At 52.4% G+C, this 62,664-nt stretch overlaps 1 protein-coding gene across 1 annotated transcript; it reads right to left on the bottom strand.

Annotated features, from left to right (window-relative positions):
* Nucleotides 1-2,185: 2,185 nt before the first annotated feature.
* Nucleotides 2,186-34,926, bottom strand: TMEM63C (transmembrane protein 63C; the record flags this gene model as incomplete). The annotated part of the gene is made up of 22 exons (XM_081290623.1): nucleotides 2,186-2,386; nucleotides 5,574-5,642; nucleotides 7,205-7,314; nucleotides 9,121-9,288; nucleotides 9,696-9,801; nucleotides 10,031-10,193; nucleotides 11,692-11,757; nucleotides 11,955-12,041; nucleotides 13,173-13,279; nucleotides 14,788-14,941; nucleotides 15,398-15,520; nucleotides 16,981-17,114; nucleotides 17,633-17,759; nucleotides 17,860-17,940; nucleotides 18,923-18,996; nucleotides 20,215-20,323; nucleotides 21,513-21,561; nucleotides 22,972-23,114; nucleotides 29,686-29,723; nucleotides 33,715-33,796; nucleotides 34,217-34,296; nucleotides 34,777-34,926. 22 exons carry the CDS (start codon nucleotides 34,924-34,926, stop codon nucleotides 2,186-2,188), a joined length of 2,421 nt encoding a protein of 806 aa, XP_081146749.1.
* Between the last annotated feature and the right edge of the window lie 27,738 nt (nucleotides 34,927-62,664).

Below are 62,664 nucleotides of genomic sequence, written 5' to 3'. Positions count from 1 at the left end.
TTGAGGTCCAGTATGCTCAGCAGGGCCTTCTCCATGGCCCTGGGTCTCCAGGAAAAGTAGAGAAGCAAGTAGAGTCTGGTACTTCCTCAACAGTCACACCAGTACTTGACTCAGATTTAGATGGAAGTCCCCAGCCGTCTGTCATGTTGTTTGCAGAGCCCTTCCCATACGATGCTTCCATGGACTTCAGGGGAGTGGGGGAAGAGGGAAGGCCTGGCAGCAGGACCAGCAGCAACAGTCCAGCAGGGCTGTAGGGCCAGGGGCAGGCCCAGTGCCCAGGGAAGGACAGGCCCCAGGCCAGCCTCTGTCAGCACCCCACACCCCATACATATCAAATAGCCACTAGCCAGGGCAGGTAGGGCCTGGTGCTGGTCATTTCCCACTGTGGGCAGAGCTCCCTACTGGGCTGGACCACTCTGCCACAGGAGGGTGCTTTCCCCTCCTTGGTGGGTGACATTCCAGGGGAGAGGTTCCTGTGGGATCTGGGCGCTTGGGGCCTGGATGGGTATACTTTTTCCTTTATTCCAAGCTGGAGAAGGGATGGAAGATAGCTTCCTCCCCAGATGACCCAAGCTCTCTGGAAGGATCTTCCGTGCCAAAGTCAGGGCTAAGCCCTGGGAAAATAGTGCTCTAGGTCCCTCGAGTGGCTGTTTCTCACCTGGGGTGAGGCTTGTAGCTGGGCAAAGTCAGACTAGGGATGGGCCTATGTGATCTGCATTCAGGGAGCCATGTTCCTGGGACAGTGGATACACTGAGGTGAGGGGGACCTGGGCCCACTTGCAGCAGGCTGGAAGAAGGAAGGGAGCCGGACTTATGGAGGAGGGGGCTCAAGAGGCTCAGGAGCTTGCAGACCCCATGCAACTTGGCTTGTGTGGTTTACTAGGCCCCAGAAGGGCCTGGACATGCAGCCAGGGTCATTACTCAGGACCCTGGCTGAGTAATGCTGATGGCATGGTAATCCTGATGGCAGCCTGTCAAGAGGCAGAGGCCTTTACTCCTCCCCCCTCCCCCAGGATGGTGGCAGAGGTGCTGAGGGTCACCAGCATTGTTCAGGATTCAGTTCCTCCAAGCCTCAGCGGGAGGCAGCTCTGGGAGGTCATCCTTGCCACACCAGAAGAGGCTTCTCCATGGAGAGATGCACCCCTCATCCCTCCTCACCCTTGTCTGCAGTGTCTTAGCCAGGCCACACTGGAGGTCACTTAGGATCCTACTTGGAGGGCAGGGGATGGCCAGTGCCTTCATTTTGCAACCTGGATTTCTTACCCTTAGTTGTCACCCATCTTGGCCAAGCAGGGGACCCAGGACTCAAGATGGATGAGAGGCAGGGGAAACACTGGGTGGCCATCTCTTTGGCTTTGGGGATCTTCTTACTCAGTCCCAGGGTTTGGGGAGATGTGACCATTTCCCACTGCTCCGGAGATTGGGGGTAAGAGCTCCCCTCCTTGAATTCTGACTCTGCCCCTCCCCACCACCTTATCACAACCCTCAAGAACTTGCCATGGCTCCCTTCACCAGGATGCACACAGGTCTGGTTTAATGAGCCCGGGGAAACTTGTCCCAGCTACCCTAGCAGTAGTAGAAAAAGGGCCTCCAACCTGTCGCTCCTAGGGACATCTCACAAGGGCAGAGGAACAGAAAGGGGCTCAGTCACCTCTGCTCAGGTCTGTAGTCTCGGCTGTCCCCTGCTTGGGGCTGTAAGTGCAGAGACTTTACAGATCCCCTCATCCTCCTGTGCTGAGATGCTCTAGAGTCCGGGTGACACCCAGTGCACATACCTTTGCCTCTTTTGGGAGTGGAACAGCAGAAGCTCCCTGAAGGGCAGCTGGAGCAGGGGCAATGGAGACCCCAGGGAGCCTGGGCGGGCTTCTTCCTGCCTCCTCCCTTATACACGCTGTCTCCATCTAGACCCCAGAAGGTACCCACCACTCAGTCCGTGTCCTGGGTTTCAGCCATCTCTCCCAAGGCTTGGCATTGGCCTTCTCCATCCCATCCTGGGATCCCTTGGCACTGCCCAGAGCCTCCCGTTCTAATCGGTCAGCAGGTCAGGGTCTCCATGTGGCTGTGGCCAGGCAGCAGATGTCTCCACCTGGAGCTTCCCAAAGTCTGTGGGAGGGAGTGGGGAGGTCCGGGCTGCCCTCCTGCCTCCCCATGCCAGGTGTCCCCCGGCCCCTGACTGGAGTCTTGATCAGTGGTACTGGCTCTGGCCCTCCAGTTCCAGCCCTTCCTGAAACTGGGCAGAGTCCAGCTCCCTTGCAAAGCCCCTCAAACCGCTCTCCTCTTCTCCCTCTTCCTGCTGGCTGTTCATGGTGCCGTAGGTGTGCTGGGCTGGGGAGGAAGCTGGGGTCAGGTTCAGTTCCGGCTCTTGCAGTACAGCGGCCACGTAGAGCTGCTTGGGATAGAGAGGGGAGATGGGGGCAAGGTCACAAGGAAGCAAGGCCTGGGGCACACCCTCTTCCCTCAGCTCCACCTGTCACCTCTGCTCCTCCAAGCCACCAATCCTTCCTTCCTCCCTGGCAACCAGCCTGCAGCCAGCCCACCCCTCCCACCTAGCTGCCCTTGCTATCATGAACACCCTTGATCTCCCAGGCTAGTTCAGGGGCATGTGACCTAACTCTCAGCCCACTGTTCCTTCTAAACAAGCTCCATTCATTCTTGGTTCTCAATCAGGCTGAACCAGGGGAGATGACAGGGGCTCCCCTGAGCTAGGATCTGGAGAATCTGGATCTAGTGCACTTTATAAAGCACCATCACAGGCCACCCGGAACTCCTTTGGGGTGGGTCAGGGTTGACCTGGGAGTCGAATTTGAAACCGAGGGCCATCTGAGACCTGGGTTGTGGGACATGTCAAACCCAGGAACTGCCCCAGGAATGCCCAAGAGTGCAGCAGATTAGAAAATTAGTAAGTACCAGGGAATAGAGTGATTTGTCGCCCTTACTTTGAAAATAGGTAATTATGGAATAGAGTTAATCCTTTCCATAGGTGTTTATTTCAATGAAACCAAATAACCTCTGTGGGGCTTGTGCTAAACTAAACTCCATAGATGATGACAAAAGTCAGGGGGTCCTTCCAGCATAGTTGATGGGCATAAAGGAGATGTTCCTGGGGTGAGGCACAGCACACCCTGAATGCATTCTAGCCCCCATGTTGAACTTGAGCCTATGAAGCCCTCAATGGAACTTCTAGTTTTCAAGGAAGGTGGAAGATAGTGGAATCTTCCACAAGGGAACATGAAGATACAGCCAGAAAATCCCAAAGGTGGGACCACTGCAGGATTACTGACTTGGTGTCTCCAACAAATCCTAAAAAGGGACTGTCCTAAAATAAAAGGGACAAAACAACCAGGTGTACAGGTGTCAGATTAATCTAGCACAGGTACTGGATTGAGTCTTGGTTTGGACGAGTTGTAAAAGATATTTCTGGAAGTATTAGGGCAATTTGAATATGGATTGGATATCTGAAGAGATAAAAATGTATATACGTGGCAAGATAGTGTTTGTTAACTAAAATACGGTTATAAAACCATACGTAGAGTATTATGTAATTTTAGCAAAACTATATAACCAGTTACATATATATGATCATAATTATCTAGAAGAGATACAAACATATATATGTATATAAATATTAGGAAGAATATACACCAGGGTATCAGTGATCAACTCTGGGCGGTAAGAATATGAACTTTTTATTTCCTTATTTATTTTTGCTTATCTGTTTTATCCCATAATTATCTACAATTTTGTCATAATGAAAGATTAAAAAATTCTAAGCCAGGAGCAGTGGCGAGTGCCTGTAGTCCCAGCTATTCAGGAGGCTGAGGCAGGAGGTAACTTGAGCCTGAAGTTGAAGACCAGCCTGGGCAACAGAGCTCGAGCCTGTCTCAAAAAATAAATAAGTAAGTAAATAACAAATTCTGGTAATTTTTTTTTTGTAATACTGGGCATTGAACCTTGGGCCTGGTACCACTCTACCCTCTACTACTGAGCTATATCTCCAGCCTGATAATGATTTAAAAAAAAAAAACCAACACAGGATTTATAGTCTTACTGAACTTTGTTCTGCCACTTCCTTGATTAATGTCCTATGGTCTCTATTAACTGACCTGTTGGGGCTTGGGGTGTAGCTCAGTGGTAGAACCCTTGCCTAGTATGTGGGAGGCCCTAGCACCCCCCAAATTTTTTTGACCTTTTGAAGCTTCCTTTGGGAAGAAGACCTCTTATTGTCTGGGTTTATCAAAAGATCAAGGGCTGGGGATGTGGCTCAAGCGGTAGCGTGCTCGCAATGCGCGCGGCCCTGAGTTCTATTCTCAGCACCACATACAAATAAACATGTTGTGTCCACCAAAAACTAAAAATATTAAAAAATTCTCTCTCTCTCTCTCAAAAAAAAAAAAAAAAAAAAGACATACAGAAAATGGTAGAACCCCAGGCTCCTAAGATTTTGATAACTGCCTACAGAATGAGCGTGCTTCTATTGGAAGGGCCCAGGGGAGAAGGACTTTCCTGCTTTGGAGTCTTGCTCTCCTTCTGGCCTCCTCTCGGAGGAGTTTGTCCCTGTCTGTAGGCTTTGTTCCGAGTGAGGCAAACCTGGAGTCCTGGCAGCTCTGTGTGCAGGTGGGTGGGTGGGTGTCACCGCTGTCTATGCACAGCTCTGCTGACCACTAGAGAAAGCCTCGTCTCCTACAGGCCCTGCCCACAGGGCTCACTCTTCAGTCCATTATGCAGAAAGCTGCCTTCCATCTCTCTGCATGCTCCAGAGTCTCTCTCTGGCTTTGGTACAGGATGCTCTTCTTCCTCCAATGCTTTTCTCGCTCCCTGTTTCCCCCAGCAACCCTCCTTCCATTCCTGGAGTGACATGAGATGTGCCAGCTTTCCCAAGTGCCCAGGCCAGCTGGCACCCTTCTTCAGTGCTCCTCCGAGGTGCCCAGCACCTAGGAATGGACAACCTGGTACTCAGGCTCAGCGCACACCTCAGTGGCTCTGCACGCGCACATGTGGCTGGGATGTGGATGAGTGCTCTTGCTTGCACAGGCCCAGCCACGTGGGCGTGGGAGCTCACACCCAGCCCCTTGGTGCCTGCCTCTGAGTCTAGCCTCAGCTCTTCCAGGGCTCACTCATCTGGTGCTGTTCCTGCCTTACCATTTGGTGCATCTTCCAATAGCTCCCTGCAGCTCTGTCTGCGCCGCTCTGCCTGGCACCTGTGCCCTGGAGGCAGCCTTGGGTCCTGAGGCCGAGCCCCAGCATGCCCCTGGGTCTACACGAATGAGGTCTCTGAGATCAGGGTCCCCCTGACCGAGTACATCCTCTCTGGCTGCCTCCTCTCTGGGTGCCTTCTAGGGAATGTCGAGTAATTGCTGGATCTTCTCATATCCCGGCTCTTCAGCCAGGGCCACGGCAGCATTTGGACCTGGGCCGAGTCCTGCTGCGTCAGAGGAGGGAACCCAGAGGCCCCGGCTCCTCCTCCCCAATACCCAGGATGGGCACTAAGCTGGTGCCCCCCACATCACTGGAGTAGGCCACCCCTGCAGGTACCGCCCTCCTTGCCTGGCCCCAGGGTGAAAGGGGTGACTCACAAGGGATGTGGGCGTGGAGGATGTGCTGCTTGGCTCCATGTCAAACACTGTCTCGATCTCCTCCTCGGACTGCCACAGGGAGAGATACGGAGGGTCAGTGGGGGCTGCTCTTTGCCGCCTTACTCCCCACATCCGAGAAGCCTGGGCCTGGGCCTCTTGCCACACTGTTCTTTCCAGAACTTTAGCCCAGAGGGAAGGATGGAAGCCCAAGGGGACAGGGAGAAGATTAGGATGCCAGGAGTCCCTTCTGGAATGTTCTCTTCCCAAGGATCATAAAAGGGGAAGTAAGCAGAATTGAAATTGAGGTTCAAAGATGGGACCCCAGTTAGGGGTTAGGATGCCCCTCTATTGTGTTTGGAAGGAGTCCTAAGCTCATCCAGTCCAGGTTCTCTGCCACCTGCCCTCTGTAGAGTGACATGGGCAACCAGATCCTGTGACACTGTTGTAATAGAAAGATGGGAGGGGGCGTTGTCCTTCACTCTGGCCCTCCCCTAGCATGACACTCTGGCCAGCAACGGGGCAGGGGGGCCAGGCAAGAGGATAGGAGGTGCCTGTGTCCAGAGCCTCAGACACAGACACCAGAAGCCAAGGGAAATGCCTCACAGAAGCTCCCTCTGCCAACTCAGCAGGGCGTCAGCCATTAGAACTGACTTTCTTTTCTTTTTTTTTTTTTTTAATATTTATTTTTTAGTTCTTGGCGGACACAACATCTTTGTTGGTATGTGGTGCTGAGGATCGAACCCAGGCTGCACGAATGCCAGGCGAGCGCGCTACCGCCTGAGCCACATCCCCAGCCCTGACTTTCTTTTCTTTATGTTACATTCATTTGAAAAGGAAACAGTTTGCTGTTATAAACAAACTCTGCTCCAGTAGCCATAAGCAGAAAGTTAACTGGAAAAATAAATACGTAACAAAACATACGTAACACGTAACAAAACATACGTAACATTGACTAAGTATCCACATCAGCCCGTTAAACGGGTCATTCTTGACCGTCCGCCACCTCTCTTACCATGGTCCCTGGAAAGTATCTGTGAATTATCATTATTCCAATTCCCTGGGCAGACAGTCACTTTGGGAAATGCTGATATAGACAGAGTGGCTGGCAGGGCTCTGAGAGGACATGGGCTGGCTCCCTTTTCCTATGTGGCCTAGACTGGGCTGCCCTACCACAGAGCCAGAGGAATCATGGCCACCATCTCCGAACAGAGAGCCTCCAGCTCCTAGCCTGGGATTCTAAAAGGTGGGATGACCCTCTGTCCTGCCCAGGTCATCGTCCCATCCACCGCCCCCACCCTCACCTGCCTTTGTTCTGCCCTCTCTCTCAACCCTTGGGATGGTGCTGATGGCCCAGAGGTTACAGTGGACTCACGTGGTAGGAGGGGCGGGCCAGCAGCTGTCTGCGGTTGGAGGAGGTGCCCGCAGGTGGCAAAAGAGAGGGCAGTGTCTTCTGGAGGGGGCCCAGCCTGAGCGAGTAGCGCAAGGCGAGCGTGTGCACACACACCCCAGTCCCAGAGAGAGGCTCCACCCTCCTGCCATGTGGTGCCCCTGTGACTGGGCCAGGAAGGTGTCTCAGAGCCCTGTCCGCGGGGACTGGGAGAACCCAGGAGGAAGGGCAGGCAGGAACTCACCTCATAGTCATGGACTGTCCGGAGCTTCCCCAGAAAAACGCCAAAAAAGGCAATTAGCATGGAAATGATAAGGGTGGTCAGGGAAAAGAAGGTGATGTTGTGGAAGGAACCTGCCGGAAAGAAGATACCAGGGTGAGCGTAGCGCAGTGGGGCTCTGGGTGGACGTCTCGGCCGAGATAGTTGGCACATAGCTGGGAACCATCCCAGTACCTCCTGAGGGGCTCTGAGCTAGGGGCAGAGACCCTGCCCAATTCTCTGAGAATCAATGAGTTTTGATGACACCACCCCTCTGTTCTCTTTGGCCAGTCCAGAATTTGGTATCTTGTGGATTCCATGAAAAAAATGTTTTGATTCTATAATCCTAGCGGCTTGGGAGGCTGAGGCAGGAAGATTGCAAGTTCAAAGCCAGCCTCTGCAGCTTAGTGAGGCACTAAGCAACATAGTGAGACCCTATCTGTAAATGAAATTCAAAAAGGGGCTGGGGATGTGGCTTAGAGGTAAAACATCCCTGGGTTCAGTCCCCAGTACCAAAAAAAAAAAAAAGGTTTTGATTGACTAAGTATCCATATCAGCTCATTAAGCATGTCCTTCCTGAGTCCTTCTTGACCAGTCAGCTACCTCTCCACTTGACCAGTCACACTCCCTTCTCCATGCTCCCTGGGAAGTATCTGGGAGTTATCATTTCTGCCACTACCCGTGACTCCACGACTCCATGCGAGCCCAGATTGAGCATGATGGCATTGAACAGCCATCCAGAAATCAAAAGTCATTTGTATTCCACATGGGAGTATCTAGTTCCTTTTGAATGGTTCCTTTTCTTTTCTAACTAGGTAAATATGGAAAGTGGCCCTTCCCAGTCAAAGGTGACTGTTTCATGATGCTGACCCCAGTGGCTGTGCAAGAATACAAAATGACAAAACCCCTCCCCATCCCCCAATGGAGGGCTGACAACCAGCAGCCCCGAGGCAGCCGTCGAAAGGCAGGTGTTCACGCTGTCTCTTAATAACACAGGAAAAGGCTCAGACATAACGTTCAGGGGAAAACTCAGGATTCAGGACTGAAGGCTGTAACAGGGCGGTCACAATGACCAACACACTCCCTCCCTCTCATTTCGTTCTGATCCCCCAGAGCGAGCCCAGGAGGAGGCCTGGTTGCAGGAGACACGGGGCTTGGGATGAGATGATGGGGGATTTAGGTTTGGGCCTTTATATTTTTTCTATTTTTTGTAATAAACTTGTATCTTTTTGCCCTTAGAAATAGTTCTAGAGAGTCAGAAAAAGGAAGCAGGACAAGAAACAGGCAGGGGTCAGAGGTGGGGGGTGATGACAAAAGGCTAAGCCACACTAATGACAGAGTAGGAGACTCTCAGAAGCCACTGTGACAGAGAGAAAAGGGAACACTGCCTCTCCCTTCTTCACCGCAGGGAAAGGTTAAGGTCAAGTGACCTGAACGCGGGCAGTGGCCTGGTGAGTCAAAGGGGAGAGAGCCGAGGGAGCCCAGTCTGTGGTTTGTGGGGACTTCCATGAAGGTGTCTCCGGGCTGCCCTGTGTACCAGTAGAGTCGGGGACAGGCTGGCTGCCATCGCAGATCTGACTACCCATCCAGGGTTCTGGCAAACCCATAACCCTGGCACCTTATAGGATCCCAGAAGAAATGTCACGAGAATTGAGCCCCCAACAGCTACTATCCCATTTTCCTGTCCGCTTGGATTTAGAACGAAGGATGTTTCTTGCCTGAACCGAAATCCATACCGATCCTCAAGGCTCTGCCAAGACCCTGCAGGCCCAGAGGAGGCACTGGACTTGGCCACACCTGGCTCTCCCTGAGCTTTCGTCCTCTAACAGAGTTGATGGCGAGGGACCCACAGCAGAGTGGGGCAGGCCGAGGTGGGATCGCCGTGCAGGCTCGGCACCCACCTACTCGCAGGATGGAGAAGAAGAGCATCCAGAATAGACCCAAGAGCGGAGCAAAGATGGCCTGGTAGACGGCGGCCATGTGGATCTGCTCGTTGAGTTTGGTGGGTGCGAAGGAGTAGTACATGTTGTAACGGTCCGTCAGGTGTTTCATGCACAGGTAGAGAAGCCCTGGGGGAGGGGCGAAAGATGGAGACACAGTCAGTGGCTATTTCACAGTCAAGACCTGTGCTCCCCTGAGGTCTCCACAGGTCTGAGAGGCCCAATTCCGAGCTGTCAGAGCAGCAAGAGCAAAGGCAGGCCCCGGGAGACCGACTTCCAGAGCTAGCAGCTGCCCCTGAGCCCCAGAACCCATCCCGCCAGTTTCACCCAGTCAAACACTCAAGCATTCATTCAACAAATGCTCTGCCAGCAAAGCAGACAGCTGACCCCATCCTGGCCCGGCCCCGGCCCCAGTGCCTCCCCACCACGGGCTGTCCCAGGTCCCCTCCTGCTCCAGGAGGTGGCCTGATGTGGGGCTCCATTCCTCCTCCAGTCTGAGAGTGAGCAGCCCCGGGTGTGCTGCAGAGACAACTTACCAAAAGGGACAATGATCGGGCAAGTGATGCTATACGCCATCACCACGCTGAAGACGTTCAGCATCCACGCGTACTCCCGCCCAAACTGGAAGTCCATGGCTTGGTTCTAGGGCAGAAAGCAGGGGGTCACCTTGAGGTCTCCTGGCTCCCTTGGCTTGACTGCATCTCTGGCTCCTCCTGGGAGCCAGCGGCAGCTCAGGCTGAGGCAGCACTCCCTGCCAGCCCTGGGGGCCAAGAAGCAGCCACCTGTCCTTGGGCGCTCCCAGCAGGGGCCCCATCCTGGTCCCCTCCCAAGAGAAACGAAGGGCTGTGCTCAGGGAAGGGCTGGGTCTCACCTTCCTGATGTGGGCTCTCTCGGGCTCTGATCTGGAAAAGAAGAGGCGAGTGCTGTACATGAAGAGGGACCCCAGGCGCAGCAGCTCCATGCCTGTGCCGAGCAGGGCCGCCGTGATCACGTAGTTGACGAAGAAGGCGCCATTGTCTGGCAGGAACACACACCTGGGCAGCGAGGAGCCAGGGACGGCAGGAGTTGAGAGGGAGGAGGAGAGAGAAACAATGGAGGGTGGGTGGCGGGGGTGACAAATTTCTTGTCAGGTGTGGCCACACGACATTTGGACCAACTCCCAATTGTGTATACAACGGAGGTCCCACAGGTCATGTCCCCTGGGGGGGGAGGGGGGCTGTGGCCTTCAGAGTTGCATTTGAGTGTGCAAGGACATGAATGCCCTGGCTTGCTCCAAAGCAGGAATGTGAGCTGGGCTCACAGATTCAGAATTTTGGGGGACTATGGGTGGGGGAAAATGACATCTTTATTTTCATTAATCTGTAACTGAAATTCAGTATTTCCTTCAATTAAGGTTGTGGGCCACACATCGCAGGACTGTCAGCCACCGTGTGACTTTGTCTCCAACTGAAATTGCATCGCAGTCACGGCTGACATCATACAATACCATTTGTGCTCATCACCATTTCAAAATGATGATTTAGACACATTGTTAAGTGACACATGGTTAAAAGTCTCCTGGCTGCAGAGATGTCCTTGAGGGAACTGTCCAACTTTACCTGGGAGCCACCCAACTTCTCTGAATGGGTGACTTCAATATGCAAAACACATGCACTGCAAAGAAAACCATCGTACTGAAATATAGTCATCAGGATATTTTAAAATGTGGAGATCCAAGCATCTCTGTAACTTCCCAGGGTCCCTGTCGGCACATTTATGTCAACTTCCTTGAAAAGAGAGAATTGTGAGTCCCCAGACTCACTTCAGAACTCCTTCAGAATCTCTCCCTCCCTCCTTCCCTTCCTTCCTTTCTCTTTTCATTTTTCTTGTATCAGGGCTTGAACCCAGGGGTACTTAACTACTGAGCCACATCCCCAGCCCTTTTAACTTTTTTTCTTTTGCCCCAGGGTCTCTCTAAGTTGCTTAGGGCCTCACTAAGTTGCTGAAGCTGGCTTTGAACTTACGATCTTTTTGCCTCAACCTCCTGAGTTCCTGGGATTACAGATGTGTGCCACTGTGCTTGGCCTGATATTCGTATTTCAGTATAATTGGTTTTCTTTGCAATCCCTGTACTTGGCACACTTGGAGAGATCATGCAGAGTAAACTGGACAGGTCTGAATAGGCTCTGTAGATTGTACCAATGTCACTCTCCTGTTTTTATATTGCACTATCATCATGCAAAATGCTACCATTAGAGAAAAGTGGGTGAAGGGCACATGGGACCCCACCCTGTACATTTTGGGAGGGGGCAACACCCTATAAATCTACGGTGATTTCAAAAACATCATTCCAAGAAGGGATCCCCGGATGTCACCAGATTGCCAAAGGGGTCACAGCCAGGAAAGTTCCAAGGTTGCCTAGTGAGAGTTCACGTGCTGTTCAATCCCTTAACAGCCCTGTGAGCGATGCAGGTGCTGGATTCAGAGACGGATACACAACCCCCACCCCAGGGTGGACACGAGAAGCCCCGGGAAGTGTGTGGGAGTACTCACTGGAACCTGATGGTGGCGTGCTCTAAATAGTAGATGTCAAAGAGCCAACGGAAGAAGACATCCAAACTAGAAGCATGAAGAAGGCCAGCCCTTTAGTTAGCAAGTCTGTGAGCTAAAGCCCAGGGCTCAACTCCTCTATCTGGCTTCCCTCTGCCAATCCCCAAAGACTCTTGGCTTGATTCTAGCTGGCCAGTCACCTGGCCCTCTTCCTTCTTGACCCTGGGCTACTTCTGGGAGAGGAGGGGTCATTGGGAGTGAGGTACCTGGTCAGTCCCATAGAGGGTAGGATGACCACCATGAACACCAGAAAGACATAGCACTTGTGCACTATGATCAGATTCTGACTTGATCTAGAAGAGAACCAAGAGAGATGTCCATCAGTGGGTGAGACATAATAAGAACCAAAGATCTAATTACAGAGGAGGGCCCCAGTGATGTCTGCCCCAGGCACAGGAAGAGGAAGGGGAGGAAAGCCATATGTGCCATACATTTGACATCTCTGTATCAAAGAGACATTTCTGATGACCCTCAGAGTCCCCGAGGGTTTTATTAATCAATATAAACCTTGTTCTTGGCAGAGGAAAGGCCTATAAAAATTTCTGTTAGGGCAAACCTCTGGCTTATGTCTGGTAAATGTCAGGAACTTTTGGTGCAGGGAGTAATTTTTTTTTTTTTGTACCAGGGATCGTTGAACCCCACCAAGGGTGCTTAAACACTGAGCCACATCCCAAGCCTTTTAAAATATTTTATTTAGAGACAGGGTCTCACTGAGCTGCTTAGGGCCTCGCTAAATTGCTAAGGCTGGCTTGGAACTTAGGATCCTCCTGCCTCAGCCCCCAAGCCGCTGGGATTACAGGCGTGCACCACCATATTTGGTGGGAATAACTTTTGAGACCTACATAGCTTTCAAGCCAAAGCAGTGCCACTTACTTGGGATATGGCAAATACTTGTACCCAACTAGATACTACCATGGAAGCAGAAGAACAAATGGAAAATCTCCAATGTTCAAAGCATTGACACTGTGTGGGCCAAAGGTATCCACAGTCTGATTGCATCCCTGGGCCCCTTGGCTACATCCACAACTGCTTCCCTGGTGTTTGGCAAGCAAGGCTTTTCATCCTGTGCTTTCTGTCTAAACTTCCTGACACTGTTTAGCTCGTGTCTACAGCTCCATCCCCTCAGTACATGGCTGGGGGCTGAGGGAGCAGCCCAAGGAGGAACTTTGTTTGGGCCTCATATCCCTTAGATGGTGACTGTATCTCAGCATCCTCAAGGTCAGAGCCCCAGACACAACCCAGCACACCTTTTCATAAAGAAAACACCTGTTGGTCTTTGGGATGGTTTCTGGTATCCAAACCATCCCATTATCGATTATCATTCTTTGAGTCCATGGAGGAATGAGTACCAGCCCGGTGGGGAATCAGGAAGGGGAAGAGGCTGGAGTCCAGAGCTGGGCTAGGAGAGGAGGCTCTGCGCTCACCTGGTCCAGTGGGCCTCAAGGAAGGCAGAGAAGTAGACCATCAGGGGCATCATCACTGTGAAGGCCCAGAGCAGCACGGAGGGGAAGAACTGGGTCACAATTGGGCTCTGGAGGAGCAGACGGGAGGAGGGCAGCAGAGACATCAGTGCACCAAGCCCCTTCCCCTAACAGCCCTCAGCCTCCCCCTAACCCCTGCTCTCCACCTCCAGCTCAATCCAAGAGCAGGCTGCTGTCTCGGAGGGCGTGCAGCGGCCCAGCTTTCTCAAGTGCCTTCCTAGCCAGGAGTTCTCTTGGATGGATGGGGGGGGAGGCAGAGGCTGACACCCCAAGGTCAAGTGGAGTTCCCAGCGGGCAGGGCCTTCTGTGCTGAGATCACTGGAGAGGCAGCCTGAGCTTCCCCTAGCGATTCACCAAGCTCTCACGTCTCACAGCTCAGAGAGACAACGCTGCCTTCCTGTGATGTGCTTGAGTAGCCCCAGAATGCAGGGAGAGTGGGATGGGGCGTCCCCAAGGAGAGCTGGGAACCCAGCGTGTGTGAAGTCTGAGGCCTGCTGTGGAGTTGACAAAGTAAGCAAAGAAGTGGTGTGGCTTGACTCTGTGTGTGTGTGTGTTTGTGTGTGTGTGTTTGTGTGTGTGTGTATGTTTGTGTATGTTTGTGTGTATGTGTGTGTGTTTGTGTGTCTGTTTGTGTGTGTGTATGTGTGTGTTTGTGTGTGTGTGTTTGTGTGTGTATGTTTGTGTGTGTGTATGTGTGTGTGTTTGTGTGTGTGTGTGTGTGTGTGTATGTTTGTTTGTGTGTGTGTATGTGTGTGTGTGTATGTTTGTTTATGTGTGTGTGTTTGTGTGTGTGTATGTTTGTGTGTGTGTATGTGTGTGTGTTTGTGTGTGTGTGTTTGTGTGTGTGTATGTTTGTTTGTGTGTGTGTATGTGTGTGTGTTTTGCTGGGAACATGGAGGGGATAACATGGAAGGACCAGACTTCCGGTTCATTAAAACAGCATGGCGGCCATAGGACTTGGCATCAGGCCAGTGCTAAGAACTTAGGATCTGCCCTCCCAGTTGGAGGCATCCTCTAACTTCAAAGAGGCCTCCTACTGGACTCCCAGCCTGGAGGGAAGGTATCTGGAAGTGAGGGAGTTGGAGACAGGTCTGAAGGTCTCCCTTGTCTTCAAGAGCTGTGTGGGGACTTTCTTACTCTTTCTCACCTTCAAACCTATCAGGAACTTTCAGTGCTAGAAACCTAGAGAGAATACAGCTCTTCACACCTGTCATGGCTTCTGAACACTCCATGGCCTACATTGACCTCCTGTAATGGGGCCCTCCAAGCCCACACTGGTGGGACCATCTGTCCTCCTATACTCACCCCAGGGAACTGCCTGTGGCTCCTCCACTCTCCATTTCCTCTCCAGCCTCTAACTCTAAGATGAGCAATGACCCACATTCATCTCCTTTAGAACACCGGAAACTCTACCCCTCCACTGGCCACTCCACCTCCACCATGTTGGCCATGTGTGGGCTCTGTGGCCCTGTCCCAGTGGGCCCACCATCCTATCCTCGCCTGAGTTCTTCCTGGATCTCCCTGGGGCCCCCAGGCCTGGCCTGAGCAGAGGAGGCACCTGCAGCTTCTCGATGGGGCGGGTGACGTTGTACATGTCGATGGTGTTGATGATGATGGCAGGCGTGGTGAGGAAGAAGAAGAGGAAGAAGAGGAAGGTGTTGATTGCGATGAAGCGGGCCCACCAATTGAAGCGGCGGATGGACAGGTGTTTCCTAGGGAGGGATGGAGCAGGGAAGTCGCTTAGGACCCTGGTCCGAGCCCTTGGAGAGAGCTCACGAGCTCTTTCCAGCATGCCAGCTCTGGACCTGGGCTGCCTGGTCTAATTCAACCTCCTGGGCACACACCTGTGTGCCATGGGCCCTTCAGCCTTCCCCTGAGTCACACCACTTATAAAGGCTTAGGACATATTTCATGTGTGCAAAAAATATACTTGAGTTCTTTCTGCAGGAAAAAACAATTTCCCCAAGGGTTGGGTGCTGGGTGGGCAGAGGCTCGTGGTGCTCAGGAAGTACCCGGCACAGCTTGGCAGGGACTGTATTTGGACAGTGCTGGGCTGTTCCTCGGGGAGAGTCTGCTGGGCCATAAGGTGGGGAGAGAAGGCTCTCTCCTGTTGTCGTCTGCAGTCTCAGGAGAGCTCAGAGGAGAGGGGAGGGTCAGCGGAGGCTTACCAAATAATGTCTTTGGGGTGTGGGGCATGAATGACCCTCCAGCGGTAGGATTTGACGACGGTGGTCACTGAGGACTGCTGGGGGTACACACCACAATAGATGTACTTGTAATCTTCCAGGACACTGCAGAGATGGGAGAAGAGGAGGAGACCGAGGTCTGGGGATGGGAGGTTGAGCTTAGGAAGGCCACAGACCAGGGTCCCAGGGTCACTGTGGCAGTCCCACAGGTGGGCACTTCACTTCCTGGGGGGATCTCAAAGCCTTGGATATGTCTCCTAGGATAGTTTCTAAGGCCCAGTAACCCAGTGGATAGTTTCTAAGGCCCAGTAACCGAGGGTAGGGGCATCTGAGGGGGCCTAGACTGTTCAGGAGAGGGAGGGAGGGACACAGTTCTCAGCTCCTGCCTTCCCCTCAGCAACACAGAGGACCGGTCTTCCTTTGAGGTTGATAGGAGGCTATTAGTTTGAGCCTTATATTAATGACAGTAACTCCTGATTATTGAATTCTTCCTGTGTGCCTGGCACTGTGCTCTTTGGTGATCTTTGGTGATTAATGGAATCTCAATTGCACAGCTTCCTAAAGTGAGGTGCCTGAAGATATATCCAAAAGGGGGCAGGTACTGGCACTAAGCCTCATCTTTGACTTTCTAACTCAAATTCTATTGTCATGAAGCCTTGGATCCTCTCTATCAAGTGGCAATGTCTCAGGAAATGAACAGGATTATCTTATAATGTAAGGCACTTCATTATAAGAGATATATTGATTTATATAACACACACCTTGAATAGACTTTATATATGTATGTATGTATGAATGAATGAATGAATGAATGTATATGATCTTTGTCAACCATCTGGGAGGTGGACAGGGCAGATGGCAATAACAAAATCAGACAAGAAGTTTCAGAGTATAAGCAATTTGTAAAATTGTGTGCCATTATTTGTAACTAAAATCTAAGATGGTCCATTATTCTTTTGTAGGGCCGGGGTGGGTGAGGATGAAGTGCCTTACATTATCAGGCTCCCACCAGAAGAGCAGGGCCCCCACAATTCTTCAGAGACTGATTCTGGACTTCCCTTCTAGTTAGCCCAATCCTGAGGATCCTTCTGGAACATTCCAGAATGAACTTAGTTCACTTCTTAATGAGGTGGGACTGCCAGAGGCTAGGACAGAAGAGCGGGGTGGCTATGGGGGTGGCTACAGGGCTATGAATATCAGGATGCCTATGGCAGAGAGGAGAAAGGGCAAGGCGGGCTTATCTCTCCCAAAGCGTAGTGGTGAGGGAGAGGGTGATGTGTTTACAAAGAGGGTAAAATGGCTGTCATTCTTGGCAAGACCCAGAAGAGGCAAAGGCTATGGTGACCACCTCTGTACTGAAATGAGGACATGTGGAGTAAGGAGCCCAGTGCCTAGGCACCCCTAAAGAGCCCTGGGAGCTGGGGGACGTGGGAAGGGCCAAGCCCTGGAAATCAAGATAGTGGCCCCTGTGAGGAGCAGGGCAGTCAGGTCAAAATGTGGGGGCTCTCTCAGGAGACGCTCACCTCAGGGCTGGGCTGGGGCTGAGGCTACCATGTGGCACTTACTTCTTTGCCATCCTGGAGTCCTGGAAGGTGACGAAGATCAGGTCGAGACGCTTCAGCCGGACGCGGTTGAGCTCGGCGTTGAACTCGTCCGTCAGCTGCTCCTCCAGCTCACTGTAATACTGCTCTGCATCTACCTGGGGCGAGAGGCAGCCCTCAGAGCCGGGGGCCAGAATCCCAGGAAGGCACCCAGGAGCGGGGTTCCAAGTCACCTCTAGAACACCAGGGGCTGGCTCTGCCTTGCACTCCCTGCCTGAGGCCCCGGGACAGTGGGGTGCAGCGGGGGCAGAGGGGTGCTTCAGACTTGGCTGCAGCACAGAGACAGTACAACGTGCAGCTTTGCCAGGGGAGGGGGAGTCTTTCTGGTCTGGTTGGGGGTCCAGTTCTGCCCTGAAGCAGGAGTCCAAGTCTCAAAACCCGTGATTGGGGGACAAAGCGGGGACAGGTGTCTCCCCTATCTCTTTGGAAGCCTTCGGTGTTCTCGCTGGACCTCTGTCCAGTAGCGGAAGGGAGACAAGAGAAAGCTCCTCCAGGGAGCACCAGAACACGGGGGCAAGACCCCAACAGGGCCTGGGAGGCCCAAGGGTATGAGCAAGGGACAGCCTGGACCCAGGGCCCTGGCCCCTCCCTACCACCCGACACCCCTGCTGGTTACCTCCTTGAAGCAGGTGCAGCACCTGCAGAAGCACAGGCGGGAGCAGGGATGAATCCTGATCATGATCTTGCCCCCAGTCTTCTTGGCCTTGGCCGTGTAGTAGAGCCGGCCCCGCATGGCATGGCGCCTGTCAGAGGTGGGCCATGGGGGAAGAGCTTCCCGTCAGTGGAGGCCCGTCCTCCTCCGCACCCCAGCCCAGATTCCGACAGGAGCTGCTGCAGCCTCACCTCTGATCATCCAAGTCGATCAGCGTCCTGACGTCATAGCAGAAGTGGACCCTGGTCACCACGCAGCCTGGATAGGCCTCACTGCAGACACGCACACAGATGCTGAGCCAGCTGGGGGGCTAGGAGGTGCTGCCCTCACCCTGCCCAGCATGGCCGCCCACAGGCTGCACACGGCCCAGCTGCCTGGCATGCCCACTTTTTCTGGTGGGAGAATCCATTCTCGCTTCTAAGGCCAAACTACTTTTGGGATTTGAATTCTGGTAATCGGAGGATTACCACATCCTTCCTACATGACCCAGAATGTGGCTCAGGGCAGAGCCTCAACCACTGAGGACCAGGAAAGAGCTGCTCATGAAAGATAGTGGACTCAGAGGACTCAGAGGACAGGGTATCTGGGGATAGGAACTTGAAGTCACCAAAGAGGTCTCAAGATGCTGAGCCCTGGGCACCTATGGCGCAGGGTCTCCTTGGACTCAGTAGCTGGAGCCATAAGAAAAAGGAAAATTAACATCTCTAACTAGGTGTGCGGGCACACACCTGTAATCCCAGAGGTTCGGGACTGAGGCAGGTGGATGGCAAGTTCAAAGCCAGCCCCAGCAAAAAGTGAGGCACTGGGGCTGGGGTTGTGGCTCAGCGGTGGAGTGCTTGCCTCTCACGAGTGAGGCGCTGGGTTTGATCCTCAGCAGCACATAAAAATAAATAAATAAAATTACGAAGAAGACATTTAAAAATAAAAAGTGAGGCTCTAAGCAACTCAGTGAGATCCTGTCTCTAAATAAAATACAAAATAGGGCTGGGGATGTGGATGGGTAGTTGTGTGCCTCTGAGTTCAATCCCTGGTATACCCCCCGAAGCAAAACAAAACAAAACAAAAAACCTCCTACTTCCTACCCAGCCATGTAGGAAGTCCCTGGCTTCTGAAACCCGGATCCAGCCCTGGGGCTTCTCTCTATTTTGGAAAGTTGATTCTGAGCCGAGGCCAGGGAAGGCCACCAGCTAACTAACTCAGACCCACAGGAGGACCCAGGTAGGGATACGGGTGGAGGCAATGCACCCCACTTACTGGAAATGCTTGCTAACCATCTCTGGGTCTTGGATGTCCGTGGGCACATAGGTGATCATTAGTGTCCTTGTGACCTAGGTGGGAGGGCAAATGGACAGAGAAGACTCAGCTTGCACAGGAACTCCAGATGTCTGGTTTCTGGGTGACCTAGAGTCCCGGGGAGCAGGCCTTCTGCTCACACCAGGCGGCCTGATGCCAAGGACCTCCTTGCTAAGTAAGCAAGTGCCAGTTTCTTTGCCTTGGTGTGCCAGCTGAGCCCACAGCCCTGAGGTCAGCAAACTGTGCCTCTCTCATTCTCTGGGCCACAGCTGTTGGGCCCCTGCCACAGACGGCTGATTGGAGGGAGGGAAAGGGAGAAACCTGCAGACAGGGCCCGGGGGAGGGTCAGAACATATGCAGCTCCATAGTGAATCCAGATCTCCCTGCAAACCCCCTCCCCAATTCCAGCAGAAAGTCTCACATCACCATGGAACCCCCTAAAATTAGAAGGGACAGGGGAGCTGGGACAAGGGCAGGTGCTATAGCTTGGATAGGGAATGTCCTGCATGTGCTAAAGGCTTAGTGCTATCGGGAGCCAATGGAAACCTTTAAGAAGTGGGGATAAGTGGAAAGTCTTAGTCACAGGAGGTGACACTGGGACTCCAGGCTCCTCTTCTTTTTGTTTCCCCGATACCACGTGGTGAACAGCCTTTTCTGCTACATGCTCCCACCACGACATGCTGCCTGGACCCAAGCCCAAAGCCACGGGACCTGCTGACCATGGACTGGAACTTCTAAAACTGTGAGCTACATAAACCTTTCTTCTTTTTAAGTCGATTATCTCAGGTGAACAGTAACAAAAAATGAACACAGCAAGACTCTGCAAGGAGACTGGGGAGGCCTGTGACCTCAGAGAGGGGAAGGAAAGTCCTGGGCACAGCTGGAGTGGGCAGCAGGGGACCCTGACCACTAAGGATGGAGGCTCCTGTGCATCCCAGTGTTTGTTACTCTTTGGTTTGTGGATGCGAGGTCCAGGGGCCTTGGAGAAGGGCTAGAGTGGCCGAGGGGCCAGGGTGGGAGGAGCTAGGCGGAAGCTGCTTAGCAGCCGGTGTGAGCAGTTTCAGTGGCTCAGCAAACAGGTGGGCAGGGCCGGGCAGGAGGGGTGAGCGGGGCGGGGAGCAGGCCCAGGCCACCCGGCTGCGAGGAGGGGTGTGCGCCTGCTCAGGAGGTCAGTCCCCTGGGGTGCGCCGAGCTGGGCCTTCTCTGAGGCCCGCTTGGAAGGGCCAGTGGGGAGGGGCTCTTCACCTGCTCACCTGTTGGTTCTTCTTGGGCACAAAGCCCAAGCAGTGGTGAGCCATGAAGAGGAAGTTGGTGAGAAAGTAGACGAAGGCGAAGAGGCTGTGCAGCCACAGGAGCCTGCTCCTGCGCAGGGAGAAGGCCGTGAGAGCTGGCCACGGCCCCAGCCCTGTGTCCCCAGGCCACCACGGGCTCCCCAGACCACCATGGTCTCCCCAGACACTCCCAGTGACCGCAGACCACCACAGTCTCCCCGGACACTCCCAGTGTCCCCTGACCCCTCCACACAGTATCCCCAGACCCCCCAAAGTGTCTCCAGACACCCCCACAGTGTCCCCAGACCTCACTACCACACTATCCCCAGACTCCCCCATAAAGTCCCCAGATAACCCCCACCACAGTATCTCCAGACATACCCCCTCCACCACAGTGTCCCCAGAACCACCACCATAGAGTCCCCAGACCCCCCAATGTCCCCAGACCCACCACCACAGTGTCCCCAGATCCCCACGGGCCTGCTCCCCGCCCCGCTCGCCCCTCCTGCCCGGCCCTGCCCACCTGTTTGCTGAGCCATGAAACTGCTCACACTGGCTGCTAAGCAGCTTCCGCCCAGCTCCTCCCACCCTGGCCCCCCGGCCACTCTAGCCCTTCTGACAGGTGTTCCCAGACCCCCTCCAGCCACCACTATGTCCTCAGATCCTCCAGACCAACTTCTTGGAGTCCCTACTCTCAGACACCCTAAAGGGGGTGGCAGTGGTGGCCAGGGGCCTGGCTCTGGAGGAAGGGCTAACACTGTCAAGTGCTCACTCGGAGCCAGGTCCAGAACGGGCCTGAGTTTTGTAGGTGCATATTCTTATGAGACTCCAGAGCCTGAGGCCCAGGGTCAGCGGGTGGCAGAGGTAGGTGCCAACCACCACGTGATCCCTTAGTCTCTCCATGGACTGGACGGGGAGACTGACAGGTTCAGGGTTCACTCCATCCGACGAGGGCGGAATTGAACCCCGAATGATCAGGGAGGCCACATCTTAGACCAAGAGGGTCTCTGCCTCTTGGGAGCTGGACATACTAAAGTCCTTCAGGCCTCACGAGTGGCCACTTTGGGTAGTTCTACTTATGACAAAGAGAGATGTTGGGGCACAGAGCCCTGCCCACCAAGAGACTGTGACTTCTGGTGTCCCACTTGGGATCTGGATTCCAAGGACACCAGGCCTCTCTTGCTAGCACCACGGTGCCCCTCTTGTGGACGGACACACTGGCCCCCCCTCCCCTCAGTGCCCAGCCAGGAGAATGGGAGGTCAGAAGATCAGGTACCTACTCTGTGGAGACATTGACAATGGTGGTCCGTGCGAAATGGCTATTCCAGTCTGAAAGAGAAGAAAGGTGCTCACCTCTGGCCCAGCTCTTCAGCCTCTGGAGGCAGAGTGCAGAATTCAAGGTTCCCCGATGAACGCCCAGGGCCTAGAGGTGCCTGCCGACATCCCCTTCTTCCTACTGATTCCCCAGGGTTCGTTCCCAGTTTCCAACACAAATATCCTCCCCCCAGGCAGTGCTGATGGAAGCTCTTATGCATAAATCAGGACCAGATATTTTGGGGGCATCCCAAGGCCACACTGGCACATAATAGACACCAAGTAAATGCTGGTCAAAGGAACCAACTGTCCAGCCACGAGCAAGTGATGAGATCAGCAACCCAGGCAACAATCACAAGAACCCCTCCCCCCAAACAATGGGATGCTGCCTCGTTTGAACACAGTAAATCCTTCTGGCTAAACATGTTAGGTTGTCATTTCAGACACCTTCAAGTTTTGCAAAATGTATCTAAAAATCCTGCATGATACTCTCATTGCCCACATGGCAGCTCTTAGAATCTGGAGAATCTGGAAAGACAGGAGTTGTGTTAGTCATGCTCATGGTGGGATCTGGTGTCATGGACACTCTGATGTGCCACACCATACCAAGGTCCACATCTGTCTAAGAAAGAGATGGAAACTGAGGCATCCAGGGACAGGTGGTTGACACCTGGGCATTTCAGGTGCTGTTAGACACCAGCCGGTTGTTCGTCCTCCCTACAGCTCTGTCTGTCCTGTAGTTCTAAGGGAATTGCTGCTGCTCTCCCCTGAGCCCCTGCTGTGTATCAGGCGCTGTGCTAGGCACTTGACATTATCTCCCAATGCCTAAGACAGCAAGGAAACTGAGGCCTGGGAAGACTGATTTGCCAAATAGAAGGTTAAATAAATTGTTAGCTTGAGCAAAGGTATTTTCTGCGGAGCAAATCCAGGGGAGCCAAGATTTTGAAGGGCTTTGAAGCCAAGCCCTCCCTCTGGATGCTATTCAGCCCAATAGGCTGAGTGTGAGCAGAGAACCTCTGAGACAGATGCTGGGGTGACCATGCTGTGTCCATGGGGCAGGATTGGCGTAGGGGTCCCAGGGTTAGGTCAAGTACAGGGACTTCTGAAGTGGTCACATGTCCTGAAAGGGCCTCCATGAACACCTGTCTAGGGGTGTGTGGGATCACGGGTAAACACTTGGTTCCGGACTCGGCTGACCCTCCACACGTGCTCCATGCCGGGTCCTGGCTCCAGCAAAGAAGGACCCATCTCCTGTCTCCCCGGGGAGCACAGAAGCACAGCTTGTTAGGGTCACCCAGCAGCCACCTTCCAGAGGACGGTTAAAATCCAGGTCTCTACCCCCCAAGGCTCAGTCTCAGTCCCGCCTGCCAGGCTGCCCCTTGGATCTAGTGGCCCAGGGCCACCAGCCTGCTGATCCCCGCCTACCCAGGACAGTGCCAGTGTAGTTGATGGGCAGAATGACACCCAAGGAGGGGAGGCAGAGGATGAGCACGAAGATGATGAGGTGGTACTGGAACATCATGTAGATGCGCGCGTCGTCCCCACACTTGTTAATTAGATCCTGGTTCCTGGAAGAGACACAGATGGAGGCGTTCCTTAGGAGCCACAGCTCAGGTGAGCACTGCAGGAGGATGACCGTCCCACTCCCCCTAGGTTTTTGCTTTCCTTGCCTTCTCCCCACCCCTCCTTTCCCACAGGGTCCCACCCAGGGCCTTGTGCACGCGAGGCAAGCCCTCTGCCCCTCACCTACACTTCCAATAGCCCCTTTTTCTTTTCCTGGGGGAACACTGCCCTTCTTCTCTAGGCATCTGGTGTCCCTAAGTGCATGTCACTGGGTTTTACAGAGAGAGGGGCCCTGTAGCAGATGTGCACTGAAGACCCTGAAGACCGCAGGTCGGCCTTATCTATGGAAATTCTACACACGCACAACCTGGGATCCCACAGCTCCCCTCCTAGGTTTATACCCTACAGAAACACATGACATGTGCTCCAGAGACATGTGTAAGAATATCACAGATGGGGGCTGGGGATGTGGCTCAAGCAGTAGCGCGCTTGCCTGGCATGCGTGCGGCCCGGGTTCGATCCTCAGCACCACATACAAACAAAGATGTTGTGTCCGCCAAGAACTAAAAATAAATATTAAAAAAATTCTCTCTCTCTCTCTCTCTCTCTCTCTCCTCTCTCACAATCTCTCTTAAAAAAAAAAAAAAGAATATCACAGATGTGTGACATTTGTGACATCCCCAACTAGAAACATCTTAAATGTCTCTCAGAGATGGGATGGACACAAGAATTGTTACACACACACAGTGAAACACTATACGCTGTTAAAAATGAATCACCTGTAGCTGAACCTCACAGACACAACGCTGAGTGAAAGACACCACCTACAAATAACAGCTACTGTATGATTTAATATATTAAGTTCAAAAAAGGGTAATACTAAACTATACATTAGAAGTCAGAATACCAGCGACCCTCAGAGAGGAGGGAGGAGACAGGGGATTGGAAAGGAGCAGGAGGGGGCTTCTGGGTGTTCTGATTCTGGATCAGGGTGGTCCTGGTGGCGTAGGCGTTGCACTGTATAATAAGCTGCATATTTAATTTTTGTGCATTTGTGTGTATGTGTGTGTGTGTGCGTGCACGTGTGTTACGCTTTGGTTAAAAAACATAAAAGCAACACATGCTCATGATAACTTTGGGAAATACTAAGAAAATAATTTGCTGACAATCTCATCAAACTTAAAACAGTGACTATTCAGGATTTTGGTTAATTTCCTTTGGTTTCCTGTGGTGCTGGTTTTCCTTGGTGACTGCGATGGTTTGAACAGGGTCTAGCCCCTTGCATACTCGTCCCCGTGGTGAGGTGGTAAGAGGGTGAAGCTTTACCCTGCTCTGGTGTTCGGAGGTGGGAGTGATAGATTAAATAAGGCCATCAGGGTGGAGCCCCATGGTTGGATCCTGGTGGCTTTGTAAGGAAAGAGACCACAGCACACACACACACACAGACACACACGAACACACCTGCTCCCTGTCTGTTGCCATGTGACGCCCTGTGTAGCCTTGGGATTCTTGCCAGCAGGAAGGCCATCACCAGATGCAGTCCCTTGTCCTCTGACCTTGGACCAGAACTAGGAGGCAGAGTGAATCTCTTTCCTTTCTGACTTGCTCAGTCTGCGGTACTGTGTCCTTAGCAACCCAAACAGGCTGCTTACGGTCAGAGCATCTGATGAACTGCTCTTCAGCTTCACATTTTGTCGTAAGCCTTTCCCATCTGTTTAACATACTGGCAACAGTGGCCTCCATCTACAGAGCTCTCGTTCGTGCCCAGCCCCCTCTGGGCCCCCCACTCCATGGGTGCATGCACCCTGGACTCCCACCCTGGCCTCTCTGTCAGACAGGTGGGTTGTACGAAGCGTCTAGCATCCAGTCCAGAGTTCAGATTTATTTTTAAACATTATGATGAAAAGAACATCTTCAATCATTCCATTTATGGAATTATTTAGAGCTCCTGATTTTAAAAAAATTATTTATTTCTGAGCAGCTAAAACACTTCCTTCTGCTGAACTGGAGGATTAAGCCCTAGGAATGGGTGGCTGAGGACCATGGGAAGGCTGGACGGAGGGCACAGCAGGTGTCTTGCTGCAGGCCGGGGATTTGTCTTTCCACAGAAAATTCTGAGGAGTGGGAGGTCTGAGAGAGTCTCCAGGTGGAGAGCAGAGGGCCAGGAGGTCCTGCCCTCGCCACTGGGCTCATTCTTTAAAGTGCCACCCACTAGGACACTTGCCCTTGCTACTACCATTAGTTCTCCGTCGCTGCTCTCCTCTCTTCCTCTCTCCCCTTTCTGGAGACTCGCTGTCTCGATGGCCCTTCTCTTCCTCTTTACCATCCCACTCTCTCTACACCCACACACACATCTTCCCTTTACCTACAACCAGGCACACTGCTTCCTCTAAAAATAAACCAAACAGCTCCTCAAGCATCCACGCCCTGCCCGGCTTCCCCTCTAGTTCTCTCAACATCTCCATTCCCTCCTCACCCACCTCTTGAACACCTCGGAGAGGTCCCAAAGTGCCCTCCCAACAGAGACTCAGTCACCCAGGCCAACGTCCTCGCTGCAGGTCTCATTCCTCTCAGGCTCTGTACACTGGAGGTTGCTGGCCACACCTGCCCTGGAGCCTCGTCCTGGCTGGACTCCAGTGATCCCAGGCTACAGGACGCCCTTCCTCCTCCTGGCTCAGCAGGGCTCTCTCTTGGCCTTTGCTGATCTCACCTTCCTGGGTAACCCATTTGCTCCTGGCTGCGACATCTGTCTTCCAAGTCCAAACCCCCTGCTCTGAGCCTTGGCCCCGTTCTTTTTCAAAAGCCTGTTGGCGCATTCACGGGCTTGCTCTGGCCACTGTTTCCTCTCTTGCCTACACTGTTACCGACCTCCCCGGAAGTCAGACCTCAATTCCTCTCTCCCACCCTTCTTCACCAATCGATTGCAGCCCCACCACCTCCCTCCCCCTGTCCTCTCCACCATTGTTTCACTGGTCACTGCCCCAGTCTGGGCCACCATCACATCCTTCCTGGATCACTGGAATAGCCTCCTTAGCTGCTCGCCTTGACTTTGGGCATTTTCAACCCTAAATATACTCCCATACAGATCTCATCTTGGATTTCCAGCTCAAAAACAGTAACTGGGTCTCTACTGCAACTAGATGAAGGCCCAAGCTTCTTGGTATGGCAGTCACAATCCCAGCTGATCCTTCTGGTACAACCTTCTCCTCGCCCTCTTCCTGTATCCCACCAAAAGATTTACCATTTCCAGACACTCCCTATGTATCTCTGCCCCAATCCTTTGCTCACAGAGTCCTTTATTTATTTTTTGGTACCAGGGATTGAACCCAAGCGTGCTCAACCACTGAGTCACATCCCCAGCCCTTTTTATTTAGTTAGTTTTTATTTTGAGACATGATTTCAACTAGGTTGCTTATAGTCTTGCTAAATTACTGAGGCTGGCCTTGAGCCTGCAGTCCTCCTGCCTCAGCCTCCTGAGCCACTGGGATTATAGGCGTGTGCCACTGCACCTTTATTTCTGATGTGCCCTCTACTCATTTCTTCCCATCCTTCAAGACCCAGCGCAAAACTACACTTTTTGAGCCCCACAGTTAGATTTCAACCTCTTTTCCCCAAATACCCCTTTTGCATGGCAAATTATAGCCTCTCTATTGTGAATGAGGAAAGAGTCTCATTCACCTTGTTTCTCCAGGTAGACTGCACGGGCTGTGAGCCCTGGAACTCTGGCTGACCTGCCCCTGCTCAGTGAATACTTTCACTGTCATGTATGACACTGTTTGCTATAGGATGCGGGTGCAATGCTCCCCCTTCCTGCCTCCTGCCACGATAGGAGAGAGGTGTCCCCTGTGGAGGGGTCTCTCTGATAGGACTCGTGGTGGGGCGGGAATGGGGGAAGCACACGCTCAGCTGTATGCACTGGCTTCCCCGCTGACCTGCAGGTCCGGGTACGCACATGCAGATGGGCAACAGCTGGGTGACTCAGTCTTTCATTCCACACTCATGCACACCACAGAGTCGCAGAGACACCCACCACGTGGCGTCTGTTAGGTTTCGCCTGTGTCCTGCTTCCCCACGACACGGACACTGTCTCACCCTGTGACATGTCAGTGGGCAGTGGGGAAAATCCAGGAAGTCAGCCTCAGGCCACCTCCAGGGGTTCCTTTTCTCCCACACCAGAGGATGTGGTCAGCATGGGTGGACGCCTTCATCCCAATTTTCCTTCCCTCTGACCCATGCAAGGGACTGGCCATTTTGCCATCAAGCCTGACCTCTCAGTCACAAATTTGCTAAGCTCAGGAACCTAGAACCAGCCGACACGGCCTCGAGGGAAACGAGCTCCAAATGTCCATACACACTGCCATGGTTTGGATGGGATTTGTCCCCCAAGGGGTCCTGGGTGAGATACTTTGTTGAGAGCCACAGCCTCAGAGGCCCCAGCAAACTTAAAGGGGGCCCCAGCAAACTTCCAGCTGCCAGCTGATTGGCTCCTCTGTGGCGATGCTCATTGGGCTGTTTCCCCACCCTTTCAGACCAAGGAGCTGCTCATTGGGGGACTTTTATTTGGCTCCGCCCACACGACCCAGCCAATCAGCCTCAAGAGCAGGAGGAGTGGGGGGGGGGGTGTTGAGAGGCTTGTGGGAAGCCGGTGGTGGCAGTTGGGCTCTGAGGGAATTCCTGAAGAGCTGTGTGGTGCGGTGTGTGTGTGTGTGTTCTAAAAATAAAGTTCGTTTCTTTTGACAAGTGGCTCCTGAATTGTGCCCAGCCAGACTGCGGCAATACTTGTTCTCCGCTGTAGCAATGTTAATAGGTGATGGGACCTTTAAGACACAGGACCTAGTGGGAGGTCCCCTTGGGTCATTTTGGGGGCCCTGCTTTCAGAAGGTAGTTCTGTGGGACCCTGAAGTTAGTTCTTGCAAGAGTGAGTTATTGTAAGAGCCTGAGCTTAGGGCAGGGCGTGTGGCTCAGTGGTAGGGCACGTGGTTAGCATACAGGAGGCCCTGAGTTGGGTGCTCAGCACCACTAAACAAATAAATAAAAATTTTAAAAATGAAAGAAAGAAAGAAAGAGGGGCTGAACCTGACTCCTGACTTGCTCTCTGGCTTCCTGTCTTGCAGTGGGATCTTGTTTTGGCAGGTGGCATTCACCATAAGCCAAGGTGATGCTGGCGACATGCCCTGGAACTCCAGACCATTAAGCACAAGAGACCTCTTTTCTCTACAAATTATCAAGCCTTAAGTATTTCATCAGAGTAACTAGAAATGGACCAATACACATTGCAAGTTATTTTAAAAATTAAAAAACAGTGAATGCACGTAAAAGGTAATATGAAACTGTTGACAGGGGTTACTTCTGTGGAAGACTGGAGGTAGACTTTCATGTTCCTCTTAATGAAAACTTACTTAACTTGGCTTGTGCATGTCTAACAAATTAACCAAGCAAAACTAGAGAGTGGGCAGTGGGAAAAGGAGAGGGGGGGGGGCAATATAAAAGTCTCCCCCTACTCACCCACAGGTAGCTACAAGTAGAAAGGCTGGTGTTTGACCCACTCACAAAGGAGCTGCTTTGCTTCCCTGGGAATATGACGGATGGGGAAGGAATGCTGCAGGCCAAGGCCACGGGGAGCCCCCAGCAGTGGAGCTGGAGGTCAAATACCAGAGGCCACTGGTCCTAGGCCCAGTTGGGGTTCCCTGTGCACCCCAAGGGCCTTTTAGGTCTGGAGAAACAGAAGTGCCCTGGTGGCTCCTGGGGCGGGGGTCTTGTGACAGCAAACCCTGAGAGGCTAACCATGATTGGTGGGCGTGGAGGTGGTGCATGAAGAAAGAGTCATGCCAGCTTCTGCAGAGAAGCCCCAGTGCCTGTGGCCGCCAGGAACAGCAAAGCTGTGCCCTGGCGTCACCAGGCAAGGAAGTTCCCTGGAATAGGGGTTTGAAGGACAGGGTGGGCAGGACGGATGGGAGGAGATATTCAGTAGAGCCAGGATTTTGCAGGGCTCTGAGCACAAGCAGGTGGGGCTGTGTGCACACGGGCTTGCCTGGGGAGTGTGTCTGTGCTTTTGCGTGCGCATGCGCTTGCCTGTGCATGCTTATACAGGCACCAAGGGAATAAAGTCCTGGTCAGCAACTGCTCGGCTGAAGTGCCGGGCTGGTGTGGGGAATCAAGAAAGCAGATGTATCGAGGGCACAGAGGGAGGGAGTCTGTCCACCCTTCTCTCGGTGTGTTTGCTTCCTCTTGATAAAAATGATGCATGGCGTGCACAGAAAACAGGCAAATAGCATGTGGAAAGGGTCTCCTGGCATGGGGTTCATAGAATCATTTTATATGCATGGGAATCATGGCTCAGCTCTTATACAAGGTCCTTCCTGAGGACTCAGGTGACATAGGCAGTGGGCTATGTCCATTCCCATTCATCAGTTGTAACCTGGGAAAGTGACCTCCACCTGCCTCTGGGGAGTCAGGAGCTGGGGTGGGTTGGGGGTCAGAGCTCAGGCCTGGCATCCCACCAGGGGGGCTAATCCACATCTCCACCCTCCCACCCCCAAGGCAGGGCTGTCCCAGGTTCAGAGCGTAGGCACTTACTTCATGGTCAAGCTGTTGAAGAGCCAGGAGCAGAAGCCCTGGGGAAAGGAGAGAAGAGAACAGTGAGAGGAGCCAGGCCCTGCCCGTCTGCCCAGGGCCCAGGCAGCCATGGGTGATCCTGGGCAGGCACAGCTGTGTCCAGTAAGGACCTCCTCCCTCCAGGGAATTAGGGGTGACTGCTGAGGGAAATGTCCACCCAGAAGCGAGTGGACACCCCTGTCATCCTGATACCGGGAACGGGACTTGAAAGGAGGGCCCAGGACGGAGGGGAGAAGGGCCTCTTAGGAGTTCATCTGCAGCTTTCCGTCTGTCCTTCCTTGCTTCCTTCTGGAAGTCGGCCCTCCAGGGGCCATGTTTCCCTCTGGGATCCCAGGGGCCCATCAAAACTTCAGACAAGGTGACAACCCTTCATGGGCCCATTTAGGTGGCCAGGCAGGCCCACTGGAGGTGAAGCCAGATTTAGACAGGCAGTCAGTATAGACAGGTAAATCAAGTCAGGCTGGATCAAGGAGGCCAACTGGAGTGGGTCTGGGAGGTTGCAGACTGCCCCCTGAGGGACTGAAATGCCTTCAGAGCCCTTCCTCCACCCTTACCAAGATAACCTGCCCCTGCTCCAACCTGATGCCAAGTTAACCTGTCCCAGGAATTGTCCCTCCCTTCCTGGAGTTATAAAAGTAGTTAATTAATGTGTCCTGGGCTGCTCCATCTGGCCCTTCCCCCATTCACCTGCTTCTCACCTTTTGGCCACCCCACCTGAGCTCTCCTGGGCCTACTCACATAAGCAGGAAGGAGAGAGATAAGGGGGAGAGAGCAGGAGAACAAAGGAAGCCTGAGACACACAAAAAAGGGCAAAAAACCCTCACTTCTTGGGATACCAACAATGGCCCCCTTCTCTCTTCCGGGAGGAGTCTGTGTTACCCGTTTTTAAGCAAACCCTGCTTCCTATGCCTGCCTCGGCCTGCTTCTCTCATGTTAAACTTCAACTTGTGAGGGAGCAGGACTCGTCACCAGTAACCAGTGGTATCAGGTGGACAGTCTTCTGGAAGGGGATTTTTCCCAAAAGGAAGCAACAAGGGCAGTCAAAAGAAATAGAAACAGAAGAAAATCCTCTGCTCCCTCACATAAGGCCACCTTCCAGGTCCTCTCCCTGTGTCAGGTTGACTGGCCAATCATGGGGGTGTCCACTGCAGGGACACAATTTTCCTAGCCATGTTCTGGGGAGCCACAATAAGGCAGATACCCTGGTATGAGTCAGGGCAATGAAAAGGGCACAGCAGTAATAGTGAATGTCCCCAGGGAGGGGGTGACTGCTAGATAAAATGTGGGCTGAGAGGTCCAGGCACCCCTCCCCCCACATGGAGAGTCCTTGTCCACTGCCCACCCTGGAAGCAAGATGTGGCCCTCATTACACCAACAGTCGAGAACACACCTTCCCGGGAAGGAAAGGGTGTTTCTGCCTCTTCCACAACAGGTGCACAGGTGCATCCAAGGCACCTGCGAGGACATGAACTGTCATACACAGAGGACAGATAGATGGTCCATGAAAAGGCAGAGGATGTGTGAGAAGAGTGTCTGATGTGCCCTTGAAATTGTGTAGGTGGGGAGCCTGGGCGGGTGGATACATCTGTCTCTCCAGTATGTTTACGTGCGCGTGCACACACGCGTGCAAACACATGTTCCCTTATATCCCTCTGAAGGCATAAACCACCCAGCGGCTCCCCCTCTCTCCTGGTTTAATTGAATTGCTCTCCTCTGCACTGCTGCCATCATGGCTTACCATCTCAGATATTAAAAAATAATAATAGTAGTCCTTTGGTCATTGTAAGAACAACAAAGCAAAAAAAAAAAAATGATGCGTCTAAAGGTATTAACACCTTGTAAGGCAGGTGTAATGTCCTCGCTCCACCTCGAGGCCTCCAAGAAATGAAGTAACTTATTAGAGGCTTCATAGTTTGAATGGGACAGATCCAGGCAAGTAGAGGGCCTGGTCTCTTGCAGGGGCGATCGGGGTAGGAATATGGTTCTGCCATCTGGCTTAGCACAAGCAACAATCCTGTATCAGAGGTGAATCATGCCCTGTATCAGAGGTGAATCATGCAGCTGGCTGGATTGGATTTGGGGCCTGGTGGGAAGCAAGGCCAAGCTCCTGCCTGATCTCACTGGGGTGGGCAGACATTCAGGACTGCTTGCTGGTGCAGAAGCCGGTCATGCTAGACAGAGTTACGGAAGTAAAAGAAAACCTGCATTTTCTATGTGCATACATCAAAAGGTCTGGGTCCCTGGGGATTTGCTGCCTGGTCTGAAATCTAAACAAAGGATGGGGTGACAGAGAACAGCCACCTGGGAAAGGGCGAGGGGAGAGCATGGGAGGGACGACGCTCTCTTGAGGCTTAAAGGGTGACTGATATGGCTGGGGCTGGGGGTGTTGAGAAGAGAGACAGGCTGGACAGTGGGGAAAGAGACCAAACCACCAGGCCAGGGCAAGGCACCTGCAACTTACTGCCAGAGCATCAGGACAATACTGAGGAGTCACACAGGACATTCCGTGTCCCCCTTCATGGGGATGACTAGGATGCAGGTGGGAAATGGATGAGTAGGGGGAAGTAGGACCTAAGGGTGGTTGAGCTGCTCTGGCCATCCAAAGAGAGACTGGTTGAAGTCTGGATGGGGGCAGCCGGAGGGATGGAGAGAAACACTGGAAGGTAAAAGCTACCGAATGGGCAAATGGGCAAATGGATCACAGCAGGGGCCCGGGGGAAAGTGAGAGAGGCAGATGACGGGATCTCGGACAGAGGCTAGGAACTGGTGGGCGGAGGCTTACTGTGGAATGTTTTGGGCATACTGAATTCGAAATGCCTGGACAGTATCCAGGTGGGGCCATTTTCAAGGCCATCGGGAGACAGAATTAGATGGAGATAGAACTTAGAGGTCTCAGTGTGGCGACAGCCCAGGAAGCTGTGAGTGTGGATGTCATTGCTCAGGAGAGGGTGAGAAGGAGAAGGTTTGGGATCAGCTGGGGGGACTCCAGGTGTGAAGGAGGAGCCTGCAAAGGAGACAGAGGGGGAAGAAACCCCCAAAGCATGATATCACAGAAGCAACCGGAAGGAGGAAGAAGCCTGTAGGACCCGGGCATTCTGACGTGGGGTAAGATAAGGAAAGGCTATTGGACTTTGTGCAGAGGACCACTGTAGCCTTGGGGCTCAGAAGGAATGAGAGGGTAAATGCCCCATGGGCGGGGTTGTGGGTGGTGGCAAGGAGGCCAGCTGAGGTGGGCTGGGGGCACACAGGCAGCTGGAGCTGTGAAGGGCACCAGAAGTCCTCTTGGCTCCCTCCCACTGACCAGGTCTCCACTCAGATGTCTCCTTCTGCCGAATCCATCCCTGGCTGCCAGCTGCAACACAGCCCCCTCCTATGGCTGCCAGATGGTTCCAGGCTTTTCCGCTGCACACCCATTCCCTCCCCACAGGCATCTGGCTGGGTGTCTGCAGCCTGGAAGGACCTGCCAGAGGTGGGACGTGGTCTGTGGTGTTCCCTGCTGGCTCCCCATTCCCAGACCAGGGGCTGGCGCACTGCGGGTGCTCCCTGGCACCTGGCTGGAAGTACGGACACGTTCAGGTGGTGGACTGGTTCCACAGGAAGGAAAGGAAGGAGAATATGGGACCCCCAGGGAAGGGGGGGGGACTGTGGGAGCTGCCTCCTGACTGCTAGAATCTTCTATGTGACATGGGAGGTGAGTCCTTGGGGGTGGAGAGAAGGGCAGGGAGAAGAGAGGTTTGAGAAAAGAAGAAAAATTCATTTTAAAAAATCTAAGGTATTATAATAGGCTGAGATTTCTTGGCACTCTGGGGGAAGGTGTGGTCCACCTTTCTGAGGGATCTGGGAAGGCTGAGGAATTGGCCAAAGTTACACTGCGGAGTAGTGGAGGCCAGCTGGCTGCAATCCTCTGCCCAGTCCTGCTCCCTCCTGCCCTCACCATGACCACCTGCCCAGGGTCAGGATCCTTGCCACCAGCTGGCTCTCAGCACTCACCTTGTCCCTGCGCTCCATCTCCAAGGAAATCTCTGAGGGCGATGACTTCTCACTCTGCTCCCCATAGATCAGCGAGGTCAGGCTGCCAGTCAGAAAGGGTGACAGGAACATGGAATTGAGAAAAAAAGCCCTCAGACATCTCTTCTGCTTCCTCTCCTCTCCCTGGGCTGTGGGCTGCTGGCCACTCCTACCCAGGAGAAGGCAGGCTTCAAAGATGATCTCTGGGTACAGACCGCATCACTCCTGTGGCCAGGGGCACCATGCACCTTGGGAATTAGCCACATGACAGTCTGAGACCAGAGAAAAAACGTGGCCCTGTGCCCAGAGATGGCTGCCCACCAAGTCCCCTTCCTGCAAGGAGGGGCAGAACACGGGCAGGGGAGGGGTGACAGGACCACCTGCTGCAGCGCCAGCCCAGGGCACAGCTGCATCTTGGTTTCCACAGCACATTCCCTCCCAAGGGCGCAAGGAGCTCACCCACTGTGACCCCAGCCCTCCTCACCTGTCATTGTGGATCAGCAGAGCCAGGCGCCCGTAGTCCCATGCAGCCTTCCGGAGGAAGGAATAAACCACGAGGACGAGCTACAGGACCGGAAAAGCAATAAGGGGACCCTTCCCCTGGGCAGTCCCCTGCATTCCTATCCCTGAAGTCCCCAGGATGCTCCCCCACCAGATGGTGAGTTCTGTCAGGGATGGAGCCCTGTGAACCCCGCATTCCTGGTACCCTGGAGCTTCCTGAAATGGAGTGGGTGCTAAAAGTTGTTAGTGTGTGGAGAGCAGTGGTAAAGTCCTCAGCAAGGGGAAGGAAGCAAGGCCCAAGGGGTGGCCACCAGATGGACTTTGGACAACGAAGCATTGATGATAACTCCAGGAATTCTGCCTGCTCTGTTGCATTCTTCCCTGAGGCTCGCCCGTCTGAGCCACCCCAGGTAGGATGACATCCAGGTAGCCCGCATCCCTGGCTAGCATCCACTGGACAATGGGGGCCCCTGCTGTATCCTCAGTTCAACAGCCCAGGCCAGCGGCCACCTCATGGTGCGCCCCCCTAGCACCCAGACTCACCATCCACAAGATGACGTTGAGGAACAGCACAGTGGGGATCCCCCCAAACGGCTGCCCCTGGAGGACGGTGCTCCGAGACTGGAAGCACTCGCTGTATGTCATGTTGCGTATCCTCTCATGGCTGCTCAGGGGCTCCATTGGGGCGGACATCCTGGTCGGCTCCCTGGGCAACACAGGGGTCTCCCCTTCACACACAAAGACTGTGGCTCACTCTGCAAGACACAGGGGCATGCTGGGGGAACTGGGGTCATGATCCCTGAGTACACTGGACACGCTGGGCCTGGGGCACATCAGAGCCAGGGACCAGTTCCAAGCCTGGAAATGCTGGACAGGCAGGAAGTCCAGCCCATAAGATGGCACAAGCCTTGTCCTGTTAGCTAGCTGCTGCCTCCAACCCAGATGACAGAATAGCTCAAGGGCCCTGGGGGAGTTATTGTGTACCAGCTTGATCCCTTAAGAAAAAGAGTTGTAAAATGCAAATCCCAAGAGGTCTCCTTATCATTCCTTGGTGAAGCTCTGCTTATATATAAAGTGATGCATTTCACCAAGGCAAGCTCAGACCCCAGAGTGGAAAAGTTCAAGTTGGAAAATACACCACGTGTTCACAGGATGCCCAAGCAGATGGGGCTTGCTGTCGATCACCTCTATCCTTTGCAATTCTCTGATCCAGTTTCTGGGCCTGAAGGATGCAGTGTGCCCAACACAGAACAGTAACTTGGGAAAGGTCCCTATATCTTACAAACATGCCTGGGAACCGGGGCGATCAGCACCTACCGGGGTCCACAGCCCATCCAGAGAGGCTGGGCATCTTGGTAAGACTCAAATGCAGAGGGGTAGTCACAGGCATCCGTACTTTCCAGCCATGGATAAGAGTGTGGAAAAGAGTGGGTGAAACCGGAGGCACCCGATCATTGCCTGAACCAATCTGCAGGACTGCTCTGCACTCTCAGGAGCTTTTATTTTGGCTCCAGGCCTCCCCTTCCCCTGGAGCCTCACTATTCCCATTCAAGAGGAGAAGCCTCCTCATTCCTTCCTTCAAATATTTGATGAGCAACTGCTTTGTGCCAGATCTGAGGCTGGTGATTCACAGTGAACCCAAGAGATAAAAAGCCCTTCCTTGTAGGAGTCTAGTGGGGAGGAATGGGCAGGGAGGGGTCAGTGAAGGCCTGGCTAGAGGGTGGCCCTTGACCGAGGTCTGGAGGACAGAAAGCGTGTTGAAAAGCCCACATCAGGCAGAGACGAAGGCCCTGGGTGAGAGCTGGCCCAGGGAGTTGAGGGAAGACAGACAGACCTGTGGATGGACAGGGGAGACGGATGGGGGCGGCGTTGAGCCGAGGAGTGGCATGAAAGTAACCTAGGTTTTAAAGGGATCACTATGGCTGAGAACAGAGAGGGCAGTCAGGGTCCAGGCAGAAAACGGCAGCCTGAGCTGGGCCGGGGCAGCGGAGGTGGTGGGAAGGGTCAGATACATGGAACCTGGAGCCTGAAGATGTGCTGGTACACACTGGATGGAGAATTTGAGGGAATAGAGGAATCAAAGATGTCTAAGGTTTCTAGCCTCAGCCTGGAAAAATGGAATTGCAGTCATTGATAGAAAAGACGAGAATAGCAGGGCGAGGAGAGCCGAGGGCGGGTGGGTGGTCAGGGGCTCATGCTGGGGAGATGTGGAACGGGCAGATGGATGCCAAGTGTGCAGCTCGGAAGAGAAAGGAGACACAAGTGTGCAACAGAGGCTACCAGCATCCAGATGTCTCTCAGGGGCAAGGGCCCGGATCACAGAAGGAGAGACGCAGAGGGAAGAGAGGGGCTCAAGGTGGGGGCCAGTGAGGGCAGCAGTCGATGACCATAGTGAAGTGGGTCAGTGGTATACCTAGGCTGACCCCCACGGATCCAATACAGGAGCATTAGGGGAAGAGAGGAAGAAGAGTTTCAGAGAAGTAATAACGAAGTCTCTCCGCCCTTTGGCAGCGGTGTTGGGGGGAGACACAGCCGCTCCGTGAGAGGCCGGTCCAGGGGAGTTGAGGTTTCAAAGAAAGTGAAGAGGCTGAGGGCGTCTGTACTTTAGGGCCCCTCCACACTGATCTCAGCTCTCACACTTGCTCACTGGGGACCTTGAGCAAGGTCCTCCAGTTCCCCATGCCTCACTTAATTCATCCGTCAAATGGGGATGGTGAGAGCTGCTGATGCCTACTTCACAGGGCTGTCCAGAGGAGCCAGGGAGTGGAGATGTATCAGAACGATGCCTGGGTCACAGGAGCAGCCCACAGAGACTTGCCAAATGAGAAGCGGATGTGGATTTCCGGGGGCACAGTGCAATGATCTCGGGAGTTGGGGAGGATGGGGAGGTGGGGGTGGAGAGGGAAGGAAGGTGGCCTGGGAACCTGGGTGTCCTTGGGCTCACTCACAAAAATAGAGATGGAGGGTACAATGAGATTAGTCCTGGTAAAGGGAGGAGAACAAGAAAACTTCTTGCATTCCTACTTTTTGGATTGGCATCTAACAAGAACAGGGAGTCTCCTGCTGCCCATCTTTCTAAGTTGTCCCACTTCCTGCTCCTCTCTTCTAGGGAGCAGTGGAGGCTGCACCGGGTCTTATTGTCTCTACCCCAGGTCGCTGATGAACTCACTAACATGGTTAGCCAAATGGAAACTTATAAAATTTTGCATTGAACATGTGCACTCTAAGTGGTAAGCCTCCTTCCCAAGCATCAGAATATAGCAACAGGGCGCTGCCTGGGAACAGGCGCCTTGAAGCAGTCACCTGAGCCTGGCTACATCAGCTCCAGCAGTAAACTACAGTCCCGCCAGTGGCCACCAGGGGGAGCCCGCACCAAGGCAGCTGGTGATGCAACTTGTGGAGAGACTTTCCCTACCTGTCGGTTTTCCCTGGAAAGGTCCAAGTCAGGAGTGGAAGTGCCACTCAGCTGTCGGGTTGCTGTAAAAGAACAAATGTGGTGAAGAGATCATCAAACTTAAGGACCCAAAGGAAGTCCTTATTGGGCAGCTTCATTCCACAGAACCTCTTTCTGCTGTTGGTGCTCAGAAGCCCACCCTTTGGCAGATGCAAGTTTTGCAAACTGATCCTTCCAGTCGGCTACTTGTCTTTTCATTTCCTGATGATGTCTTTTGAAGAGCAAAATTTTTGAATTTTGGCGAAGTGATCTCCAAGCTGAGATGGGAAGGTGCAGGTGTGAGCACTGTGTGGTGGGGGGGAGGGGCGGGTGGACAGACAGACCCACACTGGTAAAGACAGAGGGGAGATGGAGCATAGCATTTGGAGGAAGTGTAGGATGGGTCACTGGTTTGTCTGTCCATCTGTCTGTCTGTCCATCTGTCTGTCCATCCATCGATCTGTTCAACAAGAACTTATTGAGTATCTACTCTTGCCAGGATCTGTGTAGACCTATGAGGTCTTCCTCAGGGAGTTCAGAGCCCTTAGGAGAGGGAGAGGGGAGAGGATGGCTCTTGGCCCAGGCTACCATTCTGCCTGGGAGGGCCGTCAGCATGGGAAGTAGGGAGTCAGTCCAGCAAGTTGGTGGGGTGCAGGGTTTCAGTCCAGCCTGGCCACCAGGCTTCAGGTGGTGAGGGAGGGAGAGGAAAAGAGGATTTCACCCTCTCCCACCTCACTTCCCCTTTTAGCTCTCTCAGGCAGCAGGCAGAGATGGTAATAAGGGAAGCTGTTACCATGGAAACCCCGAGCAGCACCCAGCCTTCCTCTGCACCCTGCGCCATCCCCAGACCTGCCTTCTTCCTGAAGGAAGAGCTAAGAGCACAGGAAAAAGAAAACCAGAAACCCGAGGGTGCTTCAGGTACACAAGACAGGGGCACCAACATGGCCTGAAGTGGCGGGGTCAGAGAATGTCTCTCTTTGGGTATCATCTTCACAACAGGGGACAAAGGCTTTTGGGAGAAGCAGTGGGGGAGAATTGGGCTGTCTGAAGTCAGGCTGTGTGGACTTCAATCCTACACCCACTCTTGCTAGCTGTATGACCATGGAGAGTGATTTCACCCCCCTGAACTTCAGATCCTGGATCTGGAAAGTGAGAGTGATAATAATACTGTCTCCCAGGGTTAACATGGAGAGGAAATGAGATAATTCATATAAAGTCCTCTGAACAATGCTTGAGAAATACACAAGTGCACAAGATTAGCCAGGGCCATCGTCACCGTCATCAGTGTATTTGTGAGATGTTGGTGACTGGATGATCCCTAGGCTCCTTCGGAGGAGGCAGGTAGGAGGACAGCTGTGGAGATGGGATAGACAGTCTGCTGTCTCTCAAACTGTAGCCACCAGGCAGCCATTGTCTCTGTTCTTTCTGGGCCCAAAAAACAAATGTCAGTCTTGCTTTGGGGCCTAGGAGGGGCAGGGGGATGAGGCTGATGCTGGTTGGTGGGTCAGGATCCTCAGATCTCCTCCAGAGCTGCAGATCTCTTTCCCATTTCTGCACCATTTGGACTCTCATGCCCAAAGCTGGATGCTTTGTAGCTCTGGGCTTGAGCTAAGCTTTCCTTGCAATTGGGTGAAGGCTTCAAGAAGAACTTGCTATTTTTCTGACTTCCCAGCCCATTGGCCCTGGCTACCAGGCTTCCAGGCCTTGCCTGGTTTCTCCAACTGCTGTTCTAACAAGCTAGAGGCCAACACTTTGCCCTCTCCTTCTCCTTCCAGATCAGCTGGACATCTGAAGGCCGAGTGCTCAAGTCTCCAGGATGGTTCCGGAATATGGAGGGCCCTGCGGAGGGGCTGGTTTTATCAATAGTGAAGACTTTACTGAGCATTCACTGTGGACTACACGTTTTCCATTTAAAAATGACTTCACTTAATCATCATAAATATCCTAGGGCACTAGAATCATCCTGAGATGAAGGAGAAAATTAAGGCCCACAAGGTTAAACAACCAGGCCAAGGTCATAGTGCTAGTAAGTGGTGGAGTTGACCCTCAAACCCAGGCAGCTTTGCTGTCCCCCTGGACCCTGGAGCCTCTGCTGCAAGGCAGTGCTGGGTGAGGGCAGAGGAAGGGGAAGAGCTGGCTTGAGGCCTGGTTCAGGGGCACAGCCTTCCCAACCTTTCACACAGTGGGAGCATGGTGGGCCCAGTCAGGGATCCAGACTGGACCTAGGGCCATTAGGCTCCTTCTCCCAGCACTGCCCAGGGCCCGTGAGCTCCACCCCCCGACCATCTGGCCCTTTCAGTATCTTCAACGAAGTATCATCTGTTTGTTAACAATGAGAAGGAGTATCTCCCATGATTCTGGACTTCCACAAGCAGGAGTTCCTGGCCAGGGCACCCCTTGCTGCCTCCTCTTCTCTGGATCTGCTCCCCATCCCCTCCACTCCAGGACATCAGCTTACACTCCCTGTGGCTGCTGGGAGCTGTACTGGGAGGGGTAGGCAGGGTTTTACTGGCCTGAGAGGTTCTGGTTCATGGCCTCCCACACCTGCCTTGCTGATGGTCATGAATCCTCTAAGTATCAGTGAGCCCTTTCCTTGCTCCAAACCATCCCCAAGCTCCACAGCCAAGCTCTGCCCAACTTCACATATGAACAAAGTGAATTCCCAGCAGCTCAGAGACCTGCCGAAGGCTGCGGAAGGGGTGAGAACTTGACTTTTCTGGATCCCTGTGCTCAGGGCTGTTATGACCCCTCAGTCTGGCAGGGCACTGAAATCAGCGGATACTCGCCCCTCTCAGACATTAAGAGTGAGACCCCTCAGTCAGTTCTCGGGTGCAGCCAAGACTGAGGACCACCAGCCTAAGATCGAGGACCACCAGCCTAAGATTTCAACAGTCATGTGCGTCTATAAAGGAGTTTATAAAGACCCCCCCCCCAAATTTACTGACTCTCTATAAGGTGAGAGGGTGGGGTCAGGGATATAGCTCAGTGGTGGAGCACTTGCCTGGTGTGCACAAGGCCCTGGGTTTGATGCCCAGCACTGAAAGCGGGGACACAGGGAAGGATGGGGAGATGTGGGCATAAACAATGGCATCCTGGTGCCCTTGAGCCCTGCTGCAGTGGGGCAGGCCAGGAGAGAGACTGGTTCTTTTGTTCCCCTCACTTTCCATCCCCCGCACTGGTGGGTCCGAGGGAGCTGACTGTGGTGTCCACCTCTTCCCTGGGATCTCCCAGCTCTTCCATTTCTGCCATTATTGCAGAAGCCACCAACCTCGCCACTTCTTGGCACCAGCCCCTTATCTCCACCTCCTTCTTTACATACATGTTTTTTGTTGCCAATTCCTGGTACGACCCTCTCCTTTCCCCATGCAGCCAGTTCCCTGACAACCTGTGGGGTCTTTGACAGCAGGGACCGTGCTTTTTCTTAAGCTTCCCATGGTTTTCCCACAGAGACCAGCATGGGAGCACAGAGGCCTCAAGGAGAGACAGACACACGGTTCTTTATCCAGACCCGTATTCCGGTGTGGAAAGGAATAAATGTGGTGATCTGTACACATTTGTGGAGTGTGTGGAGAGTACCTGAGTCCTGAGTTTTTGCCTACCCATAGCACATTCCTGGTTTCCAAATCTCTGTCCCCAGGTCACAGCTTGGAGTGGAGGGAGGCAGCACAATTTTGGGTCAGGATATTAAATGTGAATCTGGTTCTATTATTTACTAGTTGCTACTTAACCTCCTGGTTCTCGGTCTTCTCTTCTACAACATGGATATCATGATGTCTGTTCTGCCTGTCCCAGGTGATTTTGAGGCTTAAAGGAGAGAGTGCATGGAGACTGGCTGGGTAAACTGTGAGCACCACAAATGTTAGCTATTGCATTGCGACCCATTTCCTAGGGTTGAGGCCAACCTTCCATCACAAGCCCCCAGATGTCTTCCCAAGCCTGGGAGAGAGGCCTGGGCTTCCCGCTTGCCGCAGGGCCCTCTGTGTGAGCTGGTTAAGAACAAGGCAGACAGCCTGGGTCCAGCGGGAGATTCAGCACCGTGGACAGCGCCACATAGACCAAGGCATTCCTGAAATGGCTTCTCCGCCAGAGCTTGTGGGCAGGGCCAGGCAGTGCTCACTGGTGTTTGTAGCTCTATTATAAGCATAAGAATGGCAGCTGACATTTACTGAGTGAGTCCTATGTGCTAAGCACTAAGTCAAGCTTCTTAATAAGTTGGGTGAACACACCTCTCGGGTTGTGTGTTGGTTAGGACTGACGGCCCTTAGCATCTGTGGCCACCTCTTTCTAATGTGACTTCCTACTGCAAAGCTGGAAAGTGGAGAGCTACTTTTCTAACACTTCCTGGGGTTCTGCATACAGGTCGGGTTCCATCAGGGAGACGTGCTGTAGACTGAGGTGGGGGGTGGTGGCAGGGAGGAGGAAGAGGCCAGCTTCCTGGGGCTAGTGCTCGGGCTCGGGCTGTGTTCTGCTGACAAGCCACAGTGAACAAGGAGGAGGTTCTCTGTGGCACTCAGTGCCCAGGCTCTGCTCCCAGGGAGCACGGGCATGAGAAGCAATTGTGACTAAAGTCACAGATGTTTTCTGATCCCTGGGTTGCAGTGTGAGCTCTGTGGTTCCAGTAATGGCCTCCTGATGGGGTGAGGAGTGGCTTGACACTGTTCTGAAGACCCAGATTCTGACCTCCAGGTGATTTTGAAAGCATGTAATTTTCATGTATTACATTTTGGTTTTGCTTAAAATTCTTAGAGTGGTTTTGTTTCCTATGCAAAGACCAGGTAGATTCTACTATTCTTGCATCTAATGGAGGAGGAATCTTAGACCAGAGAAGTTAAGAAACTTGTGAGGTCAAGGACCTGGTGGGCAGGGGAGGAGGGGCTGAGCCCAGGGGCACTGACTCCACAGCCACCTCTGGATCACTGTGACATGTAATGTCCTCGAGGCACAGAACACCAATGCCCACAGACAGCTATGAATCTCCCAGGCTCCAGCCAACATAGTAAAGAAAAGAACATTCTGGTTGAGAAAATGGAACCATGCTCCAGGCTTGAGTGGGTGCAGATCCTGAGACCGCTCTCAGAAGAAAGGGGAAGGAGAGTGAAAGGGTAAAGTTTCTAAGCTGCAAAGCCTGAGTTAAAATGTAAAGGACCAGGCACTGTAAAGCTGCTTCTAAGCTGCAAAGCCTGAGTTAAAATGTAAAGGACCAAGTATTGTTAAGTTCCTATGCTACACCCAAAATCTGAAATTCCTGTAGCTGTTAGGACAATTCCCGGCACTGCCCAGTAGATATTCCCCCTGACCATTTAGTTGTTTAATAACCTAGGACCCTGTGCGGCTTGGCACGTAGGCATTCAGGGCCCAAACCAATCAGTTTAAATGTATCCCCTCCTTAGGATTGACCTATCACCCCCGCCCGACCTGTTCCCGCCAATGAATGTACTAATTATGTTCAGGAATTGTTGTTTGATTTTCCCACGGTGTATAATGATTTGTTAAAGGGGACCCTGACGTATGTAAAGTTCCTGCCCTCCCCAAAAAGTGTACTTAAGCACTGCTCAACCCCTGCTCGGGGCTCTTGGCCGCTCTCCCGTCTTGAGTGAGCCTGGAGCCCCAGCGCGCTGGATTGGATCCTCAATAAACCCCCTTTTGCTTTTGCATGAGTCAGTCTCTTGTGTGGTCTCTTCCTCCGACGTTCGCCGGACCCTTACAGAGAGGAGGTGGACATTTGTGATGGGCCAGGTGTGGCCCAGTACCTTCTTATGGTCATCCTACTGAACATCATTTATCCTCACAAGTAACGTACGCGGCAGTAGCCTAAGAAGCGGGAATCCCAATCCTCATTTTACAGGTAGAGAAAGTGAGGCTCAAAGAAGTGAAGTAACCGGCCTGAAGCCACCCAGCTGGAATGGAATGGAGGCAGGGCTGGAATCTACGTGTCTGGCTCAACGAAGTCACATGGCCCTGAAGGCACAATGGGGACAGCACCTCTGCCTACTCCAGAGGTGCATTCTGGGTACAGGAAGGTGGGCTCCCGGTCTATACTATAAGGGCCTCTCAGTCCCACATGACCGAGGGGCTGTACTGCTGTGGCCACTAGGGCTGAGGCTAGAAGCTGAGGGAGCCGGCTTCTTCTCCACCCCACCCGTCTCACCTCTGGGACAATGTCAGGGGCACCCGTCCTCCTCTTGTCCTATAGACCCTGCCTGCTGTGCCCTCTGCCCATGGCTCTGAGGCCACGCACAACCATGACCGTGCCCACGCGCTGGGGGCAGGAAGTGGAGAGACCTCAAGGACATCAGGGAGCTGGGCAGTGACCCAGGGACACACTGGGAGAAGGAGTGACACCCTCCTTGTGTTATATGGGCAAGACAGTAAGTAAAGCAGCAAGATGTGGTGCTGTTAAACTACATGATCTTGCTTGCTTTTTAAAAAAAAAATGTAAAAGGAATAAAGAAAAAATGTAAAATCTAAAATTATACCATGTTCTTTCAACGGTTTTTAAATTTTTTTTTTCTGAATTTGAAAAACTAATATGAAAGTGTATTATTGTATTTAATTGGAAAGAGAGCCTGTTTTTGAAGGAAGGCTTGATATTTCTAGGCACACGTATAATCAGCTTTCCTCCTCCCTTCTCCATCCCCACCTCCCTCAAGTGTCCTTACTCCGACCAGCTCCCACGCAGATCTGCCTCGGATGGCAGCCCAGTCGCCTGTGTGCAGCCTGCCTACTCCGAGAGACCAAGGCCTGATTCTGAAGCCACCTCCTCCCCACCTCAGGGACCCATGGGGCCAGGTGCAGGGAGACGGAGCTTAACCTTGCACCACCCAGGACCAAGGTGGCCACTAGGCCCCTGGAGGTCTGCCCAAATACCAGAGGCCTGTCTCAACCATTCCCAGGCAGCTGACCACAGCAACAGTGAAGCCAGACTTAAAGTTAGTAGTCAGTGTAGTTAGGTAAATCGGGTCTAATACCAAGTGAAATCTAAAACGGAGGCCGTGCTGAGAATGATTCCAGGAAACGCAGGACAACTCATGGAATGTTAATGAAGTCCAGAAAGGCCCTAGGCCAAAGTCCATCCCAAAGAAATGTTAATGAACAGCCCCAGCAGATTTAAAGATAGCCCATCCCAAAGAAGTGTTAAAAGAAGTCCTTCCTGCCCAGATTACTTCTTTGGCCCACCTGTGTCCCACCCCTCGGGCCTTTCAACCCACATTCCATCACCAAAACTATAAAAAGGGAAGACAACCGAACTTCCACGGATTCCACCTCTTGGGTCCCCTTCTTCCTCCAGGAGAAGTCTTTTCTGATGTCCTTTAATAAACTTCTAATTTCTACTCTGACCTTGCCTCGGCATGCTTCTTTGGTGTTATTCTTGAACATTGGGGAAGCAAGGACTCGTCACCGGTCAACAGCGGTAACAACAGGATCCAGCTCGGTGATCAGAGGGGGCTTGGTGGCCTCCCCAACACAGCTCTCACCAGGCTGGTAGAGGCCAGTCTCCCTGCCTCCTGCTCAGCACCTCCAAGAGGTCTGTGGGTGATGGTGGCCACTGAGTCCCTGTTTTGACTTGGGGAGGTCCATGCCTGGACTCCCATGGGGAAGGAAACAAGAGAAACAGAAGCCTCCTGGGTCGGGATGGGGGTACTGCCCTGGGCCTGACCTCTGGGCCATCTCTGAGGCACCCGACTGAGGCCCTGATTTCTTCCAGGTGACAAAGCGCGTTTGCAATCATCATCTCAGCCAACCATACACCCTGCCAGGGCAGGGGTGTCAATGGTCCCCATTTTACAAACAAGGTCACTGAGGCCCAGCTTGGGCAAGCAGCCTGCCCAGGGTCGCACAGCTAGCAGTGGTGAGGCAGGGGTGGGGTCTGAAGCTGAGGCCTGTGTCCTCACCTGGCTCCTGGTTCCCGTTGGCATCGGAGCTCTCAACTCATTCCAGGGACAGAGGCTGGGCCAAGGGGAGGCTCTCCTGTCCCCAGGACCCCTTATCCTGCCTCCCCCCCCCCAGCAGACTGATGTCCCCTTGTCCCTCAAAGGCCTTGGCTTCCTGTGGCCCCTCTCTTCCTCCCTTTATGGGGGACCTTCTCAGATCACCCCCGGTCTCAGCAATCTCTCCAACCCCTCGACTTCCGCGGCCCCCACTCATTCTTTCCTAGTCCTCTACCAGGTCGTGAGTGCACAAGGGAACAAGATGTGTCCCTTCCTTTCAAGCCCATTCTAGAAGGGGATGAGGAAGGCCTGGCCGAAAGGACATGACAGCACACAGGTGTGAGAAGAGGTCACAGAGGAGGCACATTAAACCCAATCTAGGACAGATGAGCAGTGGGGTTGATGGCACTCATTGGCCCCACGATGTCACACTCAGGGAGCCTGGAGGGGGTCTTCCTTGTGCTCTGCCCCAAGCCCTTCCCTCCACAGCCAGGTGGAGGGGGGGGAGGGGGGCTGACACTTCTGTGGACTTCCAGTCTCACCACCCCCTTTGTCACCCTGCGGGGCTTGGCCTGAAGCCAAGGGCGTGGTGAGATCTTGGACTGAGGCATCCATTTCTGTCTTGATTTCAAGAAAGAAAAATGTGGCACATGTCATCCCTGAGTGTTGAGGAGCACGCACAGTCACCACCACTGGGAGCAGCGGCAGCCTCCAGCATGACCCCGAGTTATTGCTGTAATTCCCGTCTCCGTGGCAACCTGAGCCTTCAGCAGGCAGGACTGGGCACTGCTCAGCTCCCCAGCAGCAGGCCCCTGGGCTAAGATGCCAGCGGTGTGGTTCTCTCCCCAGCCCCCGCTCTGCCAGGCTCCTCTGCAGGGGTCTAGAGGGGAAGGCTGGGGAGGGAGGATGGGAGGGAAAGGGAGGGGATCACAGGATGCAGCAGCGGCCAAGGGCCCCGGCCCCAGAGCCAGCCCCAGCTACAGAGGATGAGGGCTGCCGGTGCAGGAGACCCCCAGGCGGGGCAAACAGGGCACTGCTGGTGCCACCTCATCTCCCTCTGCTGCCAGGGTGCACTTGGGCCCACCAAGGCTCTGCGGCCAACGCCTGAACCCTGGTCACACTCAGGCTCACTGAGGTCTAGAGGGAGCGGGCCTAAGGGAAGTCCTGTGTGTGCCAGCACCGAGCTAGAAACTGGGGCCACAAAGGGAGCAACCGATGGTCCTGCAGTCAGTGCATGCACAGGAAGACGGGGAGACCCCAGAAAACCAGGGAGTAATAAATGCACAGTGAAGAGAAGAAAACCGGGGCTCCTGGGGGAGCCCCACCCTGTGTGCCCTCGTCTGGATCTTCTTTGGAGGGTACACAGGAGACTGCTGCAGGGGCTGCCTTCAGGGGTACATTATGGGAGGGGAAGGGGCGGTGCAGACACAGGAGACTTGCCTTCACCGACTCTGCATCCCTTTATGAATTCTGTACACACGAGAGCTGACACTCCACCAGCAAACCAGACCTCACCGGACAGCAGCCCTAGTGCACCTGCTGGATAGGTGGCTGCTTGGTGCTGGGGGCCTGGGGCGGAGGCGGTTCTGACACTTCGGGACTCTCCTCTCCAAATCTGAGCTTCATCTGCAAGGTGTGTGTGTGTGTGTGTGTGCGCGCGCGCGCGCGCGTACATCTATGAGTTTGCCTTCTACCTCCATATGTGCTTGGGACTTGTGTTTCCCTCCAAAAAGCATGTTCATGTGCGACCACAGAATGTGCTCTTGTTGGGAAAAAGGGTCTTTGCAGAAGAAATCAGTTAAAATGAGCTCATAGGTTTGGGTGGCCCCAAATCCAATGACTGGGGTCCTTATAAGGAGACTATGTGACAGCAGAGCAGAGTTAGAATGATGCAGCTACAAGCCCAGCCACACTCAGTAGTGGCTAGCAGCCACCAGAAGGCAGGAAAGAGGCCCAGCAGACCCTCCCGAGCCCACAGAGGGAACGCGGCCTGTCAACACCTTGACTTCCAGCTTCTAGCTCAGGAACCGTGAGAGAACACGTCTACTGTTTCAAGCCACCCAGATGGGACACCAGTGTGGCAGTCTGTGTGTTTGCGTCAATGTGGGTTTTTTTTTTTTTGTGTGTGTGTGTGTGTGTTTCAGAGGGGATTTGGCTGTGCTATAATCTATACTATGATCTGGGTTCGGGGTTGTGTTGGGGTGCATGTGTATTTATGAATTCACATAAGCACATGTAGACTGTATCTGTCTATGTATTTGTGCATCTCTGTGTGTTTCTGAGAGTGTGTGTGTGTTCACGTGTGTGTGCAGTCAGTGAGCTCTGGGGTCCCCTCAGCCCTGCCATTCCAGAAGTGGACCCTGGGCCTTGAGAGGGCAGTGGCAGTGGGGGAGGAGCAGGCTGCAGGCCAGATTGGAGCAGCAGCATCCCTGGCCCCGGGCCAGCTGGAGGAGGGGCATCTAGGTGTCTGCAGGACAGTCCCCACTGCAGCTGCCCTGTCAGCAAAATGTCCTCACAGTTCAGCCATGTCGTGGGGCCCCTCAGAGGGCCTCACTGAAAATCTTCAGCAGGGCAGAGACCCCTGCCCCCGAGGGCATCACCATGGCTCCTCCTTGGGGTGGGCTGAGGGGAGTTACTTGGAAACACTCGGCCCTGCCCCTCACACTCCGGAGGGTCAGCTTCCCTGGGGGCCTGTTCCCCCCTGGACAGCGGGGTCCACCTGAGGTTCTGCTGCCATGGTTCTGGGGTGGAACCTGCGTCTGAATGCTAACGAGTCCTGGGTGGTGCCAATCCCGCAGGACGGGTGACCGTGTTTGGAGAATCACCCCACGATGAGGTGGAGGTTCCACTGCAGCCCCCTTGGCCAACGCCAGGCCTTGGAGTGGGCAGCCTGGCTTTCTAGACTGGAAAGGTCATGCCTCAGGCTCAGCCTAGCCATGCAGACTCCCGAGGGTCTGGGGGCTCAGAGGAGCACCTGCCTCAGCCCTGGAGAGTCTGGGGAGCCTGCCTGGAGGGGCCTCCTCTCTAGAGCAGTGGCTGAGTGCCCAAGAGGGCTCCAGCTGCCAGATGCTCGGCTATCGCTCCGTGAGCTCGGGCACTTGAACCTCACCACCTTGACCCCGAGATGGGAGCAGCTGCTGCTGAGAGAGATCTGAGCCAGTACAGCTGTGCTTACCACCCGGGGGACATGGGGCCTCCAACCATGTGGGGGGTGGGCAGGGGCAGAACACTCCAGGAGAGCTGAGAAGGGGGGACAGGCAGGACAAGTCCTGGGCCAGACTGCATTCAGGTCCCCGTGCCCCCAGGAGCCCAGTCCCTGGGTGGAAACACGCCACCCTGCAGACATGGAGCAAGGCCTGGTGTCCCTGGGTTCTGGCCCCATCTGCCTAAGTAGGGCAGGAGTCCCGCTGACTGCCCCAGGGGACCTCTGAGTGTAGCTGCTCCAGCCATGGGTGGAGGGCAGAGGGCAGAGGCCATGGGTCTGGCTCACATGGCCTCACAGAGAGCCTGGGACATGTGCTGCGGTGGTGGGACCTCAGCTTACAGATTTGCTGGTGATGGTTATCCCCGGAGGAGGCTGAGCCAAGCACGACTGGGACAGCACAACCTCAGGACCTATGGTGGCCCCATACCCCACCCAGGGCCAGCCTCCTGTTGTCCTTGCATGGACATCAGGAAAGACACCCTGATCCACAAGATGGAGCCAGGGAAAATCACTCACTGTAGCAAGAGTATTCTAGTTAGACTCAATAAAGCACTGTCCTGGGATGCTTAAGGAAGTAGTTGCTATTTCTGAGGAAGAAGAAAGATCCGTCCTGTCTGTGATTGTTTCTCTGCCTGGAAAAAAAATATGGTGGGGATATCTCTGTTCCTTCCAAGTTCATTTCCCTCCCCTTCCTGTTCACCTCTCCTTTCCAGCCGCCCTCCCCCTCTGACCTGTTTTCTGAGTGTGTTGAAGGCTCCTCCCACCTGTCTCAGTGTCCCAGGGCCTTTGAGCACAGGCACATGTCACCCAAAGTTTGTGAACACTATACCTGCTGGAGATGGAGGAGCCCAGGCCCTGCCCAGGCCACCGCTGGCGGGCGGGGAGACTGGATGGCCAAGCTCAGGCTGCACCTGAGGTGGGAAGACCCCTGCATTGGGAAAGGCAGGAGCAGAGGTTCAGAGGCTGAGGCCACAGCCCCAGGGTCAGGGAGAAAGGTGAGGGTGGAGGGATTTCGACATTTCCAGAAACCAGCGGGAGAGGACAATCCCAAACGAGTGGAGGAGGGAAGCAGATAGTGACATATTGTGAAGTGACAGGCTGATTGGCTTGGCTGCCGAGCTGCAGTGAGAAGGGTCTGATGAGCTAACAACTGGGACCAGACCATGAGACCCTGCACCAGGCCCACGGATTTGCAGTTAATCATGTAGGAAGTGGGGAGCCATCGAAGGTTTTAGAGAAAAGGCATGTCTAGGCTGGGACTCTGGATCTTCTGGATCTTGCTCCTGTCCTAGGGTCCCATGAAAGTCACTTGGCCTTGATTCTGAGGCCTGTCAGGGATTCCCAAGGGAGCCATGATGTCTCAGATGTCTCATTTTCGGGGCAGCCTGTCCTGGTGACACTACCTTTGCTAGCTCCGCAGCTCCTGCGGCAGCCCTGCGTCTCTGCATCTCTTTCTGACATAGGTCATCCACGCAGAGTTTATGCTGTGCGCCCCTGGAACGCAGGCCCTGGGAGGGCGGGGTGCACAGGGTGCCCATGCGGCTGAGCGCCTGGGGTCTAGTACAGCGCAGCGTGGAGTCCCAACAACCTATCCAAGTGGGGAGGCAAATGGCAGCCTGCAGGAAGCAGCTGGTTCCCGGCACTCGGCTCCTGGGATTTGGCAGCCCCGGAGCCTCCCAGAGAAACATCCCCGAACGAACAGAGAATCTGACAGCGCAGGGCTACTTCCTGCTGTGCCTTGCGCCCTTGCCAGGAGTCTGGGGAGATTGGCTGCTGCCCTTCCCCTCCCCTGCCAAAAACCACCCCAACTTCCTTTCATCTTGGAAAAGTGGAGGCTGAGAGGAAAACTGCACCTAAGGAGAGTGAGAGGTGTGTGGGGCGCAGCAGGCAGGAAGAACAACTCGGAGAATCTGATAAAAATAAAAGCAAATCACCGAGGACCCAACCCAGGCAGGCGCTGTGCAGCCACTTTGCACATTTTTATTCCATTTTGGCCTTGCACTGACCCTACCCTGTAGTGTGGGAATCATACTTTTCATGGGGGAGATACCGGGGATTGAACTCAGGGGCACCTGACCTCTGAGCCACATCCTCAGCCCTATTTTGTATTTTATTTAGAGACAGGGTCACACTGAGTTTCTTAGTGCCTCACTGTTGCTGAGGCTGGCTTTAAACTCGTGATCCTCCCATCTCAGCCTCCTGAGCCTCTGGGATTACAGGCACGCACCACCATGCCCAGCTATCCTCCCCATTTTACAGATGGAAAAATAGAGACTCAAAGAATGTCGCTGACATGCCCGAGGTTTCCCTGTTGGAGCAGAAGCCTGGTTTTGGATGTGGTCTTTTCCAATCTCGCCCAGCCTCTATCCTTCATGGTATTCCCAGCAAGCTGCAGACCAGCCAGCTTGCACGGGTGGAGCCTGAGTTCTCTGTCCAAGGTGCTAGATCGTGTGTGGCCTCCATCAGCCTCAGGCTTCTCAGGGGAGCTGGGGGAGCCAAGTTCTGGCCATCTCCCAGTGTGGGACAAAGAGGATGACTTCATGTCTGCCTGATGGCCTGAACGCATCAGAGAGGGCTGCAGTCCCTGCCCATCTGGGCAGTGGCCAGGTGTCCTCTCTTCCCTTCAGTATGGACAGGGCTGGAGTCCAGCTTACTGCATTTGCAGTCCCAGGAGATGCACAGGAAACCAGAGCTACCCCCCACATCCAGCAGATCCAGAACCAACCCTATACCTAGGTCTGCTCATGGCCGGGCTGTGGTCAGGGGGGCGGAGGAGCCTAAGCAAACCCACAGCTGTGGGGCTGCAGGTGGCTGCACTCCCACTCCTTAGGATCTCAATTTACCCCACTGGAGGTGGAAAAGCTCCTTCTCAGTAAGCTTTACTGATTCCTTATATGAGCACCTTCAAGATCCTTAAGGGGCAGGCAGATTAGGGCACAGTCATTACAGAGGCCAAAGGGAGCCAGGGGGGTTGCAGAGGAGGGCAATGGGATGACTCTGCTGTGGTTTGGGGAAGTTCATCAGGCAGAGGGACGTGGTTGGGAGGGAACGGGCTTTTGTAATGATTGGCATTAAGCTGTTACACGCTGACTAGGTGCTAGATACTGTTTCAAGCACCTTACAGATGTTAACCTATTTAATTCTCACAGGGACTCTAGGTCACTATTGTTATCCCTGTATTACAGATAAAGAGATGGAATAAAGAGGAAGAGATGCCACCAAGCTGGTAAAGTAGGTGGTGGTGGAACTAGGGTGTGAACCCCTCTGGTTCCAGAATTCTGAGCTCTTAACCACTATTCAAAGCGGTTTCTCAGAGCCGTCTACACTGGAGGAACCAAGGTCTGAGCCCGGGAGGGAAGTGAAGTGCAGCTTATGGCCAAGCCTCCTTCCCTGGAGGCTCTCCTGAGAAAGGACCAGGAAATTATAAGGGAGATGATAACATGAAGCACTTCTCTCTGCAGAGAGAACTATGTCTAAGATGGCTTTTATTGATAATAGCAACGACTGCTATGTTCTTGGCCAACAGCCCATACAAGAAAACTTCTTCTCTCACATAAGAAAGATTTTAGACACTCTCAAGTGGAGAAATCTTATCACAGTCACAGCTTCCCCGTATAAGCCTCCTGGACTATCTAATTCTTTCTCAAAGATGTACTCATTAACATATTTACTTACCTAAACTAGGAAGAAAGACTCACTTAGATGCTAACATGGCTTTAATACTTTTAGCTTTGGATGCTGCGGCACCTCTGCCTAGGGGTGTAAGTTGCTAGAAGTGATCTGGTAAATGGAGGAGAAGGGAAAGGAGACTGGAGCAGAGGCTGGGGAGGCCCCCGCAGGGAGGAGAAGGGCTGTCTGAAAGCAGAGGCTTTCGGTGTCATTGTGAAAAGATTACACCTGATTCCTCTGAGATGTTCAACCACAACATTTGGAACTACACTATGGATGTAAGTATCGCTTGAGAAGTAGAAGGGATTAGGATTGGATTATATCACTAAGATCCTTTCCAGCTCCAACAGTTTATAAAGATACCATCTGTCTTAATCCTTTCTCCGGGAAATAAATATCAGGAGGCAGGAAACTCCTGGGAGAGCAGTGTCCAGCTGGGTCCTGGGCCTGCCCCACATCAGTGTAGCCGGACAAGAACCACACAGGGGACCCAGCTAGGAGCTCAAGCCTGGGGGTTTTGCTGAGGGCCAGAGAGCATCTGAATCACCCCTTCCAGGCCTCTGGAGTCTAGCTTACTGCATTTGCAGTCCCAGGAGATGCACAGGAAACCAGAGCTACCCCCCACATCCAGCAGATCCAGAACCAACCCTATACCTAGGTCTGCTCATGGCCGGGCTGTGGTCAGTGTCCTTGGGGGACAGGGAGAAGCCTTTCCTGCCCCCTCCTGTCAGGCTGTGGGTTTAGGAGGACTTGGGGAGGCCTTTACCCTGGTGTTAACTAGAGAGCCATGGGCCACCCAGGTCGGCCACTCTTCCAGAGCTGGTGCTCTGCTTGGCGGGATGGGAGGAGAGCCTACCTGGAGCAGCAGGTGACGTGGGGGCTCAGGCCGATGGACTGTTACCAGGGCTTCTTTTTCTTGACTGGCCCTTAAGAAAAGGTGCTTCCAAGTGACCCAGCAGCGTCCCGCTGATTCTGGACCACAAAAGTGGCTCTTCCAAGGCTCTGTGGTGCAGGGACAATGGGACACTCTCAGGTCAGGCGGGCATGGATCCCAGTCCGCCCTGGCCTCTGTGCAGCTCCTCCCCAAGCCCAAGCAAGCCAGGCCCCTCCCCACTCCAGCAAGCTTGTCAGCATCCTCCCAGGCAGCTCCGATGGCCTCAGGGGCACCTCTGGGGCACCCATGACCATCAGGCTGCCCACCTCCAATCCAGGCCAGTGAGTGTCCACCCCTGGAATGAGTGAGCTAGAGAATGGCTGCCACTCATCCCAGCTGAACCTAAGCCTGGGATGGGCCAAGGCTAGACCATAGATGGAGCAATCTAAGGGGAGTCCAAGGCAGTCCAAGCACCAACTATCACTTGACTCCGAGCGGGAACACCCCACTTTCCCTTGCAGTGGGGGGAGCTTCAGCCTAGATGCACAGAAAAAACCAGCAGGGCTGAGCTGAGACAGGTAACAGGGGGACACAGTCATCTTCTTCAGACTTAGGAGGTAGGGCCGCACCCTGGCCCCTGAGACTGAACGTCCTGGAAGGTGCCCTGGAATCTGCATTTTAACAAATTCCCACACAGATGCACAGAAAGTCATACTCAATGCACATGTCAGAAAAGGCAGAGGTTGTTTTGTTTTGTTTTGTTTTTTGGTAGCGGATGGAAGCCAGGACCTGATGCATGCCTGGCCAGCACTATTCCACCACTGACCCCATCCCCAGCCCTAGGATGGAGGTCTCATAATGCAGGTGAGTGGGTCATTGGCCCCTTTCCTGAGAGCAGTGTCATGGGAGCCCAGTGTCTGCAGACAGACCTGCAGGGCCCCATGGTGGCCTGCTGAAGCCTCTCTGGGTCTCCTTTTCCTCCTGGGCAAAATGAAGATTAGAGATGATCTATTGGACCCTGATCTAAAATCGCCAATGTGAGAAGAGATGAATCCACCAAGCAACCAATTCAAAGAGGAAGCTCAGGCCCAGGTAGAGGTCAGTGGTGCAGTGCTTGCCCAGCCTGCATGAGGCCCTGGGTTCCATCCCCAGCACTATGCAAAACTTGGTTTTATGATTGGTTTCTTCTTAAATATCCTTTTTTAATTCTGAAAAATGACATGACTACAGAAAAAGCCTTTCCAAATAATAAAACCATGAAAATGAAATGCAGCACATTTGTCCCCACCACTCCAGAGCTCTGATCACTCCCCAACACAAACATTGTCAAGCCTCCTGTTTCAGGTTTCTTCATGATTTCCCCAAATATGGACTCACACAGATCTATGCCTACGTCTTTATTTTAATCCACCCAGGAACACATTCCTGGTATTCTATCTTTGTTTGGTTTGTTGATATACATCACATATCTATGTGCCTAACTAGACAGAGCACTTTGTTTTTTTAATTGCTCATAGCGTTCCATTGAACCAAGGCCCTATACTTTTTTTTTTTTTTTTTTTTTTTTTTGGTACTGGGGATTGAACTCAACCACTGAACCACATCCCCAGCCCTGTTTTGTATTTTATTTAGAGACAGAGTCTCACTGAGTTGCTTAGCACCTCGCTGTTGCAGAGTCTGGTTTTGAACTCACAATCCTCCTGCCTCATCCTCCCCAGCCACTGGGATTACAGGCATGTGCAACCATGACCAGCAATGCCCTACACTTTTTGTAAATGTATCCTTCTTGATGGATATTTAGATTGTTTTCCAATTTGGTGCACAAAAAAACATCTGCAGAATTAGCTATAGGACGAATCCTTAGATCAATGGTTATGTGATCTAAAATTCTGATTGATAGTGCCAAATTGCTCTCCAAAAAAAGGTGAATCCGTTTGCATTGCACCAACAATGTAGGAAGGTGCCTGTTTCTCTCCACCCTTGACTCTGTCACACATTATCCAATTTTAACCTTTTCCAATATCAAAGTTGAAACAGACACTCTGTCTCAGTTTGTTATTCTTTAATTGTTAGAAAGGGCAGACATATTTTCATGTTTTTGGATTGACTGGCTTTAGCTTTTATTTTTCTGCGAACTACTTACATCCTTTCTAATTTATCTTCCTGATCTTTAGAAATTTTTCTGAATTAATGCAATTAATTTTGGCCACATTTATTGCAAATGGTCATTTGTCTCTTCTTGACCTAATTTATGGCATGTTTTGTTTGCAGATATTTCAGATTTTTCCATAGTCAAAGGCACCAGACTTCTCCTGCAGAGGTTTTGGAATCTGGACTTCCTTTGCTGCTCAAGGATCATAAAAATATTTGCCCATATTTCCCACTGATATCATTAGGGTTTTTTCTTCTCTCTTATTTTTCAATCTTGGCTGTATCTAGAATTCATACTGGTGCAAGGAAGGTTGCAGGGCCGCACTTATATTGCTTCCCCCAAGGGGCTAGCTGGACAGTTGACCAGTTGTCTTCATTTTTTGAGTAACCCACTTCCTGTCCTCCCTCCCTCAAGTCAAAATTCCAATTTAACTACATAGCAGGATGGAAGCAAAGAGTCTGAACTCAGAGTCAGGTGCCTAATTCAGACTCCAACCTTGCTGGATCTAGGATAAGTTACCCAACTTTCCTGTTCCTCAGTGTCCCTATCTAAAAATGGAGATAATAAACCTACCATCTGCAGAGGGTTATGATGTGGATTAAATGAGTTATAACAGGTAATAAAGGATACTGAAAGATGCAACCATAGGCTGCCCAGAAGAGGCTAACCTTAGATGGCAATACACACCTGGGCTGAAAGGGGACAACATGCCATATGTAGATGGTCGCCATGCTGCGGCTCAGACGGGTGCCCCAGAGATCAAGCATTGGAAACTTAACCCTCAATGCAGCAGCACTGTGAGGTGGCACCTTGAAGAACGGGTTAAATCAGGGCTAGCGCTCCGTGGTTGAGCTCTCGCCAAGCACAAGAGAGGCCCGGAGCTCAATCCCCAGCCCCCCACAAAGAACTGATTGGACTGATGGGTTGATTAGAATGATCACTGTCAGTCTCATGGGTGTGGGCTTGTTATAAAAGGGAGTTCAGCTCTCCTTCCTCTCTGCGAGCACTTCCTCTCCCTCTGATTCCTTGTATCCAACTATGACACAGCAAGGAGGCCAGGAACAGACAGAGCAGCCACTTGATCTTAGACTTTTCAGCCTCCAGAGCAGCGAGCCAACTACATTTCTGTTCATTATATATGATCTAATCTCGGGTATTGTGTTATAGGGGCACAGAGTGGACTAAGACAGTAACGAGATGGCCAGGGTGACCATACTTAGAGTCAAAAACTGCTACAAGGGACAAATGATAAAGGGTCCGTTCACCATGGAGATAAGATCACCATAAACATAGATGTACCTATCAGCACCCAAATAACAGAGCAAATAGGAAACGAATTGAAGGAAGAGACAAATAACAATACAGGGCTGTAGATTTCAACACCTCACTTCCAGCAAGGATTAGAACAACCAGACAGATCTACAAGGACACTGTAGACCAATCGGACCTAATATCTATTCACAGACCCCTCCAGCCCCAGAGCAGAACCTTCCCAGGAGAAATCATGTTAGGCTTCAGGTAAAGAAGGGGGCCCACTGCCATGGGCAATGACTACTGTGGTTACCACATTTAAATGCCCTCTGCTCCATGGATCTGTGAGCCGTCATTCAACAACCATCTACTAGCATATGTGAGGCCATACCTCAGGTGCAGGGAACCAGGTGTGAACAGCAGAAATATGAGAGCTGCTGCTACGGCTACTAAGTTCTAGATATTTTTAGCCACTTTTACTGATATTGTAAATGTTTTTTTTCCCCACTCTCTCCCTCCCTCCCTCCCTTCCTTCCTTCCTTCCTTCCTTCTTCTCCTTCTCTCCCTCCTCCTCCTCCTTCTTTTTGGTACTGGGGATCAAACCCAGAAGCGCTTAACCACTTAGCCACATCCCCACCCCTTTTGTTTTTTAGTTTTGAGACAGGGCCTCACAAAGTTGTTTAGTTCTAAGTTGCTAAGGCTGGCCTCAAATTTGTGGTCCTCCTATCTCAGTCTCCTGGGTCACTGGGATTACAGGTGGGTACCACTGAGCCCAGCTTCCATTCTAAAAGAGGCTAATGTTTCTGTATAGAAATGCTATACATTTTCATCTCTAGTATTTACTACCAGTCATTTTAATGTTTTCCTTAATAATTTCTACTAAAATTTTCAGTTGACAATCTTTTTTTTTTTCAAGTGGTCAAATCCTTATTAAATTCTCAATAATTAAATCCTTATCCTTATTAAATTTTGATAAATTTGCCTTTTCTTTTTTGGTCTTAACGATTGACCCCAGGACTTGCATATGCTAAACCAAGGCTCACCACTAAGATACCCCTGCCCCACCTCTCTTTTATAACTTATATTTTCAAAATGTGTGTTGCCTTGGACTTCTAGAGTAGATTAGAGAATTAAGGTAAAGGTGATCTTTATTTCCTTATATGTATTTATAAACTACAAACACACCATTGTGTTAAACAATATCTACATTTTATTAAATATAAAAGTTAAAATCAACTCACACCTGTAATCCCAGTGCCTTTCAAGCCTTGAAAGGCTGAGGCAGGAGGATTGTGAGTTCAAATCCAGCCGCAGCAACTTGGCAAGGCCCTAAGCAACTTGGTGAGACCGTATCTCTAAATAAAATATATAAAAGAGCTGGAAATGTGGCTCAGTGTTAAGCACCCCTGGGTTCAATCCTTGGTACCCCCCCAAAAAAAAGTTACAATCAAGGATATACATTGAATTTTATCAAATACCTTTTAGGCATTGTTTTAAGCATTTATGGATCTATTTACATGATTTTCATCTTTTCACTATTAGTTTGCTTAATTATATTAACAGTTTTTCTAATATTGAATATATTTGTGGAACATATTTCCACTTGCTTTTCTGCATTCATTTATTAAATATAATGCTGCATGATTCTATTTATTATTATTTAATCTATGAATTTAGCACCAATATTCATACATGTAAGGTTTTCCTTGGCAATTTTCTCTTTTTTTTCTCCTATTTTTGCCAAGCTTTAGTATCAATGTGGGGCTGGCTGCACAGAATAATCGGAAATTTTTCCTCCTCTGTGATGTATTGTGGTCAGTGCAGTTGAAATAAAACTGCAATTAACTGTTACTTGAAGGTCTGATAGAAACTAGGAAATAGAAATAGCAGAAACTAAAAGACTTGAAAGAAATTAGAATCTGTCTAAACTTGGGTTTTTTGGAGAAGAATTTCACGAAAACTCAGTTTCTTCCACAATTATTGGTCTGTTTTGAGTTTTTCAGTTCTTCTGGAGTCAGACTGATGGTTTTTTGTGGGGAGGGGTACCAGGGATTGAACTCAGGGGCACTCGACCACTGAGCCACATCCCTAGCCTTAGTTTGTATTTTATTTAGAGGCAGGGTCTCACTGAGTTGCTTAGTGCCTTGCCATTGCTGAGGCTGGCTTTGAACTCGAGATCCTCCTGCCTCAGCCTCCCAGGCTGCTGGGATTACAGATGCGTGCCACTGAGGCCTAAACTGATGATTTACATGATTCCAGAAAACCACCATTCCATCTAGCTTTCAACTGAATTTGCCTATGGTTGAACACAGTATCCTCCAAGGATCCTGTTTTCTCTGTATCAGTGGCTGTTTAATATCCAGTTTTATCTATTTGCCTCAATCCTTCCCCAATCCTCATTGGTTTATCTAGACTTTAAAAAAAAAAAAGTCATCACATTATACAAGATATTTTCTCCAGGGCCTCATTTACTATGTTCACAGCTCAGAAATAGAGGTGTTGAAGTCAGAGATGGGGATGAGAAGGTGGCAGGGAGGGGCGGCTTGATAAGCAGTCATTCAACAAACATTTCAAGAGTGTGAAGGGCCCACCCAAGTCCCCTGGACTGCAACACCCAGCCCTCCACTCCCTCCCCGCCCCAGCTAAACCCACCTACCCATCCTTCAACCCCCAACTGTCACCTCCTCCTGAACAAGGCCTTCCCTGACTCCCTGGTGAAAAGTCATTGCTTTTTCCATGGACATCTGAGTTACTTTTTAAATTTTTTTAAACACAAAAAAGGTAAAAGAATAAAACCAACCAGATTCACACATGTTCACATCCTATCATTTTTGTTTCAGATCTTTTTTGTTGTTGTTGTTAAATGAAGCGATCCTGACAAATCAGAAATCTCTCCCTTTTCCTCTTTCCATCTCAGCATCTTCTCTCTCCAGAGACCACCACAAGGGCTGGGGGTGTGGCTCAGTGGTGCAGCGCTGGCTTAGCAGGTGGGGGCCCTGGATTCCCTCCCCAGTACCACAAAGCTCTACACAGCAAAAATACCATCACAAGCACCCACTTGGTAGGTACTACAACATGTTTGTCTCCATAAATCGCACAATATCATTTTGAAATTTTGGTTAAAATCTAATGATTATTCTGCAATTTCCTTTTTTGGGGCAACACTGTTTTTGAGATTTACTGATGTTAATACAGAGAAATAAGTGTGTGTGTGCATGCACGCAGACATATGCATGCACAAGTGCACGTGTGCACGGATGTATCAGCTTCATCAAGGCATAATTTACATGCAATAAAATCCCCCATTGTACCTATTTTAACTGGGGCATAATATCCAGTTTTGCTGTCCATTTCATTATGGCAGATGTCACAGCCACTGTGGTTGAGACCTCTTTTTTGTACTTCAAGTATTGCTGCCCCAGATATCCTTGGAACTGTCTCCTTATACACATGCATGAGTTTCTCTAGGTAAAAATTATACACCCAGACATGAAGCTGTGGGTCCTAAAGTACGCACATTTCAGCTTTCCTAGCTCCAGAATGTCCCCTGGCACTTGGCACTGCCATTATTATAGAATATTACTGTTATTCTCAAGCTGCTGTCATTATCCATTTCCTCACCAACCTGCCTCCCCCTTCCCCATGAATTACCGAGGGCAAGTGTGTGACTGGCACTCAGCGAACACTTGGGGGATGAGAGGATGTCTAGCAGAAGGGACAGACTGGACGTGAGAAGTGCACTAAAGACCTCTGAGACCTCCTGGCCGAGATCGTGGGAGGGCTTCATGGAGGAGGCATTTGAGTTGGCTTTGAGGGACACAGGGACAGAAAAGACAAGGATGGGGATGGGGACAAGGTCTAGAACAGGAGAAGGAGTTGCACAGGGCAATCCAGGGCATGGGGGTGGAAAACAATCTCTTTTTGATAAAATCCAGTTTGCCAGAATCATGCTTTTTAGCTGAGCTGGGAGTGAGCACAGACAGAAAAAAAAATGTGTTATTTTGTAAAAATTTAAAGGTGATCAGACATGTCCCCCTCCTCACACATAAAGCACCTCTGAGCAACAGCAGAGGGTACAAGAGGGGGCCTCACTGGAAAGGTACTTTGGGCTTGATCCCGATGACCCTTGGGGAGCCAGTGAAGAGGGACCAGGACAGAGCTGGGCTCAAAGATGGCTCAGTAGGCGGGGTCACTGGGCTCCCCAGCTCCTGGCTAAGGCCAGGGTCAGAAAGCCTGCTCTCCCAAATCTCCTTCCCTCCTCTGTCGTTGGTTTCTTGCCCAGTCCCGCTGGTGAGGGCTGGGACTGGGGATCCTCCTGCTCCTCCACTTGCCGCACAGTGACCAGGGCCTGGGACCTGTGCCTCACTTCCAGTCCCCTGCACCCTGGCAGCTCCACAGGCCTCGAGGAGCCACCCTGGAGTAGGGGGCACGGAGCCTGGGTCTCCATCCTCTGCTCCAGTGGGGGTGGGGCAGAATCTTATCTTTCCGTTTCCCTGCTCTCGTGACACAGCTGTCCTTCAGCAGACCCAGCTCTGGGCACCCTGCCCAGAGTGGAGGGGAAGGGGAGAAACGCGACCTTCACTTCCAAGTCCTTCTGTCTTAAGCAACTTCAGCAAAACCACCACCAACAGCAACTGAGGTGAGCGCAGGATGTGTCTGTGGTGCTGGGAAGGACAGCTCCCTGATGGCCGACTTCAAGTGTATGTGTGTGTGTGTGTGTGTGTGTGTGTGTGTGTGTGGTGCGACTCACACAACCTCTCAGAGCCTCGATTTCCTCCTCTGCAAAGTGGGCTACTTTGACCTGCTCCACCTCGGTCCTACTGTCCTACGGCCTTAAAAGTATTCAAGAGTAATGACAAGGCACATGAGGAGGCTGAGCGGTACCAAGGTCCCAGCCCAGGCTCTCTGTTCAGGCTGCCCTGGTGCCTGAGAAGGCCTCCCCAGGCCTGGCCTACTTTACAGACCTGAGCACACGTGGTCCTGGACCCAGAGGGGCTCCCTGGCCAGCAGAGGTGCCTTTGTTGTCCTGAAGGACCTCTTTCACTCTGGGTCTATGTCCAGCTCCCTTTTGCCAGGTCCTCAGGGACCTGAAGCTTTTTTTGAAAGGAAAAGTCAGTTCTAACAGTGCCTATAGAAAATTTAACCATCAGCCATTGTTGGACACCTTGTGAGGGCCCCAAAGCATGGCCAGCCATCCTAGAGGTCCCTGGGCGGCTGGCCACTAGAGATAAAGAGGCAAGTCAATGGAAAGGGGACTCAGTCACCCAGGGCTACCCTGAGTATTTTCCTTCTCCCTCCCATTCGTCCTCCCAGCAGCCCCATGCAGTGAGCATACTTCACCACGCTGCAAATGGAAGATTCGTGGAAGGAAAACGAACAGGTAACAAAGCAGGGGAACCCAGCTCTGAAGTGCCCCCGGGTAGTGTGTCCCTGTGGGATGGGTCCCCCGGGCCCATCATGCATGGCTGATCTCCCCCACAGGTCCTTAGGTGAGTCTCCAGTTGTCCCCTCTTTCTAGTTCACTGCCACCCAGATACCCCAAGGTGATCAGGTCTCGTGATCAAAAATCCAATAAGAAATCATCTCCCTGATTAATTGGCCACAGGACCATGTTGCTTCCCTGAATCTTTTTTAGGGCCCCAGGGTCTGAGGCCAGTGTTCCTCCACCTGGGCACTATTCTGAAAAGACAGCCACAGTGAGCAGGCTCCCATCTCCAGGGCCACCTCCATGGGTCAGGTCACTCAGTGATAGGAAGGGACAGGTAGGCTTCCCACTAGAAGCTGGCCTGGCCTTTCTGCCTCTGATCGTCTGAGGACACCAGAGGCTCTGACTTGGCAGGAATGAAGGCCCCACAGACTCAGGCTGTGCTGAAGCTCTTCCCAGCCCTTTCAGTCTCCTGAGGATGCTCATGTAAGACA

The sequence above is a fragment of the Spermophilus citellus genome, assembly GCF_964194105.1.
Source record: "Spermophilus citellus genome assembly, chromosome: 4".
In the NCBI taxonomy this organism is placed as follows: domain Eukaryota; kingdom Metazoa; phylum Chordata; class Mammalia; order Rodentia; family Sciuridae; genus Spermophilus; species Spermophilus citellus.
The sequence above is the reverse complement of the archived record's forward strand: the minus strand, read 5'-3'. Positions and strand labels throughout refer to the sequence as shown.